Here is a 72,089-nt window from a genome sequence, read left to right on the forward strand (position 1 = left end):
GCGTCACAAAACTTGTGACTCAGCAGCGATCTCGCTAGCGATCTCGCTATGTGAGACGGGGCCTTTAGTATCCTTTAAATGTTTTTTCCTCTCCCACTTCTTATCATCTGCATCCTACATGCTGTTTGCATCCCATTCATAAAGTTGAAATGAGGACAAAGATGAGAAACAAGGCAATCAAATAATGCTTATCGCCTTTGCAACCTTGTGTCTGCGGCTGCGGTCTGCAAGGACCTAGTTGTTTGTCATTTCTTGGTGTGTAAAGCTGTACAGTTCATAGACATGGTGGGGAGGGAGCTGGAAAACCTTTTAAAGTCTGTAGTAAAAGCTGTGCGTGCTGGGAGTTTTACCCTTAAAAGGCATGAGTCTTTTTAATGACTATAGGGGAGAGCCCAGCCTTCCTCTACCACCGCACACCGCTGCGCTTTTCCCTCTATCAGGCAGACAGATTCAATTACGGCAGCATGGAGCTGCAGGATATCGGAGAACAGATACAAAGTCACTAAATACATGTAACTAGCCAACAGTGGAGATTACATAGAGCACGTAATATTTTGGTACAAATTGTGCCCTCTGAGGACCTTTCATCAAATTTTTCATGTTGAACTGGACACAATGTAATAATGGCTACAGAAAGGAATAAAAAGTAAAATTTTCCACCAGTGCTGCGGAGAAATTATTAATGAAAGTATTGGGCACCTAATTAGTTAACTTTTGCTAAGCCCAAGTGGGTGTTATCAGAGTTTTCACTGGGGGCGTGTACTTCATCTCTGTTTATGAGTTGACCAATGATAAGCAGGCAGCATCACAGTAGAAAAAAAACACGCCCCTCACTGTAACATTTGGTTCCAAATGAGAGTTATCAGATAGTCTTCAGTAGGGGCATGTAGTTTTTCTCCTGTATGACACTGCTCAACCATAAGCAGGTAGGAACAAAGCCTACAACTGATGTTAATAATCTGGAAAACGAGCTACATCCCAAAAGGCGCGTCACCCAGTCATGTTGATCTCAGGAAGACCAAGCAACAATGATAAGAGCTGCCTTCAGTAGTCGTCGCCTGAGATCAGTGTGAACTGTACTGCTTTTCCCAGACACGGACACATGTCACATGGACACACGGACACACATGCCACACAGATGTGAAACACGGACAGCAAACAGACACACGGATGTCTCATATGTACATGCAGAAGGCACATGGACACGGACCACGGATCTCACCAGCACTCCTTTTTCCCAGCTCTAAGCTATAGTAGGGTATGTTTTTCTTTTTTCTAAGTGTTGCTCCCTGGTTGTCGCAGGTCAGGCTTGTATAGAGAGAAGTCCACACCACCAGTGAAAACAATCTAATAACTCTTATTAGGTATCCAATGTTTAAATTGCTAATATATTTGCAATTAATAGGCAAAATTAAAAAAAATTAAGTTTTAACCTGCTTTGCGGCTACTATGACTTTGTTTGTCCAGTATGAAAAATTAAGTGTGCATGCAGCGCCCCAGAGTCCTGGTCGTTGCAGTAATGTTGCTCTTCCACCAGGAGGAGTGATATTACGTCTGATGGTACTAAAGGAGTTCACCTGACCAGGTATCACAAGTCACACTCTACACTTCACACTCCAGTCCACCAGGGTGAGCCTTGCTTCTATCTATTAGGGCACTCCTCACATACGGGTAAAAATGGTGGGTTGGATAGGAAGTCAGTCAGAAGCTACCTGGGTTTGACCCAGAAAGGACCTGTCAGGCAGACAGGGGGAGAAGGAGGAACATCTGAGCTGCAGACAGAGGGTCCCTGTCAGGGGTGGGATCCTGACAGAGGCCAAGCACGAGATAGAACGTTACGGAGCTGCACCTGCACCCATTGCGGCAGCATCCTAAGAAAGGACAGGAAAGGAATTGTATTGTGGAGAGTGAGAAACGAAGTCTCAGCACAAGGAGATATTACCGGGAGGAGTTCTGCCCCAAGATCGGCAGCCTCCTTCTGAGGCGCGTAGCCGGTGGCTGGAACACCGAGGGAGTAATAGGCTCTACGCATTACTTCAGAGACCGGCAGGGCAGTTAATTCCAAGTTGGTTGCCCGACCTTAATACCTAAGAAGACACGGAGGCAACTTGTGGGAGAGGGGCGTCACTAGGGTCCCTATAAATAAGCTCCAGGCCTACCCCGTCATACGGGTTGTCCTATCCATACCATCTGGGGGACAGAGAAGATCAGAAACATCCACGAAAGTTGTGAGGACTATCCTTTGGTGCTCAGCAGGGAGGTACTACAACACACAGGCGCTAGTAGGAAGGCTACTGATTTCCACCTGGATAAGGGAACTCTGGATGTGCCTTCGGACTGGCAGGATTCTGCCTGCCCTGTGAACGGTACTCTGGACTGTGGACGCTGAAGTCTTCAGTAAAAGGTAAAGAGACTGCAACCTTTGTGTCCTCGTTATTCATTGCGCCTTACATCGCCCACCATCACCACCTATACATCCGGGAAGTCCTGGGGACATACTTCACCTGTGGGAAGGTATATCATCTAGCTGCCATTCCATCACCCCAACGGACCCCATAAGCAGCATCGGTCACCCTGACCGAGTACCACAGGTAGCGTCACGAACACCAGACAAACTACACCTTTAATTGGGCGCCCCTCAGAAGGGCCACGGACCGGGTCGGGCCACCGTGACATCCCCAGAATCGAGAGGGACCTGGTACCGAGTACCCCATTGCCCTTAACGTGGGGGGCGCTACATGCACATAATACACAGAGTCCGTTGCCAAATAATGCCGCCATATAATGACAAAATATTTACAGTAGTTAAATAATACTACCATATAAGACCCATGTAACACTTCTAAACATTACAAGTTTTCTCCTAAAATCCACCGTGATTACTTTAGGTTCAGGAGACTGACAAGGCTGCAAAACAACATGTTTCTGAGCTGTAATGACCACCATTATCAGTTGTCATTCAACTTTTGATACAGAAAAGATATAAATCTTTGTACCGTGTCAGCCAGTAGATAGAAAAATATTAAGATTTGAGAGTCCTCAGTGGTTGATACCTTTTAATGGCTAACTGAAAAGATGGTAATAAACTGCAAGCTTTCGAGACTACTCAGGTCTCTTTTCAGTTAGCCATTAAAAGGTATCAACCACTGAGGACTCTCAAGTCTTATTATTTTTCATTCAACTTTTATCATACAACTTTAATATTAATGGCTTATTTTTAGGATATGTCATGAGTTTTAAGTTGATGAGGGTTTTAATTCCTGAAACCCCTATTTTCAGTTATTTCTTAAAGTTTTCTCCTGGTCTTTAATGTTGGTGACCTATCCTTAGGTCTATTTAAGATTGATGACTGCCCAACTTCCCCCTACTCCACCAATTAGCTGATTGAAGGGGATCCTTCTGGAAGTGGCACAGGAACAAATATAGTGTAGTGGCCATGAATGGTACTGCAAGAGCTGTCCCATATGTATGTAAAGCGCCCGCCAGGGCATAGGGGACAAGTAAATAAGGCAGCACACTGCAGCGCTGAAACATGCAAACATGAAACATGAAAACTGAACTGCATTGCTGCACTAGAAATATGAAAAATGAGAGCGTTTAGTGCATAAAAATGGCCAATTTTATGTGTACCTGGTAGCCACTTTAGGGCATCTCTCGTATACCAGGTCCTACGCTTTCCTTTCCTCGCTGAGAATAAACGACTCCATCTGAATGGGTACCTGTGAAAACTCTTCTTAGACTAACATTCTCTCTCTCCGTGGAGGGGTAATGGACCTGTTGTGATTAAAACACCTGTGACTAAGAGGCAGAGTGCTCAGTCAGAAGGCTAAAGAATACATTTAAAAAAACTGACCGTCACATCCAAACATAAACTAAGTGTGAACAGGTGCTGAACCTAGAGTCACCAACTCGTACACAGTCAAGGTAATTATGCAGCCCTATCCTTAGGTCTATTTAAGATTGATGACTGCCCAACTTCCACCTACTCCACCAATTAGCTGATTGAAGGGGATCCTACTGGAAGTGGCACAGGAACAAATATAGTGTAGTGGCCATGAATGGTACTGCAAGAGCTGTCCCATATGTATGTAAAGCACCCGCCAGTGCATAGGGGATACTCGGCACCGGGTCTGGTCATCGTTGAAGAGGTGGTCACCGTGGCAGCAACCCGGTCTGTGACCCTGAGCGTCCAAGTAAAAGGGACAGTCTTTAAAGGGATTTCATTAAAGTTTGTAAAATATGAAATGTTCGTGGCGCCACCTGTGGTACTTGGTCAGGGGTGACCGACGCTGCTTAAATGGGTCCTCTGGGGGTGATGGCACTGCAGCAAAGACAGTATTGCTTCCCACAGGTGAAGCTGGGTCCCCAGGGTCCCCGGTGTGTTTGGCAAGGATGTGTGGTGCCGGAAATAAACAGAGGGCACAGGGTGGCAGTCTCTTTACCTGGTTTACTGATGGTAGACAGCCACAGTCCGGGGCACAAACAACAGGTGTTGATGTGGTCTGGTCGGCCTGGAGACAATGATGGATCCCTCTCCCAGGTGAGGTTTGTAAGCCTTCCTTCTCGCGTTGTTAGTCGAGTTCCTTGCTGCCTGTGGCTCCCTTACAAGGTCCTCTCTCTCTCCTGTCCTGGGACAGTACCCGCATGGTGGGAAATGCGAGCCTTTTTACAGGGTCTCTATCACGACCCGGGCTCTGTGTATTGCTGCACCTTCGGGTGTGGGTGCGGACAGACCACTTAAAGTCTTCTGCCCTCTGGTTCTGCTGTGGGACAAGAAGAACTACACAGCCTCGAGCTCCCGGTGCCCGATTCCTGTGCTTCAGATCGGAGGGTGCCCAATCACTGTTCTCCTCCAACTCCTTTGTTCTCTTGTGCTTCTCCCCTCCGACACTTGCTATCAATGCAACCTGTCTGGTTCTCTTCTCTTTTCTGTCCTGGAGCTGCAGCACCACACGTGGCCTCCACTCAGCTCACACTCCTCTCTCTTCCACTGTCTAACTCCAACTCACTAACTCCTCCTCCAGACCAGAATATTTATATCTGGGGAAGCTCCCCTGAATCCGGGTTCAGAGCTCCCCCTTTTGGCCTGGATTCAAAATGTGTTGCATGTAGGTGTACTACCTGTTAAAGGGATCCTCCTTGCCTCCAGGCATGACATCACCCTCCCCGAAAGGAAGGCAACATCACTGTAACATCTGGTTACCTGGGGTGTTACATATGTACAGAGTTGTAATACTTCTGGTGTGCTGCAGCCCCTTTAATCAGCTGATTCATGGGGGAAGGAGTTTGCCTCTGATTTAATTTTGATGACTTTTCCTAATGGAAGAGTCACACGGCCGTATAAATGGAACGGTGAATGGAACGCAGTGCCCGGACTGGCTGGCGGCTCTCCCGGCTTGAGCATGACAGGTGTGTGTATTTCTATGCAGCTGTCACAATTGGGTTGGGAAAGCCGCTAGCCAGTCCGTGCACTACTTCCAATCTCACTGCGATCCATAAGGCCGTCTCACTGCGCCCTAAGGATAGGTCATTAATATTGGAAAACTATTTTTTTTTAAAATAGCTGAATCGATTTTTATGAAATAACAATTTTTTTAGGGTATGTGAATTATTCCCACTGGCCTGCAGGGTGTGGATATAGGTGTATGTTTCATTTCCTCTCTGTAGGGGCCCAATAGCATGTTGGATCATCTCTTCCAACACAATTAACCCATTCTTTTCCCGGCTCCTGTAATCCCAAAGCATCAGGTTCGTAAAACATTATGTCAAGTTTATTATTTGCCTTGAAGGGTACAACGTACCCCACCATCTCTACTTACTGACTGACAGCTCCCATTATCTTGTTGTACAAAAGTCCTAGGTGTTTTGGGCTACGTTGCTACCAGTTCAGTTTTTGTGTTTGGGCCCAGAGCACTTCACCGGGGACCTGTAATAAAGAACAGTACAGCTGTTTCTCCCAGCTCATTATACAATGCATAACTCATAGGCACTAGTAAATAATTAAGTTGTAAAACTTCTGAAAATTGGACGTTCTCATTTAGTATATAGTGTGTAAACAGGAAGGCATTTATCCTAGAGAAGCACGTCTGTGCATGCCAGATTATGCAGTTATATAACCTCATTTTGCACACTTCGTTGCCTCTCTTATCAGTTTTTATATCAATATTTTGAAAGGAAAAAAAGAAAAAAATATCTTTAGATGGTTCACTATCATTCAGTATAAGTCACAGATTAAATCGGATGCAGGAATCGGATGTATAGAAAATACCGTTGAGTTCAACAATCAAAATAGGTTCAGGGGCGGACACAGACAGATAAGGCCCCTGTGCACAATAGTATATGGGCTGTCAAAAAGCTCATCATGATGCACCCCTTTATATGTCACTGATCGAAAATGCTTGCTACTTTGGAAGTGGGCCCCCTTACCACCTAGGCCCTTCTCTGGTTGCACAGGTGGTACTGATGGGTAAAATCCTTTTTGTTGAAGATAGTGAAGAAGTTAATTGTAGATGTAAATTATCTTAGAAGTCCCTTCCTTTAAAATCCCCCTAGAAGATTGGGACCTTGAGCAGTTGCCTAGTTTGCCAGGTACTAGAAATCATCTCTGATCTGGTAAAAAAAGAACACATTTTACTAAGTTTTTATAAAAGGTGTTTAAAACACGAAAATGTTTAGTATGCTGTATGATCAGTGAGAACACCATATTTTAAAGAAAAGTCCTATTATACAATTCAACCCCTGGCATGGCCATGTAGTTCTGTACTAGAAAGGCACACGGCCTCAGTGCACTGCAGTAAAGACTCCTTGTCCAACTTCTGTGCTTGAGCCTTCACCCGCGTCTTCATTCGTAATTTCATATCACGTCCAGGGTCAAACCTGCCCGCCTGCCCTTACCTTGTGCACTTGATCAATGTCTTCACAGTATGTTACCCCTTGATCAGCTTACTGTTAGGTGATCCTTCTAACACAAAGGGTTTGTCCAAAGTAGACAATCCCTTTAAATGGTGCTTTAGATTGGCACTTGTATATAGACATGTTGTCAAACACAAGAAATCACATTATAAGAAGGCAGGAAGCAGCGTTGGACTGGCCCACCGGAGAACTGGAGGAGTGGGTGACAGGAGGGTGGGCCAGTGACAGGTGACAGGAGGCATAAGCATGTCCACGCTACTAAAGAGAAATGAAATTAATATTCACTCTTCCCCACGCCCCCATGGGTATGGAGAGGGGTGAATATTCATTCCACTTTAATAGCAGGCAGCATTAGCAGCAGCAGCCGGCTAACATTGCCCGCTATTAGGGCCCCAAGCCCCAGACATTGGAGCAGAGCCGGAAACAGCGTGGGAGCGAGGAGAGGTGAGCATATATATATATATATATATATATATATATATATATATATATATATATATATATAAATATATATATGTATATATATATATATATATATCAGTGAGTCCTGGTTGCATTGTATCCTAATAGGGGGGCAGCATTATACCCTATGAGGGGGCAGCTTTATACCCTATGAAACTGGCTGCATTGTACCCTATGAGGATGAGGGGGGCTGCATTCTACTCTATGAGGCTGGCTGCATTGTACCCTAAGAGTGGGGGCTGCATTGTACCCTATGAGGATAAGGGGGGCTGCACTGTACCCTATGAGGCTGACTGCATTATACCCTATGAGGATGAGAGGGGCTGCATTGTGCCCTATGAGGCTGGCTGCATTGTACCCTATGAGGATGAGGGGGACTGCATTGCACCCTATGAGGCTGGCTGCATTGTACCGTATGAGCGGGGGCTGCATTGTACCCTATGAGGATGAGGGGGCTGCATTGTACCCTATGAGGCTGGCTGCATTGCACCCTATGAGGCTGGCTGCACTGTACCTTATTAGTAGGGGCTGCATTGTACCCTATGAGGCTGACTGCATTGTACCCTATGAGCGGGGGCTGCATTGTACCCTATGAGGCTGGCTGCATTATACCCTATGAGGATGAGGGGGGCTGCATTGTACCTTATGAGGCTGGCTGCATTGTACCCTATGAGGATGAGGGGGGCTGCATTGTACCCTATGAGGCTGACTGCATTGTACCCTATGAGCGGGGGCTGCATTGGACCTTGTGAGGATGATGGGGGCTGTATTGTACCCTATGAGGCTGGCTGCATTGTACCCTATGAGGATGAGGGGGGGCTGTATTGTACCCTATGAGGCTGGCTGAATTATACCTTGTGAGGATGAGGGGGGCTGCATTGTACCATATGAGGCTGGTTGCATTGTATCCTATGAGAATGAGAGGGCTGCATTGTACCCTATGAGGCTGGCTGCATTGTACCCTATGAGGAAAAGGGGGCTGCATTGTAGGCGGCATTGTACTCTGAGTGGGAGCTGCATTGTACCCTATGAGGATGAGGGGGGCTGCACTGTACCCTATGAGGCTGGCTGCATTATACCCTATGAGGATGAGGGGGGCTGCATTGTTCCCAATGAGGCTGGCTGCATTGTACCCTATGAGAATGAGAGGGGCTGTATTGCACCCTATGAGGGGGGATGCTTTGTACCCTATGAGGGGGGCTGCATTGTACCCTATTAAGGGGGCAGCATTATACCCTATGAGGGGGACAGCATTATACCTATGAGGGGGGCAGCATTATACTATATTAGGGGCTAAATTATATTATATGAGGGGGCTACATTATATTATATGAGGAGGCTTAATTATACTATATGAGGGTGTTACATTATATTCTATGAGGGGGCTGCATTATACCTCATGAAGGCAGATGCATTGTACCCTATGAGGCTGGCTGCATTGTACCCTATGAGGAAAAGGGGGCTGCATTGTACTCTATGAGTGGGGGCTGCATTGTACCCTATGAGGATGAGGGGGGCTGCACTGTACCCTATGAGGCTGGCTGCATTATACCCTATGAGGATGAGGGGGGCTGCATTGTACCCAATGAGGCTGGCTGCATTGTACCCTATGAGAATGAGGGGGGCTGTATTACACCCTATGAGGCTGGCTGCATTGTACCCTATGAGGGGGGATGCATTGTACCCTATGAGGGGGGCTGCATTGTACCCTATTAAGGGGGCAGCATTATACCCTATGAGGAGGACAGCATTATACCCTATGAGGGGGGCAGCATTATACTATATTAGGGGCTAAATTTTATTCTATAAGGGGGCTACATTATATTATATGAGGAGGCTTAATTATACTATATGAGGGTGTTACATTATATTCTATGAGGGGGCTGCATTATACCTCATGAGGGCAGATGCATTGTACCCTATGAGGCTGGCTGCATTGTTATCCATGAGGGGGGCTGCATTGTACTCTATGAGGGGGGCTGCATTGTACTCTATGAGGGGGGCTGCATTGTACCCTATGAGGGGGGCAGCATTATACCCTATGAGGAGGGAAGCATTATACTATATTAGGGGCTAAATTATATTCTATGAGGGGGCTACAATATATTATATGAGGAGGCTGAATTATACTATATGAGGGGGTTACATTATATTCTATGAGGGGGCTGCATTATACCTCATGAGGGCAGATGCATTGTACCCTATGAGGCTGGTTGCATTGTACCCTATGGGGGGGATGCATTGTACCCTATGAGGGGATGCTGCATTGTTCCCTATGAGGGGGGCAGCATTATACCCTGTGAGGAGGTAGCATTATACCCTATGAGGGGGGCAGCATTATGCCCTATGAGGGGGACAGCATTATACTATGTTAGGGAGCTAAATTATATTCTATGAGGGGGTACATTATATTCTATAAAGGGGGCTGCATTATATTCTATGAGGGGGCTGCATTATATTCTATGAGGGGGCTGAATTATACTATACGAAGGGGTTACATTATATTCTATGAGGGGGCTGCATTATACTATATGAGGAGACTACATAATATTCTATGAGGGGGCTGCATTATACTAGATGAGGGGGCTACATTGTATTCTATGAGAGGGATGCGTTATACTAGATGAAGGGGCTACATTATAATCTATGAGGGGGCTGCATTATATTCCATGAGGGGGCTACCCCAACTGCTGCTACATAATTAAGACGTGTTCTACCTTATATTATACCCTGATATTAGCTTGTTTTACCACACAATTGGTGACCTTGTATTTATTTCTATGTAGCTAGATAGTGGGCCCCATGAATTATTTTCTCTGTTGTGCCCAAGGTGCTCCAGTCCGACGCTGGCAGGAAGGATATGTTTATTGCTAAGCATGGGCATATAACCCGCACAGTACTTACAGAATACACAGCACTTAAAAACCATATGGAAGGTAAGACGATATTTTTCAGCTGAGCAGTATAGCATCGATGTAATTTGTAGCCACGATTTTTTCCATCAAGCCTTCCTTTTATTAAAATTGAAAGTGATAGCGCTCAGTGTAGACGGCAGCCCTGCCTTCAATTACATAAAAAAACAGGTCTTTCTAAGAAATTTCTCAGCCTTCATGAGATTATTCCCACTCTCCCTAAGGACGGCACATATGGAGAATGCAACTATTACGTAAATCTTAACGGAGACCCTGGATTGTAGCGATACTCAGTTATTGCTGGCTGTTCTAATGTCATATGCAGCAGAGGAAAGTGGTCCTTTCGGGAAGCGGGGGGTTTTAATTTCTTCTGATCGTATAAAAACTATCCATCTTTTCAATGTTTGCGATAGCTATTCATTGTGTGTATACGGATGCTGAATGGGACTTAATTTAGAACACAGTAAAATAAATGCCCCATTATAGAGATCGCAAATTCCAGTTTTAGCAGAAGGTTTACTACATGCATTATTTTGTGTAAAGCTATTCCAGGTGACTTGGATAGATTGCAGATGTTGCATTGCCTGCCGATGATAATCACATTTTATATTAAACAGGAATGAAAAGTAATTTTACCATTGAAAAGCATCCTTGCGGTTTGGGGGCTGTTGGTGAAATGCTTCCATATTACAGCCAGTTGAAACAAAAAGTCAGCAAATTTGTCTTCAAGCTAACGGGTAGGACATCTCGACTTCCTCTTCATGAAGATGTAGCAAAAAGGGTATTCCGCTATGTTGGCTTGGTTGAGATATCACCAAAGATGAGCGGATCGATCCGTGGAGGATCAAGTTAGAGTTGAATTTCATTAAATTTGCAGTTTCACACTTATTTGAACAAACCCCTGACGAAGGCAGCGTGCTGAAACGCGCGTTGGGAAGGATGCCATCCAGGAAATGGAGACCTGTACTATTTTAGTGAGTATCACTCTCTCCACTGTGGAATTTACTTTACATTTACCACTTTTGGTCTCTGTTTCATATCCATAGCTACTTATACAGTACAGGCCAAAAGTTTGGACACACTTTCTTATTTAAAGATTTTTCTGTATTTTCATGACTATGAAAATTGTACATTCACACTGAAGGCATCAAAACTATGAATTAACACATGTGGAATTATATACTTAGCAAAAAAGTGTGAAACAACTGAAATTATGTCTTATATTCTAGGTTCTTCAAAGTAGCCACCTTTTGCTTTGATGACTGCTTTGCACACTCTTGGCATTCTCTTGATCAGCTTCAAGAGGTAGTCACTGGGAATGGTTTTTACTTCACAGGTGTGTCCTGTCAGGTTTAATAAGTGAGATTTCTTGCCTTATAAATGGTGTTGGGACCATCAGTTGTGTTGTGCAGACGTCTGGTGGATACACAGCTGATCCAGTCCAGTCCTACTGAATAGACTGTTAGAATTTGTATTATGGCAAGAAAAAAGCAGCTAAGTAAAGAAAAATGAGTGGCCATCATTACTTTAAGAAATGAAGGTCAGTCCAAAAAATTGGGAAAACTTTGAAAGTGTCCCCAAGTGCAGTGGCAAAAATCATCAAGCGCTACAAAGAAACTGGCTCACGTGAGGACCGCCCCAGGAAAGGAAGACCAAGAGTGATCTCTGCTTCTGAGGATAAGTTTATCCGAGTCACCAGCCTCAGAAATCGCAGGTTAACAGCAGCTCAGATTAGAGACCAGGTCAATGCCACACAGAGTTCTAGCAGCAGACATATCTATACAACAACTGTTAAGAGGAGACTTTGTGCAGCAGGCCTTCAAGGTAAAATAGCTGCTAGTAAACCACTGCTAAGGACAGGCAACCAGCAGAAGAGACTTGTTTAGGCTAAAGAATACAAGGAATGAACATTAGACCAGTGGAAATCTGTGCTTTGGTCTGATGAGTCCAAATTTGAGATCTTTGGTTCCAACCACCGTGTCTTTGTGTGACGCAGAAAAGGTGAACGGATGGACTCTACATGCATGGTTAGCACTGTGAAGCATGGAGGAGGAGGTATGATGGTGTGGGGGTGCTTTGCTGGTGACACTGTTGGGGATTTATTCAAAATAGAAGGCATACTGAACCAGCATGGCTACCACATCATCTTACAGTGGCATGCTATTCCATCCGGTTTGCGTTTAGTTGGACCATCATTTATTTTTCAACAGGACAATGACCCCAAACACACCTCCAGGCTGTGTAAGGGCTATTTGACCAAGAAGGAGAGTGATGGGGTGCTACGCCAGATGACCTGGCCTCCACAGTCACCAGACCTGAAACCAATCGAGATGATTTGGTGTGAGCTGGACCACAGAAGGTGAAGGTAAAAGGGCCAACAAGTGCTAAGCATCTCTGGGAACTCCTTCAAGATTGTTGGAAGACCATTCCCGGTGACTACCTCTTGAAGCTCAGTAAGAGAATGCCAAGAGTGTGCAAAGCAGTCATCAAAGCAAAAGGTGGCTACTTTGAAGAATCAAGAATTTAAGATATAATTTCAGTTGTTTCACACTTTTTTGTTAAGTATATAATTCCACATGTGTTAATTCATAGTTTTGATGTCTTCAGTGTGAATGTACAATTTTCATAGTCATGAATATACAGAAAAATCTTTAAATGAGAAGGTGTGTCCAAACTTTTGGTCTGTACTGTATCTCTATTGTTATTTAACAGCAATGTCCAATAATCAATACTAATTTTGACACTTCAGAACATATAAACAACACATGGGAACCTCAGCCTGAATTAACCACCAAGCCCAAAGAAGAGAACCAAATGATACTAGAAAAATCTTATTTTTTTGGCAACAATTAAAAGATAAAAGGCATGATGCATAAAATACAAAGAATACCCAAGGGAGACCAGAATAACACCCACAATCACATTACATAAATGTGTGCCTGAAATCACAGCTTATGATATTACATACAAAGCCATTGCCAGGTATGCCACGTATGTGAGATGAAAATTAAATATTCAATAGTGCATAGGGCATACAGAATAAATCATCACTATATGCAGCATTAATCCCAAATAATAATATTACCTGAAAGCTGGAAGTCACAAGTATATTTAGGCAATAAATCGAATAATGAAGGGTGATTAGGTGCTCCCCTCTCGCACCGACGCGCGTTTCGCCCTTTGCTTCTCCCGATACAGAATAAGCTCTTTTGGTCAGCGGAGTCCTCTCTCTCTCCTGTAGAGTTTAAGCTCTTATGGTCAGCGGGGTCCTCGCTCTCCTGTAGAGTGTAAGCTCTTATGGTCAACGGGGTCCTCTCTCTTTCCTGTAGAGTGTAAGCTCTTATGGTCAGCAGGGTCCTCTCTTTCCTGTAGAATGTAAGCTCTTATTGTCAGCAGGGTCCTCGCTCTCCTGTAGAGTGTAAGCTTTTATGGTCAGTGGTGTCCTTTTTCTCCTGTAGAATGTAAACTATTATGGTCAGTGGTGTCCTTTTTCTCCTGTAGAATGTAAGCTCTCATGGTCTCCAGGGTCCTCTCTCTCCTATAGAGTGTAAGCTGTTTGGATCAGCGGGGTCCTCTCTGTCTTTTGTAGAGTGTAAGTTCTAATGATCAGTGGGGTTCTCTCTCTCTCCTGAAGAGTGTAAGATCTTATGGTCAGCAGGGTCCTCCCTCACCTCAGTACAATGTAAGCAGGGTCCTGTCTCTCTTCTGAAGAGTGTAAGCTCTTATGGTCAGCGGGATTCTCTCTCTCTCCTCTCCCTCATGTGTATTTTCTGAGCAATTACAACCTTTTCAGTATTGAGCACTGCACTAATTTATTTTCCGCAAATCAAATTCACGGGCAAAATTCAGCAAAGTGACGAAGTTGAATTTCAAAAGATCCGTTCGTCTCTCGATAGAATGCATTCAACTGACAGCTATCTTATCCATGGCCTACTTTACTCTCAAATTTGTGACAAATTCTTTCCCAGAAGCAGTCATACTCTAGCAAAACCATCTTAAACTTTTTTTTTAAAGTTTGACAATTCAGTTCCATTAAAGTGTGGGTGTTCTCATCTTATAAAATGATGATCCACTTGATGGAGTTGTGATTCAGTTATCATTCTTACTAAGGACCCCCTTGATCATTATCTTAGTGATATCTAGTAAACTTATGAGATGGGACTAATTCTTTAAGGCCTCATGGTTGAGCATCGGAGGCTGTGAGTCTTTGTCTAGGAGGTATAGTATCATGCTCCGTCAGATAGCGTATGTAGGAAATGCAATCCTTCCAGGAATAAGTTAGCTTTATGCTTTCGAATGAAGCATGTCACATATTTTGGATTTGGATAAAAGCAAATAGAAAGAAAAAAAAACATATTTCTCTGTCGGAGTATTACAATACAGATGCACAATACAACTCTGTGCATGAGCCTTACTGTAATCCCTTTAGCTATGAACTGGTGGTATGGATTCCCCATCTAGTCCGCTCTAGAAAAGTCTAGCTTTACATCCCATTCCCCAGGTTAGGGACGTTCCTATAGATTTCACTGGCAGACTGTCAGCCCAAACTGACAGTATAAACTAAGCATACAGTATAGCCTTGTAGGGGATATAGACACAGCCCCTATTCGGCAGAAATGGGAGTTTAATCAGATATGCTTGGCGTGGCCAAGAGGCCCAATTGTCCGTTCCGCCCACTGATTTGTCTCCCTTGATGGTGATTGATGATGCTGGCATTCCTAGAGCGAGCACTATGTGCAAGCAAGTCAGCACTGTCATTCACCAGTGATAGAGGCATGGAAATCCAATGGGCAAGACATAGATCACACTATCAGTTTGGGTAGACAGACTCCTTTTTAATAGACAGTCATATACAAAAATAATGTCCTTTCGACACGTATCTCGCTGGTGTCCATCAGAACACTCTTTCTAACTGTATCCTACAAAATATTTTTTACCATGCACTATATGTTTGACAAGAAGTATCATCAGCGGACATACGTATGTGCCCAAAATCCAGTGTGAACGGCGCCTTAGAAGAGAGGACTATCCAACACTGTGGAAGACATTTCTCAAATTGGGCACTAACTGATTACCCTGTACATGTCACCATTAAATCAGTCATCTTCTTGGGATATGTTCTTCATGTATATAGTAATCTAATTATCCTGTCTCATAAATATGGAAAATCTCAGATTGTTCAGTTTAGATTTCATGGTAATACGATATTAACGATGACTAAGCCCGATGAAATTGAACATTATGTACGTAAAGCCTTCTTTGCAAATCTTGTATTGTAATTCTCTAAATTGGAAACATAGACACTTGAAAGTACATAGAGCAGATACAAATCAACGAGCCCAACGACTTTGCCCCGCGCTCCTCCCTGTGCTAAGAACACACAGTAATTTCTTGCTGTAAACCGTTCCTAGAATTGTCTGAAGCTGATGGAAATGCATTCTTCATGTGCACTGGCTTTCTAATGAAATGGCAATTTTGAGGTCATTTCGAAGATCACCACCTTTAACTTTCTTGATCAGTGCATTGAGTGCTTGCCAAAATATTTGTAAAATTGAATATTACTAAAAGCTGCTGGTCTACATGTTCTTCAATTTCAAAATGTTATTACAGTATCTTTCATTTCAGCCCTTCTTAATTCTGACCTATTTATCATTTCACTGGAAAATATGCCCCCAAATCTAACTCAGTTTCCCTGACTACAACAATCAAATTCTGATTTGTATGTATGGCAACAGGTACTGCATTGAAGCTCCCACTAACATGAATGTGATCTGAGCTGCAGTACCTGAGAATGGCCACTACACAGTGTACAGCACTGTACGCTGTGTGGAACCGTAGCTGCAAAGAGCTGATTGGTGGAGATGCCAAGTGTTGATCCACCACCGATCTGTTATCGACTGCCTATGTTAAGGATAAGTCATCAATATCTAAGTTCCATTCCCTTTAATGTATGTTTAACTTAGATTAATCTAATTTTTAGAAATTCTAACTTAGTTTGGCAGTTCAGTAAAATGTGACTTTTTTTGGAATTTGGAGTTGGAATGCCCGCCAGGGCTGTGGGTACTCGGCACTGGGTCGGGTATTTAAAGGGATGTGTCAAGGCAGCAGCAACCCAGTCCATGGCCCTGCGCGCCCATGTTAAAGGGATGGTCTTTAAAGGGGTTAATTGAATAATAAAAGTTTGTGACGCCACCTGTGGTATTCGGTCAAGGGTGACCGACGCTGCTTAAAGGGGTCCACTGCGGTGATATTATAGCAGCAGGGATGGTATGGCTTCCCACAGGTGAAGCTGGGTCCCCAGGGCGCCCGGTGTAATAGATGATAGGTGGTGTAGAAAGAAATGGAGGACACAGGGTTGCAGTCTCTTTACCTCTTTACTGTATGATTCAGGCAGCCACAGTCCAGGATACCGGATCACAGGGGTTGGTGGCTGGCTTGGAAGCGTCTCAGGAATCCCCCTAGCCAGGTGGAGTTGGAAGCCTTCCCTCTAGCGCTATGGTGTTGTAGTCCCTTGCTTCCTTAGGCCTCACACAAGGTCCTCACGGTTCTCTCTGTCCCCCTTTAGGTAGGACACTAACCCGTATGACAGGTAACTCGAGCCTTTTTACAGGATCTCGTTCACAACCCGGGCTCTATCTGTTACTGGTGGACATGTATCTTGAAATCTAGCTGTCCGTTGGTTTGTGCCATGGGGCACGAAGTTACCCCCCACAACCTGGGTCTTCCAGCTACCGGTATATGCACTCAGCGTGGAGAAAGTTCAGTCACAACTTCTCTCTCCAGCTCTTCACTTCGCCTTTGCTCCTTCCTCCTTTCAGTCTCTTTACAAACTGCTCTGCTTTCTCTTTCCTTCCCAGGAGCTATAGAATCACTCGTCTCCATGGCTGTTGTGATTTTGCTTTTTGCTCCCTCTAGTGGTCATTAGTGATTTGACTCTGGAGCTTCTGTCTTTTCCTATATCCTCACCTGGGCCGTTAGTTCAGGGGCGTTGCTATATAAGCTCCCTGGACCTTCAGTTCAATGCCTGGCATCGTTGAAATCAGAGCTAATCTGTTGTGCTCTTGTCCTATGATCCGGGTTCCTGTATTTCAAGCTAAGTCTGCTTCCTTGCTTTTTGCTTTTGTTTTGTTTGGTATTTTTGTCCAGCTTGTTCCAATCTGTATCCTGACCTTTGCTGGAAGCTCTAGGGGGCTGGTGTTCTCCCCCCGGACCGTTAGACGGTTCAGGGGTTCTTGAATCTCCAGCGTGGATTTTTATAGGGTTTTTGTTGACCAGATAAGTTATCTTGCTATATTCTGCTATTAGTAAGCTGGCCTCTCTTTGCTGAACCTGGTTCATTTCTGTGTTTGTCATTTCCTCTTACCTCACCGTTATTATTTGTGGGGGCTTGTATCTTGCTTTGGGGTTCCCTTTCTCTGGAGGCAAGAGAGGTCTTTGTTTTCTTCTCCTAGGGGTAGTTAGATTCTCCGGCTGGCGCGAGTCATCTAGCGATCACCGTAGGCATGATCCCCGGCTACTTCTAGTGTTGGCGTTAGGAGTAGCTATTTGGTCAACCCAGTTACCACAGCCCTATGAGCTGGTTTTTTGAATCTCGCAGACTTACACGTTCCTCTGAGACCCTGTCCACTGGGGTCATAACAGTATGCCAGGCCAGTATTAAATGTTTAATGCATTGCAGAAGTGGGATTATAAGAGAGAAAATTTAGAGTTTTTTTTTTTCCCTCTCTCTTATTTTTTTTCTTTTTTTTTTTTTCTTTTCCCCTTTACCTCAGAGTGGCTTAAGCTTGCTGCAGACATGAATGTCCAGACCTTGATTACAAGTGTGGACCAGCTTGCCGCTCGTGTGCAGGGTATACAAGATTATGTTACCAGAAATCCTAGGTCTGAACCCAAGATTCCGATTCCTGAACTGTTTTCAGGAGACCGATTTAAGTTTTGGAATTTCAGGAATAATTGTAAATTGTTTTTGTCCCTGAAACCTTGTTCGTCTGGAGACTCTGCTCAACAAGTAAAAATTGTTATTTCATTCTTACGGGGTGACCCTCAAGATTGGGCTTTTTCGTTGGCGCCAGGAGATCCGGCATTGGCTGATATTGATGCGTTTTTTCTGGCGCTCGGTTTACTTTATGAGGAACCCAATCTTGAGATTCAGGCAGAGAAAGCCTTGCTGGCTATGTCTCAGGGCCAGGACGAGGCTGAGGTGTATTGCCAAAAATTTCGGAAATGGTCCGTGCTGACACATTGGAACGAGTGTGCACTGGCCGCTAATTTTAGAAATGGCCTTTCTGAGGCCATTAAGAATGTTATGGTGGGTTTTCCCATTCCCGCAGGTCTGAATGATACCATGTCCCTGGCTATTCAAATTGACCGGCGGTTGCGGGAGCGCAAAACCGCAAATTCCCTCATGTTGTTGTCTGAACAGACACCTGATGTGATGCAATGTGATAGAAAAACCGCAAATTCCCTCATGGTGTTGTCTGAACGGACACCTGATTAGATGCAATGTGATAGAATCCTGACTAGAAATGAGAGGAAAATTCATAGACGCCGGAATGGCTTGTGCTACTACTGTGGTGATTCTACACATGTTATCTCAGCATGCTCTAAACGTATATCTAAGGTTGTTAGTCCTGTCACCGTTGGTAATTTGCATCCTAAGTTTATTCTGTCTGTAACTTTGATTTTCTCACTGTCATCTTATCCTGTCATGGCGTTTGTAGATTCAGGTGCTGCCCTGAGTCTTATGGATCTCTCATTTGCTAAGCGCTGTGGTTTTATTCTTGAACCATTAGAAAATCCTATCCCTCTTAGGGGTATTGATGCTACGCCATTAGCAGAAAATAAACCGCAGTATGGGACACAGGTTACCATGTGCATGACTCCTGAACACCGCGAGGTGATACGTTTTCTCGTTCTACATAAAATGCATGATTTGGTTGTTTTGGGGCTGCCATGGTTACAGACCCATAATCCAGTCCTTGACTGGAAGGCTATGTCAGTGTCTAGTTGGGGCTGTCGTGGTATTCATGAGGATTCCCTGCCTGTGTCTATTGCTTCTTCTACGCCTTCGGAAGTTCCGGAGTATTTGTCTGATTATCAGATGTCTTTAGCGAGTCCAGGTCCAGTGCATTGCCTCCTCATAGGGAATGTGACTGTGCAATAGATTTGATTCCAGGCAGTAAATTTCCTAAGGGAAGACTGTTTAATCTGTCGATACCTGAACATACCGCTATGCGTTCATATATCAAGGAGTCTCTGGAGAAAGGACACATCCGTCCGTCTTCTTCCCCTCTTGGTGCGGGATTCTTTTTTGTGGCTAAAAAGGACGGATCTTTGAGGCCTTGTATTGACTATCGGCTTTTAAATAAGATCACTGTCAAATTTCAGTATCCTTTGCCGCTGTTGTCTGACTTGTTTGCCCGGATTAAAGGTGCCAAGTGGTTTACCAAGATAGACCTTCGTGGTGCGTACAACCTTGTGCGCATTAAGCAAGGGGATGAATGGAAAACCGCATTCAATACGCCCGAAGGTCATTTTGAGTACTTGGTGATGCCTTTTGGGCTCTCTAATGCCCCTTCAGTTTTTCAGTCCTTTATGCATGACATTTTCCAGAACTATCTGGATAAATTTTTGATCGTTTATCTGGATGATATTCTGTTTTTTTCTGATAATTGGGACTCGCATGTGGAGCAGGTCAGGATGGTCTTTAAAATTTTGCGTGAAAATTCTTTGTTTGTCAAGGGCTCAAAGTGTCTTTTTGGTGTACAGAAGGTTCCCTTTTTGGGGTTCATTTTTTCCCCTTCTGCTGTGGAGATGGACCCAGTCAAGGTCTGAGCTATTCTTGATTGGACTCAGCCCTCGTCAGTTAAGAGTCTTCAGAAGTTCTTGGGTTTCGCTAACTTCTACCGTCGTTTTATCGCTAACTTTTCTAGCATTGTGAAACCTTTGACGGATATGACCAAGAAGGGCTCCGATGTGGTTATTTGGGCTCCTGCTGCCGTGGAGGCTTTCCAGGAGTTGAAACGTCGGTTTACTTCGGCGCCTGTTTTGTGCCAGCCTGATGTCTCGCTTCCCTTTCAGGTTGAGGTGGATGCTTCAGAGATTGGAGCAGGGGCCGTTTTGTCGCAGAGAGGCCCTGGTTGCTCTGTTATGAGACCTTGCGCCTTTTTCTCTAGGAAGTTTTCGCCTGCGGAGCGAAATTATGATGTGGGCAATCGGGAGTTGTTGGCCATGAAATGGGCATTTGAGGAGTGGCGTCATTGGCTCGAGGGTGCTAAGCATCGTGTGGTGGTCGTGGTGAGGGTTCGGTGACCCCTCACTAAGGGGGGGGTACTGTTGTGATTTTGCTTTTTGCTCCCTCTAGTGGTCATTAGTGATTTGACTCTGGAGCCTCTGTCTTTTCCTATATCCTCACCTGGGCCGTTAGTTCAGGGGCGTTGCTATATAAGCTCCCTGGACCTTCAGTTCAATGCCTGGCATCGTTGAAATCAGAGCTAATCTGTTGTGCTCTTGTCCTATGATCCGGGTTCCTGTATTTCAAGCTAAGTCTGCTTCCTTGCTTTTTGCTTTTGTTTTGTTTGGTATTTTTGTCCAGCTTGTTCCAATCTGTATCCTGACCTTTGCTGGAAGCTCTAGGGGGCTGGTGTTCTCCCCCCGGACCGTTAGACGGTTCGGGGGTTCTTGAATCTCCAGCGTGGATTTTTATAGGGTTTTTGTTGACCAGATAAGTTATCTTGCTATATTCTGCTATTAGTAAGCTGGCCTCTCTTTGCTGAACCTGGTTCATTTCTGTGTTTGTCATTTCCTCTTACCTCACCGTTATTATTTGTGGGGGGCTTGTATCTTGCTTTGGGGTTCCCTTTCTCTGGAGGCAAGAGAGGTCTTTGTTTTCTTCTCCTAGGGGTAGTTAGATTCTCCGGCTGGCGCGAGTCATCTAGCGATCACCGTAGGCATGATCCCCGGCTACTTCTAGTGTTGGCGTTAGGAGTAGCTATTTGGTCAACCCAGTTACCACAGCCCTATGAGCTGGTTTTTTGAATCTCGCAGACTTACACGTTCCTCTGAGACCCTGTCCACTGGGGTCATAACACATGGCCCCAGCTTTCCTTCCTCACTCCTCGCTCTCCTCTCACCAACTGACTCTCTCCAACTGCCTAGCAACTGACTCCTCCTCCTGACCAGAGAGAGCAGCTCCCCTGAAGTCTGGTGTAGAGCTCCCCCTTCTGGCCTGGAGTCAGAGTGGTGTTGTATGTGCTGAACACCTGTTAAAGGGATCCTTCCTCGCTTTTAAGCGTGACATCACTCTCCCCGTGAAGAAAGCAATGCCACTGTAACAACCGGTTACCTGGGGTGTTACATAGCTATAAGTTGTGATTTTGGAGTTAGGGCTGTAACAAGGTATACAAAGCTATTATACAGCACTCAGATCTATCGGTACCACCTGTACGACATCACGCTTCTGATTTAATTGAAGGCCTATGGAGGTTTTTCCATCTAGTTTGCTCCATAAAATGCCAACGTTTATCAATAAGAGCAGAGAATCTTAGTATCATGGTGTCATTCGATGGGCCCCATATAGCAATATACAAAGTCTACGCTCTGTGCACATAACCCTTCATTGAGCCTAAAGCTGGCCATACACATTAGATGGCTGTTGGCCAAAATACAGCTCTCTCAGCCGACTCTCCCATACACAGGAGAGCTATTTTGTCCAAGCACTCCTATGTTCTCTATAAGAACGCCGCTGACTGATAAGTTAGCCAGTGACTTATCTCTGGGAGAACAATGCAGTCAGCTGCCCAAAATCAGACATGTTTGATAAATATCACTCCAGTCCTGACCATCATTTGGCCATCACGCCACACAAATGAGAATGTCTACTGAACCCGTTGATATCAGTGGGTTCGGCTGATGTAAGTCTCGTGTTTGGCCAGCTTGAGACTTATGGTCAAAGGCAAAGCATTGCACGGGAGAAGATAGGGTGGGATGACAAAGGGCGAATGTCATTGGTCATTCTATGATTGGAGCCAATGTAAAAATAGATATATAGCGATGTGAATAGTAAACACTGAAAGAGTAGGTGACCATTATATATTTTGGTACCGTGTTAGCCAGTGGATAGAAAAATATTTAGAATTGAGAGTCTCTGAGTCACTGATGAAAGCCTGATGAAATTGAACATTATGTACGTAAAGCCTTCTTTGCCAATCTTGTATTGTAATTCTCTAAATTGGAAACATAGACACTTGAAAGTACATAGAGCAGATACAAATCAACGAGCCCTACTTAGGACTCTTAATTCTGAACGTTTTTCTAGGTGACCATTGTCATTCTTGAGAGTGACTTAGTGACTTAATTTTACTTACTCTTCTGGGCATTTCATACAACATATCAGTCTTGGCAATAAAAGTGATGGCAGGGGCATTTCTTTGAGAAATCATGTTAAGAAACTACTCTGCCATGACAGGGGTATTCAGAAATAAGGCAAGGGGAAAAAATGAATCTTTCGAAACTAAGTGATCACAACTGTGTGATGGCAGCTGCAGGGAGAGTTACAGATATACTTCATTAATAATTATCTGGATCTTTAAAATGCCAAATCGCATGCTCTGTGTACTATACAATAACATATATATATATATATATATATATATATATATATATACTGTATATGCATCATCCAACCCGAATAATGTCCCTTCTGTTTATAGCCAAACTTTGAAGCAATAATCTATTCAACCAGATCCTGCGTCATGTGTTATTCTTACACTGCTCGCTTCACGGATGCGCTTACTTGATTTATGGTCTAGCCATAAACACAATATAATTGCAAAGCCATATATGTTCAGTGAAGTCACAGCATGTGTCCACGGGCGAGATAAATGTCCTCATCCATGCGCAACCACGAGCATTACATAAGATTAGCCAAATACACAAACTGCAAGTTGATATCAACACAGCATTTTCACTGAAGAGAACGCACTTATTCTTTAAAAAAAAACATAATAAACTTGGAACTTTCTATGAAAAGCTACAAGTGAAGGAGTCTGCAGTGAAGGTGTAACGATAGAGATTTTATTAACATTATACCTGCAACTTTAACTTAGACATCACACAGTATCACACTTGAATCTTAGCTTGTTATATAGTAGATGGGATAACTCACTTTTACACAGACCAATCCGGCTAGAGCTTATAGGACTTGGTATTTACCCTGTTTACTCACTTCCACGAATTTTCATACTCATACCTCACTGTAACCCTCAGGGGAGAATGCCCCTCTCAGTGTGATGGTCACTCCAACTTTGGATGTTGGCTTGTGTAATGGTAGCTATACTAATACCTTGCTTCTTTTATGCTCTGACAATCCCATTAACCCATGTTTCCAATCCACTGCCTCTTACTATAACAGCTATACATTACCTAGACACTCTCTGGCACATCACTTGGTCAGATCTCAAGCTTTGCACTGAGACGTGGCAAAACCCTGAAACATGTGTCTGCAAATGAAAATTTGAGTTTGACTTTTACCCTAAGTCATGTGGCAAGGCTCGTTTGAGTCAATATTGACTTTTTGGATTGCTACTTCCTATAGGTGGTGCTAGGGTTCAAGTTCTCTTCCTCTCGGAAAAGGCAATTTGCATATTTGGTTACTAAGCACCCTGCATTTTGGCACCAACCTTCCTCCTTTTAATCTCTTCTATACTATACCCCTCAGCATCGGACTCTGTGAGGACTCACGCTGACTTTCAGCACCTTCTCTTGCACGCTGGCTGCTCGGAAACTTTCCTGGTGAACAGCAACACTGGGCCCACCAGCCTTTACAACAAAAGGACAATAGGCACATGTTCAAGTATCGGGCACAACAATAAACCTAAATGGGCATTCCAGTATTAAAACGTTATCAGGACAGGTTATAGCTTCTAGATCGGTGAGGTTCCGAATGTTGAGATCCTTGACGATTACCAGAATGGGGCATTTTTGTTTCCCTATGGAATGGAGTAGAGTTGTGCATGCTGAACCCCATTCCATTCAATCTCTATGGAGTAGCTGGTTAGACAAGTACAATGCTCAAATTACATTTTCTATGAGAAATGCCCAGGGTCTCACACACCTAAATCGGTTGTCACAGAGTAGCAGGATGATGTCTAAAGTGAAGGATGAAGAACGTAAAGTTGCTGCTACTGTGTGCAAAGCTAATTTATGGGGAAAGTAGATAGCATTGGCATGTCTGTCCATGGCCCTCAGTGTCTGAGAGAGCTAAGTGTAACTTGACTGAGGTATTGGGAATTTTGTGATAAGCTGCAGGCTGAAGCAGAGAAGATGTCTGCATCTTAGGTAGCTAGCAAGTGGGAATGAGTAACACATGCTTCCTGGGGAGACATCCCAGGGATTAGTTAGCTCCTTATAGGAGCATAAAGCAGTTGTTTTCTGCCCAGAGAGAAGATTAATCCTCCTAGATGAGAGAGCCACTAATACAAAGAGAGAGCAAGGACTGCCACTACAGAATGAAACAAAGACATTTATTCCTGAGTGAAGTGTGTCCAATGATAAAGAGAAGTTAAGCCACCATAAGAGCAAAGTTTAGAAACAGCAGTGTGGAAAAAAAACAACAACAAATGTGTGTGTGACTGTAAAGCAGTACTGAGTATAACGCAAGAACAAGCAAGATGCAAGACAAAAGTTACGGCATGACACCAGTGCCGAAAGAAGTGACCATGAAAACGAGCCATGACTAGTGCTGTAGATGTGAAGGAGAAAAAACGTTTTTGTCTGGTTAAAGAAGTGTTGTTGAAGTATTTCATTGCAAAATCAAGCACAAGTCCTGTATGAGCAAAGTTTCACTGATGTCAACTGTCTAAGCCTGTTACGTCTTAAAGAGACTTTGTAACCAACAGGCGCTCAGTGAGTAAAATTCACTTGCACTGTTGATGATGTCCATTTGCATTACTTTTGCCATCCCTGGGTGTAGAAACCACTCTGTCCAATTCGGGCCAATGTATTCATATGATTTAAAAAAGCCATATAAGCTCTTGCTTGAAATGTGCGGCTGCTTAGAGTTAGGAATGGGACATCCCGTCAACACAGGAGTAACTGGGTGCTCTTGAGTCAGGAACCTCAATCCTTCATGTGGCATTTATAATACCATTCTTAAACAGCAAGCTTTAGGTACCACTTCACCCCTATAGCCAAGCTCTCCCCTTCTTTTTATCTTTTAAAGCACCACTCCAGCATTTTTTTGTTCATTTTACCGTTGGAGTGGTGCCATTAATCTATGTTCTCTGAATATAGTATCAAACTTACCAGCTGCTGTCTTCATCTGTTATCGGCGCCGCTCCAGTCGTCTTCTGCAGATTGTGACTTGCCGGATTGCCCCAGTGCTCGATGCTTAAGCCGCAAGTCACTATTGAAGGTAAGATACAGAATGGGCCAGGACAAGTTTCTCATAGACTTATATTGAGAGCATGTCACTGTTACCTCTGATTTCCGGTCAGTCAGAAGTTGCGGTCACAAGATGGCATCACCAGACCAGAGCGGCACTGGGAAGAGCTGAAGACAACGGATGGCGAATGTCTAGGTGCAGGGACCTTACATTAATGGCACCACTCCTGTGCTGCAATAAAAAATGCTGGAATGGTGCTTTAAAGAGAAAGATCCTAGAATTATTGTTTCCTTCTAATACATTTTCATTAACAAATGTGGAAAACACTTGCATAATTTATGTGAATAGTTCTGAATTCTGTAAATATGAGTTAATCCCCAATAACAACTAAAGACTGCTACATGTGAAAAGCCAAGACAGAACATAGGGATCACATACACATTTGTTCTGGATCATTCTGGCTAAGTTCAGACATCTGATGTTTCTGCGAATTCAGAACATCCTTTCTCTGTTTATTAGCACAAAGTTGAGTAATATAAGTTTATATTTGGACTAACAGTTCATTTTTTAGACAAGCTTTAGACAGAACTCTCTTTGTCCGGGGAGTGCATAAAATATGAACTGTCTGATACAGAAAATCACCTTAAATTAATGTATCCAAAAGTGCATTCCCATTATTAGAAAGTAATATAACTAAATTGTGCACTGTGCTAATGGGGAATAGTAGTTGCAGCATTTCCACTTCGATGACCATGCACAAACACCACTGCACACATTTTCAACCACAAGGGAAACCTTGGTAAATAGCTGTCCCATACAAACCTCGGCAATCCTTCCCTTTTTACCTACCACGGATGTCGTAAGTGTTGATCTGTCATTGTTCCTTCAGCTGGCCTTATATTTGAGATTTCTGATGGCTGTTCTCTCAACAAATTATTATTTGTGGTTGGCCTGTAAAAGTTGGGAAACAATGTCATAAGTGAAAAAGACACCGTTTGACAAAACTGCCACGATCTGTGGCCTGGCCTGGAGATCCATTGATGGAATTCAGATCTGTCATTCGGCTGACTATTCCACTTTCGCATTTGATGATGAAGAAAAACAAAATCCAACATGGTAGATAATTTTTTCAATAGATATCGGCAGATTGCATCTATCATGATAAACCGTCTTTTTTGGATGTCCATTGTCTCTATAGCACAACCTACAGCCCAATGGACACATGTGATGCCTGTCTGTGCGCTTCCCAACCGTATGGTCACGTGCATACTTGCCTGCATCTCGTAGTTGCATGGATTTTATGGCCATCTCTTGCACCCTTTTATAACAGCACATTAGGGTTTTCTTACCTTTGTGTGGCTAACCAAAAAGATCATGGCCTGGTCATGCATGTGTCTGTCTGTCTTCCACCCCCTATTGATTTGAATAGGTGGTGGATGTGCAGTAGTGGGTCTTAGGCCATTATTTAGTCAACGGAGCTGTGTAATTCCATAACTGTGTAGTTCCAGAGCTGTGCAGTTTCAGCTGCTGCCAACACCGGGAACAGCTGATCTGTAGGGTTGTCGGGTGTTGCTCTCCTCACAGATCAGACATTGATGACATTGATGATCTGTCCGAAGGATAGGCCATCATTTTTGAAGTCCTGAAAAATGAGATGCAAACACAGAAGAAGGTGACCTTGTTTTTTATTATGGGTGGTAGTCTTCAAAGTGGAACCTGCGCTTTTCAGACATTTTCGGGTACATCATTTGAACATGTTATAAGTCTGACAATGTGGTCCACAGACCAGAAAATGTTGTGCACCAGTGGCCTAGGATCTGTAGAGCATAAATATCTGTAGACCTCTATATTTTGAAATATAGGAATGAGGCTTTTTGCTCTGAAGCACATGTCTCCTAACATTGAGATTAGTTTTTTAAGATTGGATCTTTGTCATTGACAAGGTCTCATAAAGAGTTAATGACATATCTCCAAAGCAGGTACACCATATTTTATATTAACCATGTATCCCATATGCCTAGATAATTAAAGACATTGCTCAGTTTAGAAAATCTATTCTCTAAAATATTCATCTATTATCTAAAGCCCAAAGCAGAGACTTGGCTACAAAGAACATCTCTGTATCTGGAGGACATTTGTGTGCAACATGGACAACCCACTGATTTCAATGACAAAAAGTGTAATGTTTCATTTCCCCTTTGGGCGCGCTGCAGGGAAATTGATCACTTGCTTCCAGGTTTCCAGAAAGATTAGTGCTGATTGCTGGGGGTCTCGTCAGCAGGACATCCAGCCATCAGTTTGCCTCGGGGACCCTAATAACAAAAAGTGATTGTGCAAAACAATTAACCCTCTTAGTAAGCACGTTAATTAATTCTCCAAGGTGACATGAAGGTGAACCTTGAAAAAAAAATAACCTTCATCTCCTAGAAGGTTTTGTTGCGCTCCACAGGGAATCTCTTAGGATAATAATTAAGCTAAATTAGAGGCGATGTCTCATTAATTGTAGGAGCTACAGCTGAAAATCAATGCATCAATATTCTAAATATGTAGAAAATATGCCAGTCATTTATGACTCCATCTGATAGGGCACGAGAGGCTGGAATCATTGATGTCTGTTTGGAGTCATTTCCCAGGCAACTTGCTGACAGCAGTGAGGTTTCGCTTAATATGAAAGTGATCAGTGGAGCAATGAACTTTACTGGCGTCTCCGAGATGTTCAGGCTAGGGTTGAGCGACTTTCATTTTTTTAAGATCGAGTAGGGTTTTGGGAAACCCGATTTTGTCCAGAGTCGAGTCGAGTGCAGTCGGCCGATTATCGCTAAAAGTCGGGGATCGACCGAAACACGAAACCCAATGCAAGTCAATGGGGAAGCATAGTCGGCAGTGAGTGGAGGCCAGGAAAACACCTACAGTGCCCATTTTAATGCCAAAAACATCCATTCTTGTTTCTGAAGCTTGCCAATCTTAATTAACTGTATAATAATAGTTGGGCATAGGGAATTGGGGGAAAGTTGTGGGGGGAGTAGGGCTGGCTCAAGTTTTTCGTGGGCCCAGGAAATGCGGACTACGTCACGGCGGTGTTGCAGGGAAAGGTAAGTATTTAAAAGTTGCAAGTGCTGTGATCCTGAGCAAGCAGGGGGGGGGCCCACTCGTTCGCATTGCCACTGGCACAGGGCCCCTCAAAGTACGGCGGTGTGTTTGCATGGCGGGGGCGCCTCCCACCAGCAGCGACACTTTTGCGTACTCTGAGGGGCCCTGTGCCAGTGACGTCGCCAACGAGTATGCCCCCCCACCTGATGAAGGAACCTGCACTTTCATCTGCACCTTCCTCTTTGTCCCTGTGTAAGGTGGTATAACATGCGGGAAGGGGAACCTTACTTTCAGCAGGGACAGATTCTGGCTGTGTAGAGTACAAGGGGAATGTAGTGGTCTAGGTCAATGTACCAGCAGACTCATTTAGCAGTGGCTGGGCAATGGGCAGGATGAGGAGGAAACAGATATAGGGCCAAAGAATAAAGTAGGCTACATGCAGTTCAAAATTGGTAACAGGACTAAACAGGCGGCATTGCTTTGTTCAGTGGAGTAGCAAACCCAAGAGCAGCAGACACTGTTTCAAGGGCCTAACCACACTAGTAGGCCAAATGCAGTTTAATATCTGATAGTATAGGGCGAAAGCCAGAATGTGGAAGCTCAGCTTTGTTCAGTTGAGGACAACACCAGGGAGGGGCAGACACCTTTAGTAGGCCGGAAAAGCCTATTGCATTTTTTAAAATGGTAATTTGGAGCAGAAGGTTGAAGCTCAGCTTTATTTAGTTGAGGGCAACACCAGGCAGGGGCACACAGACAGACACCTTTAGTAGGCCGGAAAAGCCTATTGCATTTTTCAAAATGGTAATTTGGAGCAGAAGGTTGAAGCTCAGCTTTATTTAGTTGAGGGCAACACCAGGGAGGGGCAGAAGCCGTTAGTAGGCCCTAACCACCATTTTTTTTTTAAAACCACTTAATGAGAGCCGGAAGGTTGAAGCTCAGCTTTATTTAGTTGAGGACAACACCAGGGAGGGGCAGAAGCCGTTAGTAGGCCCTAACCACCATTTTTTTTTTTTAAAACCACTTAATGAGAGCCGGAAGGTTGAAGCTCAGCTTTATTTAGTTGAGGACAACACCAGGGAGGGGCAGAAGCCGTTAGTAGGCCCTAACCACCATTTTTTTTTTTAAAACCACATAATGAGAGCCGGAAGGTTGAAGCTCAGCTTTATTTAGTTGAGGACAACACCAGGGAGGGGCACACAGACAGACACCTTTTGTAGGCCTGAAAAGCCTATTGCATTTTTCAAAATGGTAATTTGGAGCAGAAGGTTGAAGCTCAGCTTTATTTAGTTGAGGGCAACACCAGGGAGGGGCAGAAGCCGTTAGTAGGCCCTAACCACCATTTTTTTTTTTAAAACCACATAATGAGAGCCGGAAGGTTGAAGCTCAGCTTTATTTAGTTGAGGACAACACCAGGGAGGGGCAGAAGCCGTTAGTAGGCCCTAACCACCATTTTTTTTTTTAAAACCACATAATGAGAGCCGGAAGGTTGAAGCTCAGCTTTATTTAGTTGAGGGCAACACCAGGGAGGGGCAGAAGCCGTTAGTAGGCCCTAACCACCATTTTTTTTTTTAAAACCACATAATGAGAGCCGGAAGGTTGAAGCTCAGCTTTATTTAGTTGAGGACAACACCAGGGAGGGGCAGAAGCCGTTAGTAGGCCCTAACCACCATTTTTTTTTTTAAAACCACATAATGAGAGCCGGAAGGTTGAAGCTCAGCTTTATTTAGTTGAGGACAACACCAGGGAGGGGCACACAGACAGACACCTTTAGTAGGCCTGAAAAGCCTATTGCATTTTTCAAAATGGTAATTTGGAGCAGAAGGTTGAAGCTCAGCTTTATTTAGTTGAGGGCAACACCAGGGAGGGGCAGAAGCCGTTAGTAGGCCCTAACCACCATTTTTTTTTTTAAAACCACATAATGAGAGCCGGAAGGTTGAAGCTCAGCTTTATTTAGTTGAGGACAACACCAGGGAGGGGCACACAGACAGACACCTTTAGTAGGCCTGAAAAGCCTATTGCATTTTTCAAAATGGTAATTTGGAGCAGAAGGTTGAAGCTCAGCTTTATTTAGTTGAGGGCAACACCAGGGAGGGGCAGAAGCCGTTAGTAGGCCCTAACCACCATTTTTTTTTTAAAAACCACATAATGAGAGCCGGAAGGTTGAAGCTCAGCTTTATTTAGTTGAGGACAACACCAGGGAGGGGCAGAAGCCGTTAGTAGGCCCTAACCACCATTTTTTTTTTTAAAACCACATAATGAGAGCCGGAAGGTTGAAGCTCAGCTTTATTTAGTTGAGGACAACACCAGGGAGGGGCACACAGACAGACACCTTTAGTAGGCCTGAAAAGCCTATTGCATTTTTCAAAATGGTAATTTGGAGCAGAAGGTTGAAGCTCAGCTTTATTTAGTTGAGGGCAACACCAGGGAGGGGCAGAAGCCGTTAGTAGGCCCTAACCACCATTTTTTTTTTTAAAACCACATAATGAGAGCCGGAAGGTTGAAGCTCAGCTTTATTTAGTTGAGGGCAACACCAGGGAGGGGCAGAAGCCGTTAGTAGGCCCTAACCAAAGTTGAAGGCCAAATGCAGTTTAATTTCTGATACTATAGGCCGAAAGCCAGAAGGTGGAAGTTCCGATTTAGACAGTGGAGGACAATTTGAATTAGGGACTGCAGACAGACTTAGTAGGCTGTCCCCTGTGGACCATGCATCCACCACATTAACCCATTGCGCCGTAATGGACACGTAATCTTCCGTGGCCATGCCTACAGGTCCATGCGTCTGTTGTCAGGTGCACCTTTGTACTCACAGATTGCCAGAGTGCATGGACAATGCGGTCTTCTACATGCTGGTGGAGGGTTGGGATGGCTTTTCTCGCAAAAGAAGTGTCGACTGGTTAGCTTGTAGCGTGGTACAGCGTAGTCCATCATGGCCTTATTAATAGTAAATAAAATATATAACTAGGCTCTATGAACTTTTAAATAGGTTCCAGGGGTACACGGGCAGCATTGGTGTGGTCAGTGGAGGAGTATTGCAAGTAGGGGCTGCAGACAGGCTATCAAAGGCCTAAAATAACAAACAGTAGGCAGTCATGGCAGTTTTACATCGGTTACATGGATACACAGGCAGGCACTCCAGGCAGCATTGTGGTCAGTGGAGGAGTATTGCAAGTAGGGGCCGCAGACAGGCTATCAAAGGCCTAAAATAACAAACAATAGGCTCATGGCAGTTTTACAGCGGTTACATGGATACACGGGCAGGCAGCTTGGTGGTCAGTGGAGGAGTATTTAAAGTAGGGACCGCAGACAGGCTATCAAAGGCCTAAAATAACAAACAATAGGCTCATGGCAGTTTTACAGCGGTTACATGGATACACGGGCAGGCAGCTTGGTGGTCAGTGGAGGAGTATTGCAAGTAGGGGCCGCAGACAGGCTATCAAAGGCCTAAAATAACAAACAATAGGCTCATGGCAGTTTTACAGCGGTTACATGGATACACGGGCAGGCAGCTTGGTGGTCAGTGGAGGAGTATTTAAAGTAGGGACCGCAGACAGGCTATCAAAGGCCTAAAATAACAAACAATAGGCTCATGGCAGTTTTACAGCGGTTACATGGATACACGGGCAGGCAGCTTGGTGGTCAGTGGAGGAGTATTTAAAGTAGGGACCGCAGACAGGCTTCAAAGGCCTAACATAAGAAAATGGGCTGGCTGTAGGCACTTTATAATTGGTTCCAGGGGTACACGGGCAGCAGTGGTCTGGTCAGTGGAGGAGTATTTAAAGTAGGGACCGCAGACAGGCTATCAAAGGCCTAACATAACAAACAATAGGCTCATGGCAGTTTCACAGCGGTTACATGGATACACGGGCAGGCAGCTTGGTGGTGGTGAGTGGAGGAGTATTTAAAGTAGGGACCGCAGACAGGCTTCAAAGGCCTAACATAAGAAAATGGGCTGGCTGTAGGCACTTTATAATTGGTTCCAGGGGTACACGGGCAGCAGTGGTCTGGTCAGTGGAGGAGTATTTAAAGTAGGGACCGCAGACAGGCTTCAAAGGCCTAACATAAGAAAATGGGCTGGCTGTAGGCACTTTATAATTGGTTCCAGGGGTACACGGGCAGCAGTGGTCTGGTCAGTGGAGGAGTATTTAAAGTAGGGACCGCAGACAGGCTATCAAAGGCCTAACATAACAAACAATAGGCTCATGGCAGTTTCACAGCGGTTACATGGATACACGGGCAGGCAGCTTGGTGGTCAGTGGAGGAGTATTTAAAGTAGGGACCGCAGACAGGCTATCAAAGGCCTAAAATAACAAACAATAGGCTCATGGCAGTTTTACAGCGGTTACATGGATACACGGGCAGGCAGCTTGGTGGTCAGTGGAGGAGTATTGCAAGTAGGGGCCGCAGACAGGCTATCAAAGGCCTAAAATAACAAACAATAGGCTCATGGCAGTTTTACAGCGGTTACATGGATACACGGGCAGGCAGCTTGGTGGTCAGTGGAGGAGTATTTAAAGTAGGGACCGCAGACAGGCTATCAAAGGCCTAAAATAACAAACAATAGGCTCATGGCAGTTTTACAGCGGTTACATGGATACACGGGCAGGCAGCTTGGTGGTCAGTGGAGGAGTATTTAAAGTAGGGACCGCAGACAGGCTTCAAAGGCCTAACATAAGAAAATGGGCTGGCTGTAGGCACTTTATAATTGGTTCCAGGGGTACACGGGCAGCAGTGGTCTGGTCAGTGGAGGAGTATTTAAAGTAGGGACCGCAGACAGGCTATCAAAGGCCTAACATAACAAACAATAGGCTCATGGCAGTTTCACAGCGGTTACATGGATACACGGGCAGGCAGCTTGGTGGTGGTGAGTGGAGGAGTATTTAAAGTAGGGACCGCAGACAGGCTTCAAAGGCCTAACATAAGAAAATGGGCTGGCTGTAGGCACTTTATAATTGGTTCCAGGGGTACACGGGCAGCAGTGGTCTGGTCAGTGGAGGAGTATTTAAAGTAGGGACCGCAGACAGGCTTCAAAGGCCTAACATAAGAAAATGGGCTGGCTGTAGGCACTTTATAATTGGTTCCAGGGGTACACGGGCAGCAGTGGTCTGGTCAGTGGAGGAGTATTTAAAGTAGGGACCGCAGACAGGCTATCAAAGGCCTAACATAACAAACAATAGGCTCATGGCAGTTTCACAGCGGTTACATGGATACACGGGCAGGCAGCTTGGTGGTCAGTGGAGGAGTATTTAAAGTAGGGACCGCAGACAGGCTATCAAAGGCCTAAAATAACAAACAATAGGCTCATGGCAGTTTTACAGCGGTTACATGGATACACGGGCAGGCAGCTTGGTGGTCAGTGGAGGAGTATTTAAAGTAGGGACCGCAGACAGGCTATCAAAGGCCTAAAATAACAAACAATAGGCTCATGGCAGTTTTACAGCGGTTACATGGATACATGGGCAGGCAGCTTGGTGGTCAGTGGAGGAGTATTTAAAGTAGGGACCGCAGACAGGCTTCAAAGGCCTAACATAAGAAAATGGGCTGGCTGTAGGCACTTTATAATTGGTTCCAGGGGTACACGGGCAGCAGTGGTCTGGTCAGTGGAGGAGTATTTAAAGTAGGGACCGCAGACAGGCTATCAAAGGCCTAACATAACAAACAATAGGCTCATGGCAGTTTCACAGCGGTTACATGGATACACGGGCAGGCAGCTTGGTGGTGGTGAGTGGAGGAGTATTTAAAGTAGGGACCGCAGACAGGCTTCAAAGGCCTAACATAAGAAAATGGGCTGGCTGTAGGCACTTTATAATTGGTTCCAGGGGTACACGGGCAGCAGTGGTCTGGTCAGTGGAGGAGTATTTAAAGTAGGGACCGCAGACAGGCTTCAAAGGCCTAACATAAGAAAATGGGCTGGCTGTAGGCACTTTATAATTGGTTCCAGGGGTACACGGGCAGCAGTGGTCTGGTCAGTGGAGGAGTATTTAAAGTAGGGACCGCAGACAGGCTATCAAAGGCCTAACATAACAAACAATAGGCTCATGGCAGTTTCACAGCGGTTACATGGATACACGGGCAGGCAGCTTGGTGGTCAGTGGAGGAGTATTTAAAGTAGGGACCGCAGACAGGCTATCAAAGGCCTAAAATAACAAACAATAGGCTCATGGCAGTTTTACAGCGGTTACATGGATACACGGGCAGGCAGCTTGGTGGTCAGTGGAGGAGTATTGCAAGTAGGGGCCGCAGACAGGCTATCAAAGGCCTAAAATAACAAACAATAGGCTCATGGCAGTTTTACAGCGGTTACATGGATACACAGGCAGCTTGGTGGTGAGTGGAGGAGTAGTGCAAGGAGTGTCTGTCCCAGTACTCCCAAAATATAAATAGATGTTAATGTCTCGCAAAACAACCAAAACAAAAAAAAAAGGTGGCATACTTAGGTACAGGGGTGGGCTCATCTACTGAGTTTCTGACATAGTAATTTGGCAGTAACTATTTAATGGTGCCAATATAGGACACAGACACAGACTACTTTAAGTTGCATCATAGATGTCTACAAATTTGTATTGTCAGTGCCAGACATTGAATGATGTCAGCGAATAGACTAAAGATTGGTGGAGCTGTGCGACATAATTTTGCACGTGGTAGAGCACATTTTGAGCTGGGGTAGGGGGGAACTCTCTTGAGGCCGGCGGGACCGCCCCAGGGCCCCTCATGTTACAACGGTGTGTCTGACGTTGGGTGCGCACCACCACCGCCAGAGACACTACATTGTACTATGAGGGACCCAGTAGCAATGCCGTCAACCAAAAGCGAGCACACCCACCTCTTCAGACAAACAGCAGTCTCACGGGTGCTTGCGCCAAGTCGCGATACCACGGCCCCGTGTGGGGAGTTTTGCCATTTAGGGAGGTGTAAACATGTCGTATGCTGTACAATCAGCTGCAGCAAATTAGACATTAGAAAAGTAATTCACAGGCAAGAGCTTTTCATAGGAAAGCTAGGTGTCGGCCGGGCAAGGTGGGGCAAAAGATTTCGAAATCCAGTTGTGGTTCATTTTAATGAATGTTAGATCGTCAACATTTTGGGTAGCCAGACGAGTCCTTTTTTCGGTTAATATTGAACCTGCAGCACTGAATACTCTTTCTGATAGGACACTTGCTGCCGGGCAAGCAAGCTCCTGCAATGCATATTCTGCCAATTCTGGCCAGGTGTCTAATTTGGAGGCCCAGTAATCAAATGGGAATGACGGTTGAGGGAGAACATCGATAAGGGATGAAAAATAGTTAGTAACCATACTGGACAAATGTTGTCTCCTGTCACTTTCAATTGATGCAGCAGTACCTGTCCTGTCTGCGGTCATAGCAAAATCACTCCACAACCTGGTCAGAAAACCCCTCTGTCCAACGCCACTTCTGATGTGTGCACCCCTAACACTCCTAGTCTGCTGCCCCCTGGAGCTCGTGTGAGAACGATCACGTGCGCTGTGTGCTGGGAATGCCTGAAGCAAACGGTCAACAAGAGTTGATTGTTTGGTTGCTAATATTAGTTCCAAGTTCTCATGTGGCATAATATTTTGCAATTTGCCTTTATAGCGTGGATCAAGGAGGCAGGCCAACCAGTAATCGTCATCGTTCATCATTTTCGTAATGCGTGTGTCCCTTTTTAGGATACGTAAGGCATAATCCGCCATGTGGGCCAAAGTTCCAGTTGTCAAATCTCCGGTTGTGATTGGTTGAGGGGCAGTTGCAGGCAAATCTACGTCACTTGTGTCCCTCAAAAAACCAGAACCCGGCCGTGACACGCAACCAAATTCCTGTGCCCCCGGGAAAGGTTCGGCATTAAAAATATACTCATCCCCATCATCCTCCTCGTCCTCCACCTCCTCTTCGCCCGCTACCTCGTCCTGTACACTGCCCTGACCAGACAATGGCTGACTGTCATCAAGGCTTTCCTCTTCCTCTGGTGCAGACGCCTGCTCCTTTATGTGCGTCAAACTTTGCATCAGCAGACGCATTAGGGGGATGCTCATGCTTATTACGGCGTTGTCTGCACTAACCAGCCGTGTGCATTCCTCAAAGCACTGAAGGACTTGACACATGTCTTGTATCTTAGACCACTGCACACCTGACAACTCCATGTCTGCCATCCTACTGCCTGCCCGTGTATCCTCCCACAAATAAATAACAGCACGCCTCTGTTCGCACAGTCTCTGAAGCATGTGCAGTGTTGAGTTCCACCTTGTTGCAACGTCTATGATTAGGCGATGCTGGGGAAGGTTCAAAGACCGCTGATAGGTCTGCATACGGCTGGCGTGTACAGGCGAACGTCGGATATGTGAGCAAAGTGCACGCACTTTGAGGAGCAGGTCGGAGAACCCAGGATAAGTTTTCAATAAGCACTGCACCACCAGGTTTAAGGTGTGAGCCAGGCAAGGAATGTGTTTCAGTTGGGAAAGGGAGATGGCAGCCATGAAATTCCTTCCGTTATCACTCACTACCTTGCCTGCCTCAAGATCTACTGTGCCCAGCCACGACTGCGTTTCTTGTTGCAAGAACTCGGACAGAACTTCCGCGGTGTGTCTATTGTCGCCCAAGCACTTCATAGCCAATACAGCCTGCTGACGCTTGGCAGTAGCTGGCCCATAATGGGACAACTGGTGTGCAACAGTGTCATCTGCCGATGGAGTGGTTGGCAGACTGCGTTCTGTGGAAGAGCTGTAGCTTCTGCAGGAGGACGAGGAGGAGGAGGAGGAGGGGGTGCGAACGCCTACAGCCAACTGTTTCCTAGACCATGGGCTAGGCACAACTGTCCCTAAATTGATGTCGCCTGTGGACCCTGCATCCACCACATTCACCCAGTGTGCCGTGATGGACACATAACGTCCCTGGCCATGCCTACTGGTCCATGCATCTGTAGTCAGGTGCACCTTTGTACTCACAGATTGCCTGAGTGCATGGACGATGCGCTGTTTAACATGCTGGTGCAGGGCTGGGATGGCTTTTCTGGAAAAAAAGTGTCGACTGGGTAGCTCGTATCGTGGTTCAGCGTACTCCATCAGGGCTTTGAAAGCTTCGCTTTCAACTAACCGGTAGGGCATCATCTCTAACGAGATTAGTCTAGCTATGTGGGCGTTAAAACCCTGTGTACGCGGATGCGAGGATAAGTACTTCCTTTTTCTAACCAGAGTCTCATGTAGGGTGAGCTGGACTGGAGAGCTGGAGATCGTGGAACTTTCGGGTGTGCCGGTGTACATGGCAGACTGAGAGACGGTTGGAGACGGTATTGTTTCCGCCGGTGCCCTAGATGCAATATTTCCTCCTACAAAACTGGTGATTCCCTGACCCTGACTGCTTTTGGCTGGCAAAGAAACCTGCACAGATACTGCCGGTGGTGCGGAAAATGGTGGCCTTACAGTGACGGAAGGGATGTTGCGTTGCTGACTAGCTTCATTGGCCGAGGGTGCTACAACCTTGAGGGACGTTTGGTAGTTAGTCCAGGCTTGAAAATGCATGGTGGTTAAGTGTCTATGCATGCAACTAGTATTTAGACTTTTCAGATTCTGACCTCTGCTTAAGCTAGTTGAACATTTTTGACAGATGACTTTGCGCTGATCAGTTGGATGTTGTTTAAAAAAATGCCAGACTGCACTCTTCCTAGACTCGGATCCCTTTTCAGGGATTGCAGACTGAGCTTTAACCGGATGGCAACGCTGTGCTCCAACAGGTTTTGGCTTTGACACGCGTTTTGGTCCAGATACGGGCCCGGCAGATGGAACCTGTTGCGATGTTGATGCCTGCTGCGGCCCCTCCTCCACCTCCGCTTCTGAACTACTGCCGCCTGCACCCTGTTCCCCCAATGGCTGCCAATCGGGGTCAATAACTGGGTCATCTATTACCTCCTCTTCGAGCTCGTGTGCAACTTCGTCTGTGTCACTGTGTCGGTCGGTGGTATAGCGTTCGTGGCGGGGCAACATAGTCTCATCAGGGTCTGATTGTGGATCTGTACCCTGAGAGGGCAATGTGGTGGTCTGAGTCAAAGGAGCAGCATAGTACTCTGGCTGTGGCTGTGCATCAGTGCACTCCATGTCAGAATATACTTGTAATGGGCATGGCCTGTTAAATGTTTCACTTTCTAAGCCAGGGACGGTATGTGTAAAGAGCTCCATGGAGTGACCCGTTGTGTCGCCTGCTGCATCCTTCTCTCTTGTTGTAGTTTTTGCTGAGGAGGACAAGGAAGCGACTTGTCCCTGACCGTGAACATCCACAAGCGACGCGCTGCTTTTACATTTACCAGTTTCGGAAGAGGAGGCAAAAGAGCTAGAGGCTGAGTCTGCAATATAAGCCAAAACTTGCTGTTGCTGCTCCGCCTTTAAAAGCGGTTTTCCTACTCCCAGAAAAGAGAGCGTTCGAGGCCTTGTGTAGCCTGACGACGAAACTGGCTCCACAGCTCCAGACTTAGGTGGAATATTTTTATCCCCACGACCACCTGATGCTCCACTACCACTACCATCATTACCAGCTGACAATGAACGCCCACGACGACCTCTTGCACCAGACTTCCTCATTGTTTTAAAATCTTAACCAAAGTAACTTTATTTGTTGCTGTCAAACAACTTACACGGTGAGCTATAACTTCAGTATGATTTCAATATCCCTTAACAGGTTGGTGAGACCACAAGGAAAATCAGGCACAATGTTACACACTCTGTTTTCTGTGGCACAAAATCACAGAGATGACACACACGCAGGACTGTCACTCAAGCACTAATGTCAATATTAATCTCCCACCTAATTTATTTATTTTTTTTTCTCAGGGAGACTTTAGAAACCAAATAATATTAAAAAAAAAAAAAAAAAAAGGCTTTCTATGGCCCACAATTAGAGAGAGAGAGGTGGCACAACCAGGAGTCAAGACTGGCGCACAAGCTGAAAGGGCAATATTACTCTCCCACTGTTTTTTATGTTTTTTTTGTTTTTTTCAGGGAGACTTTAGAAACCAAATAATATTAAAAAAAACAAAAAAAAAAGGCTTTCTATGGCCCACTGAATGAGAGGGAGAGAGGTGGCACACCCAGGAGTCAAGACTGGCACACAAGCTGAAAGGGCAATATTACTCTCCCACTGTTTTTTTAGGTTTTTTTTTTTTTTTCAGGGAGACTTTAGAAACCAAATAATATAAAAAAAAAAAAAAAAAAAAAAAATAGGCTTGCTATAGCCCACTGAATGAGAGATAGCACACACAGCAGTGGCACACAAGCCCTGACTGAGGCCAATATTTTTCTCCCACTGATTGATGTAGTGTTTTTGTGTTGAGGTAGAATTTAGAACACAAATCACGGAAAAAATAAATAGGCTTTCTATGGCCCACTGAATGAAAGGGAGAGAGGTGGCACACCCAGGAGTCAAGACTGGCACACAAGCTGAAAGGGCAATATTACTCTCCCACTGTTTTTTTATGTATTTTTTGTTTTTTCAGGGAGACTTTAGAAACCCAATAATATTTAAAAAAAAAAATAAATAGGCTTTCTATGGCCCACTGAATGAGAGGGAGAGAGGTGGCACACCCAGGAGTCAAGACTGGCACACAAGCTGAAAGGGCAATATTATTCTCCCACTGTTTTTTTAGGTTTTTTTTTTTTTTTTCAGGGAGAATTAGACACCAAATAATATTAAAAAAAAAAAATAAATAGGCTTTCTATGGCCCACTGAATGAGAGGGAGAGAGGTGGCACACCCAGGAGTCAAGACTGGCACACAAGCTGAAAGGGCAATATTACTCTCCCACTGTTTTTTTAGGTTTTTTTTTTTTTTCAGGGAGACTTTAGAAACCAAATAATATTAAAAAAAAAAAAAAAAAAAAAAAAAAATAGGCTTGCTATAGCCCACTGAATGAGAGATAGCACACACAGCAGTGGCACACAAGCCCTGACTGAGGCCAATATTTTTCTCCCACTGATTGATGTAGTGTTTTTGTGTTGAGGTAGAATTTAGAACACAAATCACGGAAAAAATAAATAGGCTTTCTATGGCCCACTGAATGAAAGGGAGAGAGGTGGCACACCCAGGAGTCAAGACTGGCACACAAGCTGAAAGGGCAATATTACTCTCCCACTGTTTTTTTATGTATTTTTTGTTTTTTCAGGGAGACTTTAGAAACCCAATAATATTTAAAAAAATAAATAAATAGGCTTTCTATGGCCCACTGAATGAGAGGGAGAGAGGTGGCACACCCAGGAGTCAAGACTGGCACACAAGCTGAAAGGGCAATATTATTCTCCCACTGTTTTTTTAGGTTTTTTTTTTTTTTTTCAGGGAGAATTAGAAACCAAATAATATTAAAAAAAAAAAATAAATAGGCTTTCTATGGCCCACTGAATGAGAGGGAGAGAGGTGGCACACCCAGGAGTCAAGACTGGCACACAAGCTGAAAGGGCAATATTACTCTCCCACTGTTTTTTTAGTTTTTTTTTTTTTTTCAGGGAGACTTTAGAAACCAAATAATATTAAAAAAAAAAAAAATAAAAAAAAATAGGCTTGCTATAGCCCACTGAATGAGAGATAGCACACACAGCAGTGGCACACAAGCCCTGACTGAGGCCAATATTTTTCTCCCACTGATTGATGTAGTGTTTTTGTGTTGAGGTAGAATTTAGAACACAAATCACGGAAAAAATAAATAGGCTTTCTATGGCCCACTGAATGAAAGGGAGAGAGGTGGCACACCCAGGAGTCAAGACTGGCACACAAGCTGAAAGGGCAATATTACTCTCCCACTGTTTTTTTATGTATTTTTTGTTTTTTCAGGGAGACTTTAGAAACCCAATAATATTTAAAAAAAAAAATAAATAGGCTTTCTATGGCCCACTGAATGAGAGGGAGAGAGGTGGCACACCCAGGAGTCAAGACTGGCACACAAGCTGAAAGGGCAATATTACTCTCCCACTGTTTTTTTAGGTTTTTTTTTTTTTTCAGGGAGACTTTAGAAACCAAATAATATTAAAAAAAAAAAAAAAAAATAGGCTTGCTATAGCCCACTGAATGAGAGATAGCACACACAGCAGTGGCACACAAGCCCTGACTGAGGCCAATATTTTTCTCCCACTGATTGATGTAGTGTTTTTGTGTTGAGGTAGATTTTAGAACACAAATCACGGAAAAAATAAATAGGCTTTCTATGGCCCACTCAGTGAGAGATGGCACACACAGGGATGGCACTGTAGCAGAAATGCCAATCTTAATCTCCCACAAAAAAAAAACAAAAAAAAAAAAAAAACTGTCCTACAATTACTATCTCCCTGCAGTAATGTAAGCCAGGTATGGCAGGCAGCAATAGGAGTGGACTGATGCACAAATTAAATAAAAAGTGTGGACAAACAAAAAAGATAGCTGTGCAGAAAGGAAGGAACAAGAGGATATGTGCTTTGAAAAAAGCAGTTGGTTTCCACAGTGGCGTACACACAGCAATACAGCTATCACGGAGCCTTCTAGGGCAGCCCAATGAGCTACAGCGCTGAGGGGAAAAAAAAAAAAAAATAGCTTCCACAGTCCCTGCACACCGAAGGTGGTGTTGGACAGTGGAAATCGCTGCAGCACAAGCGGTTTGGTGGTTAGTGGACCCTGCCTAACGCTCTCCCTGCTTCTGACGAAGCGGCAGCAACCTGTCCCTAAGCTCAGATCAGCAGCAGTAAGATGGCGGTCGGCGGGAACGCCCCTTTATAGCCCCTGTGACGCCGCAGACAGCAAGCCAATCACTGCAATGCCCTTCTCTAAGATGGTGGGGACCAGGATCTATGTCATCACGCTGCCCACACTCTGCGTTCACCTTCATTGGCTGAGAAATGGCGCTTTTCGCGTCATTGAAACGCGACTTTGGCGCGAAAGTCGCGTACCGCATGGCCGACAAGCACAGGGGTCGGATCGGGTTTCATGAGACGCCGACTTAGCCAAAAGTCGGCGACTTTTGAAAATGATCGACCCGTTTCGCTCAACCCTAGTTCAGGCGGATAGGGAAGACTACAGACTTACAGAATGTCACATCATTTTACCACCTTAAAACCTGGCTGATAAAACTTTTAGTTTGTTAATTGTCGCTCTTGTACCCTAGGACACAGATGTAAGGAGTAAGGAGAAATCAGATCATGGTTCTTCTATAGATCTTATCCTAGGGAATGGAGGAGGAATTTCTGCACAACCATCCGTGGAAAGCATAAAAAAGTTGTTTTATTGAAGATCCATTAAAAATGAAAAAAAAAAAAAGCACACGTACAGGGGAACATAAAAACCGACGCGTTTTGAGTGATCTTATCCTACTTTATCAACTATTGTATATTGCCTATATTATCTGCGCTGGTGAAAACTGGTTTTGTTATGGCGTCATCATCACAGGCTAGTTCTTATATACAGATACTGTTATAAATTTAGTTTTATTATAGGGGCACTTTTATAGACTAATTTTCTTATGGAGGCAGTGTTCTAAACTAGTTCTCTTATTTTTATTGACATGTATTTTAAGGGGGCCTTTTTACAAACTAGTTTTGTTATGGGTCAGAAAAGGTTGCCCAAAGGACAGGTCTAAATATGCAAGAGGTTTAAATAAACTATAGTACTTTTATGGGGGCATTGACAATGATTGGTTCTATTGATAAAACCTAAGATAAAAATGAAATGAGCAAATTTATACATGCTGTATATAGTAGATCCTCCACTGCTTGAATTCTATAAATTTTAGATGAGCAGTTGTGGATTTCCCACTTTGCAGAGACATGCAATGAAATATGTCTCAGTGTCTCCTATGTGATGTATATTTAGCAGTCTCAGTATCTCCAATACAATGTGTATACAGCAGAGTTTCAGTGTATATACAGCAGTCTCAGGGTTTCCTATGTGATGTGTACAGCAGTCTCAGTGTAACCTATGGGATGTGTGTGTATATATAGCAGTCTCAGTGTCTTCTATGTGATTTAGACAATAGTCTCAGTGAATCCTACATGTTCTACATATAGCAGTCTCAGTGTATCCTATGTGATCTACATACAGCAGTCTCAGTGTATCCTACATGATGTGTATATACAGTAGTCTCAGTGTCTTCTATGTGATGAGACAATAGTCTCATTGAATCCTACACGTTCTACATACAGCGCTCTCAGTATCTCCTATGTGATCTACATACAGCAGGGGGTTAATTAAATGTGTGATCAAGTATAACAGGCTACTTTTTAACTTGATATCTTTTTATAGCCCGCAAATTATGTCATATATATCCTAATGGTCTTTGGCAGAAAAAAGGTTCCCCACCCTTGAGGTACTGTTACAGACTGGTTTTGTTATGGGAAACTGTTACAGACTAAAGGTACCTTCACACGAAACGACTTTACAACGAGAACGACAACGATCCGTGACGTTGCAGCGTCCTGGCTAGCGATATCGTTGTGTTTGACAGGCAGCAGCGATCTGGATCCTGCTGTGATATCGCTGGTCGTTGAATAAAGTTCAGAACTTTATTTGGTCGTCAGATCGCCGTGTATCGTCAGGTTTGACACCAAAAGCAACGATACCAGCGATGTTTTACGCTGGTAACCAGGGTAAATATCGGGTTACTAAGCGCAGGGCGGCGCTTAGTAACCCGATGTTTACCCTGGTTACCAGCGTAAAAGTAAAAAAAACAAACAGTACATACTCACCTGCGCGTCCCTTGCCGTCCGCTTTCTGCTCTGACTGAGCGCCGGCCCTAAAGTGAAAGTAAAAGCACAGCGGTGACGTCACCGCTCTGCTGTTAGGGCCGGAGCTCAGTCAGTACAGGAAGCGGACGCCGGGGGACGCGCAGGTGAGCATGTACTGTTTGTTATTTTTACTTTTACGCTGGTAACCAGGGTAAACATCGGGTTACTAAGCGCGGCCCTGCACTTAGCAACCCGATGTTTACCCTGGTTACCCGGGGACCTCGGCATCGTTGGTCGCTGGAGAGCGGTCTGTGTGACAGCTCTCCAGCGACCAAACAGCGACGCTGCAGCGATCGGCATCGTTGTCGCTATCGCTGCAGCGTCGCTTCGTGTGAAGGTACCTTTATTCTATGGTTGGGTCAATATTGCAAACACTAAAGCAAATGTTTTGGAGTGGCCTAGTCAAAGCCCAGACCTTAACCCAAAGTCATTTAACCCTTTCATTAACGCCCTTTGGTGCACACTTTGATGCCCATTTTTGTGCCAGTTTTATAGTTTTTGTAGCTGTTTTTAAGTGTATTCACATCAGGCTCCTCTCTGCATTGTATGTTATTATTGTGATGATCTTTTTTTGTTGTTAAACCTATAAAAAACAGAAAAGAAAAAATTGCCGAATAAGAAACTGCCGAATAAGAAACCAACTTCAGCCTCGTTGAGAGTGTGGGGTGAGATCAGAGCTGTTCCTGTGGCGGCTCCTACTCCATGTGACTGCGACTCCTCAGTAATTTTGGATGTGCAGCATTGTATGGGACTGCACATGATGAAGTGGGGAAAGAGGAACTGCACATGATGAAATGAAAGGGTGATGGGGGCTGCAAATGATGAAGGGGCACTGCAGATGAAGTGAGCTGGTGATAGGGGACTACAATGGATGAAGTAAGGTGACTTCAAATTAAAGTGGGGGAACTGCAAATGATGAAGTGGGGGAGAGGACGGGGACTGCAAATGATGAATTCATTGTGAGGGACGGGGGACAGCAATTTAATTGAAGGTGGGGAGTGGCAAGAGCAAATTATGAATTGAACGTGGGGGTGGGGAGAGCAAATGATGATCTAGGGGGAGAACAAATAATGAATTTTGAGGGTGGGGGAGTAAATGATGTATTGAATATGGGGAAGAGCAGTTGATAATGAATAGAGGGTGGGAGAGAAAGACATGACAATGAATTGGGGCAGGAGGGGCATGTAAATATAATGAATATAATGAAAGAGAACAAGTGCTAATTAATTTATATATTAAATGGGGAAAGTGGCTATTTATAGTTAGTGGGGGCACAGTGGCGGATTATAATTGGTATGATGGGATGCATAATAAGCAATTATATATTAATGGTGCATATCTGAATTCAGATGTGTAGTGCAGAAGAAAGGGAAAAAGTGGGGAATGTGCTCTGGAAGCTGTGCTCAAGGTAACTGTGTTATTTTATGCAGAGACAAGTCCTGGCTGGAAGAAGTGACCACAGTCTGTGCTGGATGAAAAAGAAAAGCGAAGATGAAGGACTTCAGCTAGAGACGTCACTGGTGAGTGAGTCTGTACACTACTATACACTGTATATTATATACAGAGCTCCTGTGTACATTATCACTGGTGAACGGTGATCACTGTATTATCTGTACACTGACACTATATACAGAGCTCCTGTGTACATTATCACCGGTGATCACTGTATTACCTGTACACTGACTTTATACAGTGCTCCTGTGTATGTCACTGGTGATCACTGTATTACCAGTACACTGACACTAAACACTGTATATTATATACAGAAGTCCTGTTTATAATGTCACTAGTGATCACTGTAATATCTGTGCACTGACACTATACACTGTATACAATATACAGAGCTCCTGTGTATAATGTCACCAGTGATCACTGTATTATCTGTACACTATACACTATATACAGAGGTACTGTGTATAATGTCACTGGTGATCACTGTATTACCTGTACACTGACACTATATAAAGAGCTCCTGTGTATAATGTCACTGGTGATCACTGTATTACCTGTACATGGACACTATTTACAGAGGTACTGTGTATAATGTCACTGGTGATCACTGTATTATCTGTACACTATACACTATATACAGAGGTACTGTGTATAATGTCACTGGTGATCCCTGTATTATCTGTACACTGACACTATATACAGAGTTCTCGTGCATAATGTCACTGGTGATCCCTGTATTACCTGTACGCTGACACTATATACAGAGCTCTCGTGCATAATGTAACTGGTGATCCCTGTATTACCTGTACACTGACACTATATACAGAACTCCTGTGTATAATGTCACCAGTGATCACTGTATTACCTGTACACTGACAGTAAATACAGAGTTCCTGTATACAATGGCACTTAGTATTGTGTTTTTTTTATTAATGATCAGTATTGTAGTATTCAGTCACTATGTGACTACCGTGTCACTAAGAGTCTACCGTGTCATGGTGGCAGCTTAAAAATTCTTTTGGCTAGAACAAAAGCTGCTGGTTATATGTGTGATCTGGTGTTTGATGGGAACTATTAATATCTGATAGATGAGGACGTGGTGGAGAAGTTGCTTTTTTCCAAGAGTTGACGGTGGAGGTCGAGGGATTCCATAGGGAATGAATGAGGCCAAACGCAGTGTTGCTGTAAGTGATCCGTTGCGCGGCAGATGTGGAAAAACTGCCTGATCTGCCGTGAATTGCAAAAATCGCTGATGTGAAAGTAGGCTAAGTCACTGCAGACAGTGCCTGCATTAGATGTACTCACCAATAGGGGAGGCAGCACGAAAAGTGCCTAGGGCAGCATAAACTTTAAATACAGCCCTCTTGGTTGTAGGCATATTCTTTTCATGAACTGATGAAAACCCTCAAAAAAAACAGTGAAATTCCAGATTATGAGGTAGCAAAACATGAAAAGTTCCAGGGGGAAGGAGTAGAAGGTTGAATACTTTTGTAACCCAAACCTACTGTAGATAGTCCTACAGATCCTCAGCCACTTCTTTATTCCATGAGAGCGCACACCCAGATCCCATTCTAGTTGGACCCGCATCTATTCGACACTTATCGTATACCCTTTCTATAAGAAACAAAATTGTAGTTCCAGCTCCCAAATAAAAATTCCAAATGTTATATAATATAATAAAATTGCATTTCACTAGGCTGTCAGAGGTTGTAGTATAAGAGAAAAAGGGACGCGTGTCGTCCTCAAACTGTGGTCTTAATCTGGTCAGATTAATACTGGAATTTGTGGTTGAAACGCGTCGCTCCAATTTTGTATTTTCTAAGTGAATACAAGTGGGATCAGGATGGAGTTCGCACACCTGGAGTCTTAAAGTGGTGACCTAACTATTTCAGACATGTCCATGTTTATATCCTTTCTATAACACAAAAGTGTCCCAGATGGACAACTGCTTTTATAAGTGCTTAGACCAGCCTGGTATTGTCCGTGCTGAACTCCCTACTTGGTTTGGTGTTGCAGTGCATCTATATGTGCCAGCAACCCAGCATGCATTTCCTACGGAACAGCCTGGTATGGTATACAAGGATGGGATTGGAGAAGTCAACTGCTGCCTATCATAAGTCTAATGGTTTGTGCATGGCACTCATGTCATAAAAATCCCAAATTAATAGCTTATATTGAAAGATTTCTTCGAGCGGAGCACATCATTAACTTTTCGTCGCCTGACTTACAAAAGGTTACTTTTCCATACATTACTGAGAATATTATTTTCCACTGTAACATAATATAGTTGTGTATGAAGGTATCTCCCATAGTTACTGGAAAATATTAGGTAAGAACTTATGGTATTATGTATGAGTAGCGGAAGGAGGGAGAAGGCTCCACAGGGAAAGGAAAGTCTCAAAAAGATCATTTAACTTGTTAATGAGATATTTCTATTTCGGAACGGGGCTAATTTATGTCTTAAGGGGTCACAAACTTAATTCGCAGAAAGCTCCTGCCCAACTTATCTTCATTAAATGGAGACGTTGGGTGTGTAATGTAATATGTGATGTCTGACCCATTCGCCGCTGTCAGGACAAAGGGAACTTTTAGAAATAATAGGTTTGATATAAACTTTATAAGGGTGTGTTTGACATTCTTCCTATTAACGTGGTGTTCTAGTAATGTGGGTTCACTTTCACTAAAATATTAGAATATCTCATGGATTGCAATTCCTGAATTTACTTATCTAAGTACATAACGTAGTGTACGTTTTTGGGCTGGGCACAACAGGAGAATAGCCTGGGGTTCTCCATCACATAGGTGCATACAAGTCACTTTTCCATTAAACTCATCACAGACCACCCTGATATATAAGAGAATGGCATCCCCCGATGATGGGTGAAAATACCGCAGCTGTTCCCTATAGCTGACACCCTTAGATTGGTGTTGGCACCTACCATGGCCAATTAACCCCTTAGAAACTGCTGTCAATAGTCACTACAGAACCTAGATGGTTAACAGAGTATGGGAGCATCCCATTTAACCTCCACCGGCACCCTGATATCATGATCCTGTGGTCCCGATATTTGTCATGGCAATTCATGGCCAAACAATGGCCTTTCAGTCTGCCGGCAATAGGGGCCTGTTCAGAAGTTACCAACATTTAGGTGGCAAAAATATTTTTTTTCTTTCCTCTCATGCTACTTTGTATTAATTTCTGAATGGTTACTAATCTACCTGATAGCAGTTTTGAATATGTGGAGGGTCGCCATTTTTAAAATGCTATCACTTTGTTTTGTTTTTCTAATATATGGGTCTTTTAAAATCATTTAAAAAGTGAATAGATCCCTAAAAAAATCAGTTTTGTAAATTTCCTTGAAAAAATGAAAAATTGCTGCTACAATTTTAAAGCTTCCAACATTAGAAAAAAATAAAAGAACATTTTACAGATGGCGTTGATGTAAAGCAGACAGGGAAATGTTATATATTAACTCCTCGGTGTGGTATGACTGTCGGATAATCAGGTGTAAAATAGCTAATTTTTTTGAAATTTTTGCTACATTTCTGACATTTTTATAAATAAATGCAAAACATATAGACCTAAATTTACCATTAACATAAAATTCAACATGCAGCAAAAAATAGTCTAAAAATAACTGGAATATGTTAAAATATTCCAGAGTTATTGTGACAAAAAGTGAAACAAGGCAGATTTGAAAAATTTGGTCTGAAAAATTTGGCCTGATCACTAATGTTGTAATATATATCATGCTGTATTATATATACATATTATGACAGAGTCACTGGTAAGGTGATAAAGGGGAGATATGTGTTACTGCGCTTAACGACGTCAGTGATGTGAAACCAGAGCATTTTTTTCTCCAGCACACTACATGTTGTTAGGGTTAAGTTGCATAAAAAGGGCTGGTTTTAGGAGGACCTTCATAGAGCGGGTGGGAGGAGGTCCACTTTATCTCCCCTGGCAGACATGCCAGGACCTGCATGAGGTCATGATCATGTGATCAATCAAATGACGGGGAGGCCACAGGTTTGGGTTGAAATAACCGAGCTCTACAGGCAGTCTGGGTTCAGCTAGCCTGGAGAGAGGAGACTTCCAGAGGCTTTGTGGCTCGATGGGCACATACTGAACCTGTGCTGCTCCACAGCGGGGTGCCACCCGCAACATTGTTTTCTTTCTTTGTTTTGTTCCTGTTTTAGTCAAAAAGGCTGAGTTTGGGTTATTGGGTTATGCTGCCTTACAATAAACCAACGAGGATTTAAATTTTCCTACCTCTGTGTGCCGCCACGTGAGTGAACTACCACAAGATTATATATATATATATATATATATATATATATATATATAATGTGTGTGTGTAATATATATCTTCAGATGAATCAGCTTCATTATTATTACCATTATTTATATCCACAGCACCATTGATTCCATGGTGATGTACATGAGGAGAGGTTAAATACAAAATACAAAAAAATTACAATGGACAAACTAATAGTGACAGACTGGTAGAGAAAGGTGAGGGTCCTGCCCTTGCGGGTTTACAGTCTACTAGGTAATGGGGAAAGAGGCAGTAGGTTAGGGGGTTTCGGAAGTTCCGGTGGTGGCAACAGGATTTTTGCAGGCTGTAAGTTTTCTTGAAGAGATGGGTTTTCCAGCAGCCTGAAAGTTCCACATTTGGTGGATAATCGGACATGTTGGGGCACAAAATTCCAGAGAATGGTTGATACTTGGGAGAAGTCTTGGAGACGAATGGGTGAGAAAAGTACAAGTATGGAGTAAAGAAGAAGGTCTTGGGAGCACTGGAGATTAAGTATAGGAAGATATTGGGAGATTAGTTCTGAGATATATCTTGACATAGATATATTCCTTCCCCACTTATCATACACTAGAGCTCGCCCCAGGTTCCTGAACTTGTCATCCACTCTCTAACAAAAAAAGATCAAATTAATCTTGCTCAGAGGAGACAGACTGCAGGTGTCATGTGACACAACCCATTATACTCTATGGAGGAAGGGGGAGCAGGGAGAGGAAACAGGCAGAGGGAGACACAGAAACATCATGGTAAACTTTCAGTTTACCTCACTCTAGAGCTGATTCTCATCTATACAACTCAACACTGCTATACAGTATAATTTCCTCCATTCTTATTCATCTTGTCTTTTAGCTAAAAACATTAATGTAGAGAAGGAGTCCATCTTTGTGTGCTGTGCTGTGGACGGGAGAAATCACTGCAGCTTTTCTGCTCCCCTCAGCTACCAGTGGATTGTAAATTATTGAGCCTGTAGAGCCTGTTACCTTTTAATGATAACATGGTGTGAAGTGAGCTCTCTGTAGTGATGATTGACGGCAGCCAGCATATTATTAAGGCTGTGCACATGCTGCATTTTTCAGGGCAGATTTGTCACAAAACTTGAGGTGTTTCCTGATGCCAGCAAAGTGGATGAGAATCCTGAACTTTCATGCACATGTTGCCTATTTATAATTTGCATATTTGGTGCAGATTTAATTCTGCAGCATGTCAATTATTTCGGTATTTTTGCTGCAGATTTCACCCATACTAATGAGTGGCAGGGGAAATCTGCAAGAAAAAGACAAGTAAAATTATGCAAAAATGCAACAAAAATGCACGTTTTTGCCACTGCATCTTTCCTGCCAAGAAATGCAGCAATGGTGCAGAAATTTCTTCACCAAAAACATAGGAGAGCTTATCATTGCGAGCACTAGCAGAGCTGCAGCGGATAGAACAGCAAAATAAATACTTTTAAAGATATCTCTCAGCAGGGGTAAGGGATCTTTCTGGCAAAAAAGATCTCCAAGCTTACAAAGGTATATTAAAAAAGAATGAGAGTACAACTATGCTGAGCTTATGCCAGGCGCTCATATATGGCAGTGTCCAGAGACCATACTGTCCAAGGCTGCTGTACTGAAGTGCATGACCATAGGATCAAGAACGGAAGGCGAGTTATAGACGTGAAGGGCCAGGAGATGTAACGACCAATGGTGTTGGAGGATGCTATAGGAGCAGTGTTAAAGGGTGTTATAGAAAGGTATAGGAAATATGGGATTCACCTCAGCCTGCAAGGCTGGTAAAACACCTATCAGTGTTTATGTTTTTTGCTTTAATTTTATTTCTTTTTTCGTTTTTCAGCTGCCTAACCAGGAGGTCTATTTTCCAACTTTCTGGCAGCAGCTGGGCATTTCCTACCAATCATTGGGCTCAGCGGTCATGCCAAGATTATCGACAGCATGTGACTGCGGCATCCAATCACTGGGCTCAGCGGTCATGTCAAGGTATCGACTACATGTGACTGCGGCATCAAATCACTGGGCTCAGCGGTCATGTCAAGGTATCGACAGCATGTGACTGCGCCATCCAATCACTGCGCTCAGCGGTCATGTCAAGGTATCAACTACATGTGTCTCCTGCATCCAATCACTGGGCTCAGCGGCCATGCCAAGGTAACGACTGAATGTGACTGCGGCATCCAATCATTGGGCTCAGCGGTCATGTCAAGGTATCGACTACATGTGACTGCGGCATCAAATCACTGGGCTCAGCGCTCATGTCAAGGTGTCGACTACATGTGACTGCGGCATCAAATCACTGGGCTCAGCGGTCATGTCAAGGTATCGACAGCATGTGACTGCGCCATCCAATCACTGCGCTCAGCGGTCATGTCAAGGTATCAACTACATGTGTCTCCTGCATCCAATCACTGGGCTCAGCGGCCATGCCAAGGTAACAACTGCATGTGACTGCAGCATCCAATCATTGGGCTCAGCGGTCATGCCAAGGTATCGACAGCATGTGACTGCAGCATCCAATCACTGGGCACAGCAGTCATGCCATGGTATCGACTACATGTGACTGCGGCATCAAATCACTGGGCTCAGCGGTCATGTCAAGGTATCGACTACATGTGACTGCGGCATCAAATCACTGGGCTCAGCGCTCATGTCAAGGTGTTGACTACATGTGGCTCCTGCATTAAATCACTGGGCTCAGCGACCATGCCAAGGTATCGACAGCATGTGACTGCGGCATCCAGTCACTGGACACAGGGGTCATATCAATGTATCGACTGCATATGACTGGTGCTTCCAATCACTGGGCTTAAAGAGCACTGCTAAAGAGGTGCAGAGATCCTAATTCCAGTGCTGGATCACTTACTCTGCTCTTTGCTGTAATTATGATAAAACAGCTCTGCTAGTAATCTGAATGTTCTACTCCTCCTTTATAGTCCTGAAAATTCATCAGCTCTGGATATCCCTGCTCCCCATCTACATCTGAATGACAGCTTTTTGCCTATGCACAGTGCAAGCAGAAAGCTGTCAATCAATGACGGTAGCCGAACTAGGTCGAACTCATCACTGAGAAGACTAGCAAGTAGCAAAGCTGCTGCAGCTAAAAGAGAAGAGAAAATGTACCAAAAGTAATGCAAGAAGCTAAATAAGTGACACTTTGCTGGAATCAGGGTCTCTGTCTCTATTTTATGAGAAGCACAAACCTGTTAGCAGATTCTCATTTAAAAGTCAAGCCTTTTTAATGTTTTATCCGCTTTTAAATTTTTCTGTAGATGTAGTTAAATGAGAATGAATTATTAGCGAGACTAGTTGCATTTTTATAGTTGCATTTTGGAATACATCACTGCAATTTTTTTTTTACAAACCATACATTGGTAGTTGAGGGTTAATAAGTAGATCATCCCTTGACTAAAAGTTTGGCAAGTTGTAGCCTCTCTGCAGCAGTTCTCACTGTCATGTGCGGCAGCCCTGATTGTCTTAGTTCTCTTCTTCATCTTTTTATGTAAAGAAACCATCCATTGTGCAAACCAGCTGTTACCAACCCTAGACTGGCCAGCTGTTGCAAAAGTATAACTCCCAGCATCCCCGGACTACCAGAAATCACTGGTAAAGATCTTGTGAACTTTTTCCCTTTCTTTCACTTGCTCAATAGTTGAATGTGTCTTTACTAGTTGGGTGGTTTCTCAGAATTTCCGTGCACAGGTTCAGTTCGGAGCAGATTTTTCTGGCTTAGTGAACTTTAAAGTCAAATGATTTCAGTCGTGAATGTAAAGGTCAAGAGTTACAGCTTATGTATACAATATACTTCTCACCTCCAGTGATCATGGGAATTCTGCCGCTATAAATGGAAAGTGTCTGCCCAGATAATATTATTTCTTATACTGATTTATGGACTAGACTGGAAAGAATGGGGGATGGGACTGCGAATGTCACATTAAGCTTTAATCTACTAATTTAAAGGAATTCTACACTATTAGTAAAACAATTAAAGGACTAAATACTTGCAATTAGCAAATCCCACCTGTTCTTTTCTAGAGAGAAAATCATTGTAATAAGAAACAGTAATATCCCAGAAGAGCCCTTGCAGGATGTGCCATTAATGAGGAGAGACTGCCATCTGCTGGCTTGGCGAAATCAAGCGGAAACAAATGGTGCTGGAAGATTTGCAGGGGGAGGGAATTCAGGTGCTGAACCTGAACCACAGGAAGGACTTTGTGGATATAAAAGCCCTGCACGCCAAACCGCAGGCAGATTTGGTGCCAGGTAGGAGAGCGGAGCTGACCCGCTCTAGGGATATCGCTAAAGTCAACGTAATAGGCCTCAGCGGAAAGCCTACAACAGTAAGGTGTCAGCGAATCACATGACAAGGCCCGGATTCCGCACTGGAGCAATCCGGGTTTCCGCCTGCGCTAGTCAGGACCAGGATCCATGTCCCACGCCAGTAAAGGTCAAGAGACCAGACGACGCCCATTAGGAGTCGAGGCCTGATCCACTCTGGTCCTATCCTGAGAGACTTCCATCGAAGGTCAAACCAAGAAGATCCGTGATGAGACTGCAACAGGCAGGACGCACCTGCGACTGCGGAAATACAGTGCGTGTGAGCAGGGATGTCTGTTATGACCCCAATGGCGAGGGTCTCAGAGGAACGTGGAAGTCTGCAGAATACAAAAATCCAGCTCATAGGGCAGTGGTAGCTGGGTTGACCATATATCTACTCCTAACGCCAACACTAGAAGTAGCCGGGGATCATTCCTACGTTGATTCTAGATGACACGCTCCAGCCGGAGAATCTAGCTACCCCTAGTAGAGGAAAACAAAAGACCTTTCTTGCCTCCAGAGAAGGGGACCCCAAAGCTGGATAGAAGCCCCCCACAAATAATAACGGTGAGGTAAGAGGAAATGACAAACACAGAAATGAACCAGGTTTAGCACAGAGAGGCCCGCTTACTGATAGCAGAATAAAGAAAGGTAACTTATATGGTCAACAAAAACCCTATCAAAATCCACACTGGAAATTCAAGAACCCCCGAACCGTCTAACGGTCCGGGGGGAGAACACCAGCCCCCTAGAGCTTCCAGCAAAGGTCAGGATATATATTTGGAACAAGCTGGACAAAAATACAAAACCAAAACAAAATAGCAAAAAGCAAAAAGCGGACTTAGCTGATATAACTGGAACCAGGATCAGTAGACAAGAGCACAGCAGACTAGCTCTGATAACTACGTTGCCAGGCATTGAACTGAAGGTCCAGGGAGCTTAAATAGCAACACCCTTAACTAACGACCCAGGTGCGGATAAAAGGAATGACAGAAAAACCAGAGTCAAAAAACTAGTAACCACTAGAGGGAGCAAAAAGTAAATTCACAACAGTACCCCCCCCTTAGTGAGGGGTCACCGAACCCTCACCACGACCACCAGGGCGATCAGGATGAGCGGCATGAAAGGCACGAACTAAATCGGCCGCATGAACATCAGAGGCGACCACCCAGGAATTATCCTCCTGACCATAGCCCTTCCACTTGACCAGGTACTGAAGCCTCCGCCTGGAGAGGCGAGAATCCAAGATCTTCTCCACCACGTACTCCAACTCGCCCTCAACCAACACCGGAGCAGGAGGCTCAGCAGAAGGAACTATAGGCACAATGTACCGCCGCAACAAGGACCTATGAAATACATTGTGAATAGCAAACGACACAGGAAGATCCAGACGAAAAGATACAGGATTAAGGATTTCCAATATCTTGTAAGGCCCAATAAAACGAGGTTTAAATTTGGGAGAGGAGACCTTCATAGGAACAAAGCGGGAAGAAAGCCATACCAAATCCCCAACGCGTAGTCGGGGACCCACACCGCGGCGGCGGTTGGCAAAGCGCTGAGCCCTCTCCTGTGACAACTTCAAGTTGTCCACCACATGATTCCAGATCCGCTGCAACCTATCCACCACAGAATCCACCCCAGGACAGTCAGAAGGCTCCACATGACCCGAAGAAAAGCGAGGATGGAAACCAGAGTTGCAGAAAAAAGGCGAAACCAAGGTGGCGGAACTAGCCCGATTATTAAGGGCAAACTCAGCCAACGGCAAGAATGTCACCCAATCGTCCTGATCAGCAGAGACAAAACACCTCAAATAAGCCTCCAAAGTCTGATTGGTTCGCTCCGTCTGTCCATTAGTCTGAGGATGGAAAGCAGACGAAAACGACAAATCAATGCCCATCCTACTACAAAAGGATCGCCAGAATCTGGAAACGAACTGGGATCCTCTGTCTGACACAATATTCTCAGGGATGCCGTGCAAACGAACCACGTTCTGGAAAAACACAGGAACCAGATCGGAAGAGGAAGGCAGCTTAGGCAAAGGAACCAAATGGACCATCTTTGAGAAGCGATCACATATCACCCAGATAACGGACATGCCCTGGGATAGCGGAAGATCAGAAATGAAATCCATGGAGATATGTGTCCAAGGTCTCTTCGGGACAGGCAAGGGCAAGAGCAAACCGCTGGCACGAGAACAGCAAGGCTTAGCTCGAGCACAAGTCCCACAGGACTGCACAAATGACCGCACATCCCTTGACAAGGAAGGCCACCAAAAGGACCTGGCCACCAGATCTCTGGTGCCAAAAATTCCCGGGTGACCTGCCAACACCGAGGAATGAACCTCGGAAATGACTCTGCTGGTCCACTTATCCGGGACAAACAGTCTGTCAGGTGGACAAGACTCAGGCCTATCAGCCTGAAATCTCTGCAACACACGTCGCAGATCCGGAGAAATAGCTGACAAGATAACTCCATCTTTAAGAATACCAACAGGATCAGCGACTCCAGGAGCATCAGGCACAAAGCTCCTAGAAAGAGCATCGGCCTTCACATTCTTTGAACCTGGTAAATACGAGACAACAAAATCAAAGCGGGAGAAAAACAATGACCAGCGGGCCTGTCTCGGATTAAGGCGTTTAGCAGACTCGAGATACATCAGATTTTTGTGATCAGTCAAGACCACCACACGATGCTTAGCACCCTCGAGCCAATGACGCCACTCCTCAAATGCCCATTTCATGGCCAACAACTCCTGATTGCCCACATCATAATTTCGCTCGGCAGGCGAAAACTTCCTAGAGAAAAAGGCACAAGGTTTCATAACAGAGCAACCAGGGCCTCTCTGCGACAAAACGGCCCCTGCTCCAATCTCTGAAGCATCCACCTCAACCTGAAAGGGAAGTGAGACATCGGGCTGGCACAAAACAGGCGCCGAAGTAAACCGGCGTTTCAACTCCTGGAAAGCCTCCACGGCAGCAGGAGCCCAGTTAGCTACATCGGAGCCCTTCTTGGTCATATCCGTCAAAGGTTTCACAATGCTAGAAAAATTAGCGATAAAACGACGGTAGAAGTTAGCGAAACCCAAGAACTTCTGTAGACTCTTAACTGACGAGGGCTGAGTCCAATCAAGAATAGCTCGGACCTTGACTGGGTCCATCTCCACAGCAGAAGGGGAAAAAATGAACCCCAAAAAGGGAACCTTCTGTACACCAAAGAGACACTTTGAGCCCTTGACAAACAAAGAATTTTCACGCAAAATTTTAAAGACCAACCTGACCTGCTCCACATGCGAATCCCAATTATCAGAAAAAACCAAAATATCATCCAGATAAACAATCAAAAATTTATCCAGATACTTCCGGAAAATGTCATGCATAAAGGACTGAAAAACTGAAGGCGCATTGGAGAGCCCAAAAGGCATCACCAAGTACTCAAAATGACCTTCGGGCGTATTGAATGCGGTTTTCCATTCATCACCTTGCTTAATGCGCACAAGGTTGTACGCACCACGAAGATCTATCTTGGTGAACCACTTGGCACCTTTAATCCGGGCAAACAAGTCAGACAACAGCGGTAAAGGATACTGAAATTTGACAGTGATCTTATTTAAAAGCCGATAATCAATACAAGGTCTCAAAGATCCGTCCTTTTTTGCCACAAAAAAGAATCCCGCACCAAGAGGGGAAGAAGACGGACGAATATGTCCTTTCTCTAGAGACTCCTTGATATATGAACGCATAGCGGTATGTTCAGGTACCGACAGATTAAACAGTCTTCCCTTAGGAAATTTACTGCCTGGGATCAAATCTATAGCACAGTCACAGTCCCTATGAGGAGGCAGTGCACTGGACTCAGACTCACTGAAGACATCCTGATAATCAGACAAATACTCCGGAACTTCCGAAGGCGTAGAAGAAGCAATAGACACAGGCAGGGAATCCCCATGAATACCACGACAGCCCCAACTTGAGACTGACATAGCCTTCCAGTCCAGGACTGGATTATGGGTCTGTAACCATGGCAGCCCTAAAACAACCAAATCATGCATTTTATGTAAAACCAGGAAACGTATCACCTCGCGGTGTTCAGGAGTCATGCACATGGTAACCTGTGTCCAATACTGCGGTTTATTTGCTGCTAATGGCGTAGCATCAATACCCCTAAGAGGAATAGGATTTTCTAATGGTTCAAGAGTAAAACCACAGCGCTTAGCAAATGAGAGATCCATGAGACTCAGGGCAGCACCTGAATCTACAAACGCCATGACAGGAAAAGACGACAGTGAGCAAATCAAAGTTACAGACAGAATAAATTTAGGTTGCAAATTACCAACGGTGACAGGACTAACAACCTTAGCTATACGTTTAGAGCATGCTGAGATAACATGTGTAGAATCACCACAGTAGTAGCACAAGCCATTCCGGCGTCTATGAATTTTCCGCTCATTTCTAGTCAGGGTTCTATCACATTGCATTAAATCAGGTGTCTGTTCAGACAACACCATGAGGGAATTTGCGATTTTTCTATCACATTGCACCGAATTAGGTGTCTGTTCAGACAACACCATGAGGGAATTTGCGGTTTTGCGCTCCCGCAACCGCCGGTCAATTTGAATAGCCAGTGCCATAGTATCATTCAGACCTGTGGGAATGGGAAAACCCACCATAACATTCTTAATGGCTTCAGAAAGGCCATTTCTAAAATTAGCGGCCAGTGCACACTCGTTCCAATGTGTCAGCACGGACCATTTCCGAAATTTTTGGCAGTACACTTCAGCCTCGTCCTGCCCCTGAGACATAGCCAGCAAGGCCTTTTCTGCCTGAATCTCAAGATTGGGTTCCTCATAAAGTAAACCGAGCGCCAGAAAAAACGCATTAATATCAGCCAATGCCGGATCTCCTGGCGCCAGCGAAAAAGCCCAATCCTGAGGGTCGCCCCGTAAGAACGAAATAACAATTTTTACTTGCTGAGCAGAGTCTCCAGATGAACAGGGTCTCAGGGACAAAAACAATTTACAATTATTCACAAAATTCCTAAACTTAAACCTGTCTCCGGAAAACAGTTCAGGAATCGGTATTTTAGGTTCTGACCTAGGATTACTGATAACATAGTCTTGTATGCCCTGCACACGAGTAGCCAGCTGGTCCACACTTGTAATCAAGGTCTGGACATTCATGTCTGCAGCAAGCATAGCCACTCTGAGGTAAAGGGGAAGAAGAAAAAAAAAAAAACTCAGAATCTTCTTTCTTATAATCCCTCTTCTGCAATGCATTAAACATTTAATACTGGCCTGGCAAACTGTTATGACCCCAATGGCGAGGGTCTCAGAGGAACGTGGAAGTCTGCAGAATACAAAAATCCAGCTCATAGGGCAGTGGTAGCTGGGTTGACCATATATCTACTCCTAACGCCAACACTAGAAGTAGCCGGGGATCATTCCTACGTTGATTCTAGATGACACGCTCCAGCCGGAGAATCTAGCTACCCCTAGTAGAGGAAAACAAAAGACCTTTCTTGCCTCCAGAGAAGGGGACCCCAAAGCTGGATAGAAGCCCCCCACAAATAATAACGGTGAGGTAAGAGGAAATGACAAACACAGAAATGAACCAGGTTTAGCACAGAGAGGCCCGCTTACTGATAGCAGAATAAAGAAAGGTAACTTATATGGTCAACAAAAACCCTATCAAAATCCACACTGGAAATTCAAGAACCCCCGAACCGTCTAACGGTCCGGGGGGAGAACACCAGCCCCCTAGAGCTTCCAGCAAAGGTCAGGATATATATTTGGAACAAGCTGGACAAAAATACAAAACCAAAACAAAATAGCAAAAAGCAAAAAGCGGACTTAGCTGATATAACTGGAACCAGGATCAGTAGACAAGAGCACAGCAGACTAGCTCTGATAACTACGTTGCCAGGCATTGAACTGAAGGTCCAGGGAGCTTAAATAGCAACACCCTTAACTAACGACCCAGGTGCGGATAAAAGGAATGACAGAAAAACCAGAGTCAAAAAACTAGTAACCACTAGAGGGAGCAAAAAGTAAATTCACAACAGATGTCACTTCTAGCTATCCTCTACGGTGCATGGGAGGCTCAGCGGACTCTGATAGACTACATCAGAGAGAGACTTGCGGCCTAGCGAGCAAAAACGGTGACCACCGCTAGGGACAGATTTGCAGCGAGAGAGCTTAAGTGGTGGCTCCCTCGACTGGGGACTAAAAGGGGTTGTCAACTATATGTCTCTATATGTCACAACACTAATATATACAGGTGCATCTCACAAAATTAGCATATCATCAAAAAGTTAATTTATTTCAGTTCTTCAATGCAAAACTTGAAACTCATAAATTATTTAGAGTCATTACAGAGTGATCTATTCCAAGTGTTTATTTCTGTTAATGTTGATGATTATGGCTTACAGCCAATAAAAACCCAAAAGTCATTATCTCAGTAAATTAGAATACTTTATAACACCAGCTTGAAAAAATTATTTTAAAATCCAAAATGTTGGCCTACTGAAATGTACGCTCAGTAAATGCACTCAATACTTGGTTGGAGCTGTGCTGACTTTGGTCTTGATAAAGCACAATGTACCTATACCAGAAAATGACATGGCTCCCCCATATGATCTCCTCATCTTGCCCTATCTGTCTCCATCCTACCCCATCTGTCTCCATAATCCTGCTCTATCTGTCCCATGATCCTGCCCCATCTGTCCCATGATCCTGCCCCATCTGCCCCATGATCCTGCCACATGATCCTGTCCCATGATCCTGCCCCCTCCATCCTGCCCCATGATTCTGCTCTATCTGTCTCTTTCCTGCCCCATGTGTCCCATGTTGCTGCAAAATCTGTGTACATATTGCGGCTTGCCGTTTTCAATAAAAAAAACAACAACTTTCTCCTAACCTGGCAGTGGTCCAGCAGCATCATCTCCTCCATCCATGTGAAGCGTGGACTCACCGACACATGACAGTGACATCATATGCCGGCGACGTGCGCGCTGATGTCAGCTGCCAGCCTTTGATTGGCTGTCGGATTTTAACTATTGCCGTGAGGTCCTGCGCGGCAATAGATTTTAACTGAATGTGCATCTGTAGCGCCCCCACTGCCGCAGGGCCGAGGGGTACCCGGTACCGGGCCTCTGAGTCTCTGCTCTGGGGTTGTCACGGTGGCTAGATCCGGTCCGTGACCCTGCTGAGGGGCGCACAATGAAAGGTGGTGGTATGGTGCTGATGTTATGGTGCGGTGTAGTGCCGGTCGCGGTCAATAACGAGGACACCAGGTTGCAGTCTCTTTACCTCTTTACTGAAGGTCTCGAGGTGTCCAATCCAGGGCACTGTTAACCGGGCCGTCTGAGACCGGCCGGTCCGAAGGCACATCAGGAGTCCCCTTTAACAGGTGGGAATCAGCGTCTACCTTCTAGCGCCTGTGTGTTGTAGTCCTTCCCTGCTGGGCACCCTGGGATAGTCCTCACAACTTATTCTGTCTGTCTCTGATCTTCGTTCTCTCCGTCCCCCAGATGATATGGCTAGGACGCACCCGTATGACGGGATAGGCCTGGAGTTCTTCCGGGACTCTAGAGTCGCCCCTCTCCCACAGCTGCCTCCGTTGTCTGCTTAGGTGTTAAGTGAGGCAGCCAACCTATAATTGGCTGCCCTGCCGTGGTTTGAAGTAATACTTAAAGTCTCTTACTTTCTCGGCGTTCCGGCCACCGACTGTTTGCACCTCAGAAGGATGTTGCCTCGGTCTTACAGCACAACTCCTTCTGGTCCTATTGCCTCTTTGCTGTATTCCTGCTTTTCTCACTCAGCACAATAAACCTCGCTTCTTGTCCTTTCTTAGGCATCTGTCAGGATCCCATCCCTGACAGGTCCCCTCTCTAGCTCTTCCCAGTTACTTCTCTCTGTCTTCCTGTCCAACCCCCAGTTTTACCAGAGTGTGAGGAGTGGCCTACTAGATAGAACCACTCCCCCTGGTGGCCGGAGTGTGAAGTGTAGTGTGAGTGTTACCTGGTCAGGTGAACTCCTTTAGCGCAATCAGACGTAACATCACTCCCCTTAGCGGCAGAGCGACGTTACTGCAACGACCAGGACTCTGGGGCGCTGCACTCCCCCCCGGTTAAATCCAGTACTCCCGGACTGGGAAAATAAGAACAACAATACATGTTAACAGAAAACACACAAAATTTTGAAACATCATAAACAATTAAACATAACAGTGCTTACCTTTATGGAAGGTGAGGACTCTTGAACGTTGCAAAAGTTAGGTCATGCACAGTTTATGACTCTCAGTTCAGTGATTTAAACAGCAGGGACCCCGGGTAAACAAAGGGGTCCCCTTTTAGAAGTTTTTGGAGCAATTCACTGTCCATTACTCCGTTGTCCATTTTTAAAACCTGTAACAGAAGATATGCACACAAACATTTTCAACTAAATAGCAGCCCTCATTAATACCTCCATGTTTTGTAGCGGAGAGGAGTTTGATTCTGAGTGCTGCGTGTGGACCTTCGCAGCGCAGTGGTCACTATTGACCTAGTAGGGCCCGCTATGCTTGCTACCGCTGGTGTAGTGCACTGTTTTCTGGCTACACTTCTAGTGAGTCTGGGTAGCACTGGCAGGCTAGAGCTCTCAGGGCTGCTGCTACCAACAGTGGGTACGACAGATTCGCCGATAGCAGAGGGAGGACTTGCCGGTTCAATGGTTGGCATAGCATCTTCAGGTCAGATCTGCTGAGCTTGCTGAGGCTGCGGGGCCGGAGGATCTGGTACCACCCTTGTTTCTGGTGGATCCGGCTGGGAGAACGTTAGAACAGGTACCACGATGGCCTGATTTATCTGAGTCCAGGACTGGGGAAAGTCACCAAGGACAGTGTGGATCATCTTCTCCTCTTCCACAGGCGGGGAGATTCCTGGAGCCGTTTCCCTCTCTCTCAATTTATCAGGGCAGATCTTAAGGTGATCCCTGGATATCGCTGTCGAGGTCTCCCCTCCATCCTTGCTGATGAGACAGACCTTCGTGTTGTCGAAATCAGATGGCAGGATGGTATACGGTTCCGCTTCCCATTGGTCATCGAGCTTGTGTAGTCTCCTCTTTCGTTTGAGTACTTGCTCACCCGGTGACAGGGGATCGCAGGAGCGTGCTGGTTGTAGTCCCTTTCTTGTTTTTGCCTAGCCTGGGCGAGACTTCTTTCTACGCACTCCTGTACTTTGCGGTACCTTTGCTGCCTTTCTACATCCCAATCTGCATCCGGTGAGGTATCTTCGGGGACTAGGACCCCCATGTCCTGATCAACGGGTAACTGGCTAGACCTTCCTCGCATCAGGTACGCTGGAGTGCAGTTGGTAGAATTTACTGGGATGTGATTGTATATATCCACCAAGTCAGGCAACTTTGTCGGCCACAGGTTCCGTTCCTCTACGGGCAAGGTCTTCAATAAGTCAATCACCACTTGGTTCATCTTTTCGCACATCCCATTGGTTTGAGGATGGTACGGTGTGGTTCTGATCTTCTTACACCCGTACAGTTGGCAGAACTCTTGGAACACTTCTGCTTCGAAGGCTGGTCCCTGATCGGTCAGTACCTTCTCCGGGTAGCCATGGGGCCTACAAAAGTACTGCTGGAAGGCCTTGGCGGCAGTCCTGGCCGTTAGATCCTTGACAAGTACAACCACCACAAATCTGGAGTAGTGATCTACGATGGTAAGAGCGTAGATATAGCCTGACCGGCTAGGTGTCAGCTTCACATGATCCAGCGCGACCAGTTCGAGCGGCCGTTTGGTGATGATAGGCTGCAGGGGAGCCCGTTGGCTGTCACGGTCCTTCCTGCGTAGGCTACATGGACCGCACTCCCGACACCACTTCTCAATGGCTCTCTTCATGCCAATCCAATAGAACCTCCCTCGGAGCAGCCTCTCTAGCTTCCTCCATCTGAAGTGTCCGGCTCCATCGTGGTAGGCTCCCAGAACCATGGGCGCATCCCGCCTCGGTACCACTATCTGCCACACCAATTCATGAGTACGTGGGTCGATGCTCCTCCGGCACAGCTTGCCATCATGGATAAACAGTTTGCTTCTCCCCCGCCACAGCTGTTGGGTCTCCTGTGGATCATCTGGGCCGGGATGCAACCCTGCCTGCGTCAAGAGCTCTTTCACCCGACGGACCGCGGGGTCACCATCCTGGGTTTCCGCCCACCCGTGGTGGGGCAGGGGGTTCAGCGTGGCACCCGGTTGGTTTTTGTGCCTGTTCTTCACATGATGGGAGTTCTGAGAGGCCTTAGAGCGATGGAATGCAGGTAGCTCCACCTCTTCAAGTGCCTCCGGGTCTTCCTCTGCTTCCGGCAAATTGGGCATTCGAGACAAGGCATCAGCATTTGCATTCTTGTGTCCTGCCCGGTACTTGATGGTGAAGTTGTAGTTGGACAGCCGGGCCATCCACCGCTGTTCCAAGGCCCCAAGCTTGGCGGTGTCCAGATGTGTTAACGGATTGTTATCCGTGAAGACAGTGAATTTCGCTGAGGCCAGGTAGTGTTTAAACCTCTCTGTCACGGCCCAGACGATGGCCAGGAATTCCAGCTTAAAGGAACTGTAGTTGTCAGGGTTCCTTTCCGTGGGACGAAGTTTCCTGCTGGCATAAGCGATTACCCTCTCCTTGCCCTTCTGGACCTGGGACAGCACGGCTCCCAATCCTACATTGCTGGCATCCATGTACAGCACAAATGGTTGGTCGTATTCGGGGTAGGCCAGTACCTCTTCTCCCGTCAGCGCCGACTTCAAGCAAGTGAAGGATCCTTCCAGCCCCTCGTTCCAATCAAATGGGGTGTTCTTCCCCTTGGTCTTCTTTGATTGGCCCACCAACAGGTCTTGCAAGGGCGCTGCCTTCTTGGTGGTCCTTAATGAACCTCCGGTAGTAGCCTACCAGCCCGAGGAACTGCCGGACTTCGTGGAGATTGCTGGGCTTCGGCCAGTCCTGGATCACCGTGACCTTGTCGGGGTCTGGGGCCACTCCTTCAGCACTCACCACATGGCCCAGGTACTGCACTTTGGGTTTCAGCAGATGACATTTGGACGGTTTCACCTTTAAGCCAAAGTTGGACAGGGCTTCAAACACCTCAGCCAGGTGTTTCAGATGGTCTTCGTAGGTCTTGGAGAAGACAATGACATCATCCAAATACAGCAGTACGGTCTCAAAGTTCTTGTGCCCCAGACAGCACTCCATCATTCTCTGGAACGTCCCCGGGGCATTGCACAATCCGAAGGGCATGTAGTTGAACTCGCAGAGACCCATCGGTGTTGTGAAGGCCGTCTTCTCTTTGTCCGCCTCCGCCACGGGAACCTGCCAATACCCACTGGTGAGATCTAAGGTAGAGAAATAGTTAGCAGACTTTAGGGCAGCCAGAGACTCCTCTATCCTGGGCAGTGGGTATGCGTCCTTATGTGTAATGCGATTCAACTGCCTGTAATCAACGCACATCCTCATTGTGCCATCTTTCTTTTTAACAAGGACTAACGGAGCTGCCCAGGGGCTACTACTGTCTCTCACCACCCCAGCCTCCTTCATTTCTCGCAACATGTCCTTAGCGCACTGGTAATGAGCTGGGGGTACAGGGCGGTATCTCTCCTTTATGGGCCGGTGATCTCCAGTGGGGATATGGTGTTGGATCCCTTTCACCTGTCCAAAATCTAAGGGGTGTTTGCTAAATACCCGCTCGTACTCGTGAACCACCCTGTAGGCCCCCTGTTTCTGATGGGATGGGGTGGAGTCAGTGCCCACATGCAATTCCCGACACCAATCCTTTGAGTGCCCTGCAGAACCGTTGTCCTCCGCCACGTTTGACGGGACCAAGGGTTCAGGTGTCTGTATCACATTATTATTGACAGTGAACAGTTTGGCGAGCGTGGCATACTTGGTGAGGTGAACCTCTTCCTCCCCACAATTGAGGACACGTACGGGCACCCTCCCCTGGCGGACGTCGACCACCCCCCTGGCTGTTAGGAGCGTAGGTCTATTGTCTAAATAGACGGGTTCTACCAGGGCCTGGTAGTCCTTTCCCCTGAGGCCTATGGCTGCCCGACACCATATTAACATCTCACTCCTGGGGGGTATCGCGATGGGGTTTGAATCACTCACAGTGACACGACCAATCTCACCACCAGTCAGCTCTACCTGCTGTCTTTGCATCAGAGCTCTGATTTCTTTTTGCAGGGCACGTTGTTCACTGTGGCCAGCGGTTTCGGCTACCTGTTGCAACAGAATAATAACTTCTGCAAGACAATTTTCTATAACATTAGTACCGATAGTCATCATGGGATTACATTCTCGGCGGTCAATATCAACAATTACAATCCCCTGGGCTTTCAATTCCACCCGCCCCACCTTGATGGTGGCCTCTTTATACCCCACTTGTGGCAATGGCTGACCATTACTGGCTATTATGGTGAAATCATCATCGGGGCCACGAGTAATATCGGTGTCCTCCCAATACCGTTTATAAAGCACGTAAGGCATAGTCGTCACCTGAGAACCAGTGTCCAGCAAAGCGTTCATGGGGATACCGTCAACCACTACAGGCAGGACTGGTCGCCCTCCAACGTATTTGGCTCTCCAATGTTGCGGGCCTGATCGTCCTACTCCTGGGGGTTGGCCCTTTGCCCCAGGGGTTGCTCATTTAAAGGACAGTACCTTGCAAGGTGGCCCACCTGATGACAGCGGCGGCAGATGGGTCGTCCATCCTGATGGAAGCGATCATCAGCCCGGCCTCTGGTCGGCGGAGTCCTCCTCTGTTGCATCCAAGGAACATCCTCCGGTCTGGAGGCCAGCTGCATCTTCTCCTTGGGGGCCTCCTGTAGGGACTGCACCGTCCGGGCCAGGGCAGCAACGCTCTTGGTCAGCTCCTGCATCTGGAGGCGGAGTCCTGCAGGGGAGTCGTCTTCTAGGCTCTGGGCATCGGCCTCGGCAGCGACTGGGACATCCGACGCCACCTCCTGGTGGTATGTGAGAGCGGGACGCCTGGAAGGTGCTGCACGGCTAGGCTGTCGCTCCTGCAATGCCTGGATAGCTTTATCCTTGAATTGCGCAAAAGTCAAGTCTGGATTTTGCATGGCCAGGAAGTGCAATTGGCCCCGCTGGTGACTGCACAGGAGCCCCTCAATGAACCGCTCCTTCAGGAGTTTATCCTCATCCTGCATGCTGTCGGGGTCACTCTGCTTAATGGCCCGCATCGCCTCCTGGAGATTAAGGGCATAGTCCCGTAAGCTATCTTGCGGTCTCTGTTTGCATCCATAGAAAGTCAATTTAATTTCTGTAGCAGTACGGGTATCGAAGGTGGCTTTAAGCTTTGCAAAAACCTGCTGTGCAGTTCCCTTATCCGCGGCGGGCCAGGACTTCACTTCTCTCAAAGCCGCCCCAAAGAGTTGGCCGATTATCATATGAACCTTCTGAGGCTCTGTCAGGGGATAGAACTCGAGCAGGCTGCAGATCCCTTCTTTAAAGTCAGTGAACGCATGTGACTCCCCGGAGTATCGTGGGAGCCAGGCTGCTCCGGGCAGGTATGGCATAGAGAAGGGCATTATGGCCTTTGTGGTAGCGGCAGTGTCCGACTGGCTGATGGGGGCAGCGGGCTCCGGGGCTGCCAGTGGTGGTATTAGGGCCGCGGCTTCGCCTGCTGCGGGGACCGGAGCTGCCCCTGCGTCCACGGCTGCAGCCGCCACCTCCTCTCCTCCCGACTCAGACATGGCTGTCCCTTCCTCCCACTAACCTGCTGGAGGTCGGGGTTCCTCTTCCGGGGTTGGCGCTTTGCCGCATTTTCTCGTTCCGCGCTTCTTTTGACCAGTTCCGCCCACGAAACGAAGGCTCCTCCCTCCGTGCGCGGCGATGGCGAATTGTGGCGGGAACTCTTGACGGCAATAGTAATGCACAGTCTTTGCAATAAGTCACAGTCCAAGTATAATAAATCACAGTTCCAAGGATAATAAATCACAGTTCCAAGGCACACATGACCTGATTCTTCAGGCTTAAGTAGATCCTGTTCGTCGCCAAGTTGTAGCGCCCCCACTGCCGCAGGGCCGAGGGGTACCCGGTTCCGGGCCTCTGAGTCTCTGCTCTGGGGTTGTCACGGTGGCTAGACCCGGTCCGTGACCCTGCTGAGGGGCGCACAATGAAAGGTGGTGGTATGGTGCTGATGTTATGGTGCGGTGTAGTGCCGGTCGCGGTCAATAACGAGGACACCAGGTTGCAGTCTCTTTACCTCTTTACTGAAGGTCTCGAGGTGTCCAATCCAGGGCACTGTTAACCGGGCCGTCTGAGACCGGCCGGTCCGAAGGCACATCAGGAGTCCCCTTTAACAGGTGGGAATCAGCGTCTACCTTCTAGCGCCTGTGTGTTGTAGTCCTTCCCTGCTGGGAACCCTGGGATAGTCCTCACAACTTATTCTGTCTGTCTCTGATCTTCGTTCTCTCCGTCCCCCAGATGATATGGCTAGGACGCACCCGTATGACGGGTTAGGCCTGGAGTTCTTCCGGGACTCTAGAGTCGCCCCTCTCCCACAGCTGCCTCCGTTGTCTGCTTAGGTGTTAAGTGAGGCAGCCAACCTATAATTGGCTGCCCTGCCGTGGTTTGAAGTAATACTTAAAGTCTCTTACTTTCTCGGCGTTCCGGCCACCGACTGTTTGCACCTCAGAAGGATGTTGCCTCGGTCTTACAGCACAACTCCTTCTGGTCCTATTGCCTCTTTGCTGTATTCCTGCTTTTCTCACTCAGCACAATAAACCTCGCTTCTTGTCCTTTCTTAGGCATCTGTCAGGATCCCATCCCTGACAGGTCCTCTCTCTAGCTCTTCCCAGTTACTTCTCTCTGTCTTCCTGTCCAACCCCCAGTTTTACCAGAGTGTGAGGAGTGGCCTACTAGATCGGCCACCAGGGGGAGTGGTTCTGAATGTGAAGTGTAGTGTGAGTGTTACCTGGTCAGGTGAACTCCTTTAGCGCAATCAGACATAACATCACTCCCCTTAGCGGCAGAGCGACGTTACTGCAATGACCAGGACTCTGGGGCGCTGCACATCCGATGACGCATGTTCAGTTACTGAACTGGCAGGATCTTCCTGCCCATGGGGCCCGGTGAGCAGAGGGGGGCCCGTTGCGGGCTCCCTCAAGTCCCCTTACACCAGTAAGGGCAGTAATGGCCTGATGGTGGCCCTGGTCCCAGCAATATGAATGAGATTTCTGAAATGTGCACATGTTGCTTGTTTTTTCTTGCAGAATTGAAGCATTTTCAAATCTGCAGCATGTTCATTCTTTCAGCATTTTTGCAGCCTTTGTCAACCATTTTATTTAATGGGAGAAACACATTAAAAATGCATGGGAAAAAAAAGGCAGGAAAAACCTGCATATTTTACACAGTATTTTTCCTGCAAACGCATCAGGGTTTGCAACAGATTTTTATGCTGCAAATTCTGAATGTATGCACATAGTCTTATAGTCCAGTTCAGTTGATAAGTAACTATTTATACCAAACAGGTGATGCAGTCATTAACTGAAACAGAAACAGCTGTGTATGAGGCTTAAAACTAAGTGAAGAACAGCCAAACTCTGCTACAAAGGTCAGATTATCGAAGACAGTTTCATGTCACATGTCATATATCATGGCAATACTGAGCACAGCATTGAGATACAAGATAGTCATACCGGAATCCATGGGTAACGTTTCTTCTTGTCATATGACTTAAGATGAAAGACAAAGGATTTGACTTTTATTCTAAGTCACATGACAAGGCTCGTTAAAGGGTCGATATTGACTTTTAGGATTGCTACTTCCTATAGGTGCACTAGAGTTCTATTCCTCGTCCTCTAATGAAGAGACAATTTGCATAAGGTAGTCATACTGCATCGACAAGGTCTCTCCCAGTAAAAGATTTCACATCAGACTTGGTCTTCAAGATAAAATGTTCAATCACTTTAGAAGAATGAAATGAAAAATGGACAACATTGAGGACTGTAGACGCAGTGGTCAACTAAGGAAAGTTAGTGCAGCAGATAAAAGATACATCATCCTTACTTTCCTTCTCAATCAGAAGTTGTCCAGCAACATCATGTGTCAGGCTATGTGCACACGTAGCAGATTTTTTGCGTTTTTTTGCGGTTTTTCGCTATAAAAACGCTATAAAACCGTGAAAAAAATGCTCACATTAAGCATCCTATTTAATAGAATGCAATCCGCATTTTTTGTGCACATGCTGCATTTTTTTCTCCTGAGCGGAATCACATTCCAGAAAAAAATGCAGCATGTTCATTAAATTTGCGGAATCACGGGGATTCCGCACACATAGGAATGCACTGATCTGCTTACTTCCCGCATGGGGCTATGCCCACCATGCGGGAAGTAAGCAGATCATGTGCGGTTGGTACCAAGGGTGGAGGAGAGGAGACTCTCCTCCACGGACTGGGCACCATATAATTGTTAAAAAAAAAAAAGAATTAAAATAAAAAATCGTGATATACTCACCCTCTGATGGCCCCGTAGTCCTCCCGCCTCTCAGCGGTGCACGTGGCGGCTTCCGTTCCTATAGATGGTGTGTGTGAAGGACCTGCAATGATGTTGCGGTCACATGACCGCAATGTCATCGAAGGTCCTGCACACACACCATCTATAGGAACGGAAGCCGCTGAGGAGATCGGCTGTTTGCGGAAGGTGAGTATAACCATTTTTTTTATTTTTTTTATTATTTTTAACATTCTATCTTTTACTATTGATGCTGCATAGGCAGCATCAATAGTAAAAAGTTGGTCACACTTGTCAAACACTGTGTTTGACAAGTGTGACCAACCTGTCAATCAGTTTTCCAAGCGATGCTACAGATCGCTTGGAAAACGCTAGCATTCTGCAAGCTAATTATGCTTGCAAAACGCTAGTTTTCTGCGGGAATATGCATGCCAATTCCGCATGCGATATACCCGCGGCAGGAGCTGCAGAATTGCCACGGAAATTTCCGCGGCAATTCTGCAACGTGTGCACTTAGCCTCAGAGAGGTGCATAATTTCAATGCTTGCCCAAACACATACAGATGAAGTGATAAACCCCTTTAGGAATTTCTGGCTGACTCACTTTACACACTAGGGTTAATTGGGCACATAATAGAAATTTTGGTGATGTAATTGTTGGATATCAGCCATATTTCTTTTTTCACAGGTGTTATTTTTGGGAAGGTTAAGACTCAAAACATAAATATTCTTGGTAACAACTCTTTAAAAAGATATCAATCAAAACTGTTACCCCAGGACTGAAAATTATTATATTTGGCTTTTGTTCTAGTGTATTTTGGAAAGCCAAGTATTACATGGGCAACTGTTCATCTGAAATGGCTGGCTGGCCTTGGTTTCCCAAAATCAACTGTTTAGCTGGTCTCTCGTGAATTGAAACTATGGCTACCATATTAAAACATTTATTTGTGATGAAATACTGTAATCCCTTTTAACTATCATCCTTCCTTATCCTCTGCTCAGTCTCTAACATGTAGTCTTCAATAGCAATTCATATAAACCCAAACTCA

General features: G+C 45.3%; 1 long non-coding RNA gene across 1 annotated transcript; it reads left to right on the top strand.

Moving 5' to 3' along the window:
- Positions 1-10,211: 10,211 nt before the first annotated feature.
- LOC143817934 (uncharacterized) lies at positions 10,212-43,202 on the top strand. The gene is made up of 3 exons (XR_013224214.1): positions 10,212-10,310; positions 10,904-11,023; positions 42,858-43,202. It is a non-coding gene; the product is annotated as an uncharacterized LOC143817934 (long non-coding RNA).
- The last annotated feature ends 28,887 nt before the right edge of the window (positions 43,203-72,089 follow it).

The sequence above is a fragment of the Ranitomeya variabilis genome, chromosome 3 (assembly GCF_051348905.1).
Source record: "Ranitomeya variabilis isolate aRanVar5 chromosome 3, aRanVar5.hap1, whole genome shotgun sequence".
Lineage (NCBI taxonomy): Eukaryota > Metazoa > Chordata > Amphibia > Anura > Dendrobatidae > Ranitomeya > Ranitomeya variabilis.